The following is a 72089-nucleotide window of genomic DNA, read 5'->3' on the forward strand; positions in this document are numbered from 1 at the left end:
TTCTGATTCCCAACACTGTTATTTCCCTTGAATCTCAACGGACCATTCGTGAATACACAGATGAAAATTGACAATAGGCGAAAGACAATATGAGGAGGATCAGTGGTGCTGTGTTATCTGTGTTTTTTGAAAGTGTTATTTCAATTAAAAAGCGGATAAACTGCTGATTAATTCAGCACACTTCCCAATTACAGATCAAACAGGCCTCCTGGGGGCTGCAAAGCCCCAAAGATGGCAGATGCCGAGCACATATTCAGGCATATTTCATAGGGCTATGAAATATTGAACTGGTGTGTGGCATTGTGGTACCGCTGGGTGTCTGTGTTGTTGGGGCTGTATGTAAATCTGGCTGTGACACCCCTGTCTGCAGCAGGAGACTGATATCTGGGACATGTTGGGAGCTACTACAGGGAAAATGATGCAATGTGAAGCTAAGACGCTCCAGACGAGTGCAGTATCACATTCTGCTTGCTACAGTGGAGCAATGTTGGTGCAACTTTGGAGGCAAATTAATGTAAGATGTGCAATGATGTTGGTAAAAGTTCAAGTAAGAGAGCATGTAAAGCGTGGATATGAATACAAACAGAAAAGAAGGATTTTGTTCGTTCAGTATTCATCTCACACCGAATCTTAAAGAATCAACTAGAATAATCTTTAAAAGTTTGGCCTTTATTATAATTTGATATTATTATACTGAGCAAATTTTAAACTGAAAACTTTCTACAGATTTTATGACATGTAACGCTTGCAGACCCTGCTGTATCACACGGTGACCATATACCACATTTACTTACAGGCAGTTGTTAATATAATACACAAATCGTTAGATTTACAATTTAACCTCCTAAGACCCGAACTCTTCCACAGCAGCATTTTTACTTTCTCTTTGATATTTGGGCTGATTGGGGCCCGATGAATTTAAAAACAAAGAATTACCAGATTTTTTTTTTTTTTACCTTATTTTTGCTTTTAAGAAAAATAAGAGCCACATATGAGGATATTTGTTTAAGATTTTGATAGAACGGTAGCAGGATAATGTCCTCGTAAGTGGATATCAGGCCCTTGTAGAGCAAAATGGAGTATTTTGGTCTAAATAACCCAAAATGTGACGTCCACATATGTGGACGCAGGTCCTAGGAGGTTAAAGTTAAAAATTTGGACATGCATTTTAAAAGTGAATAAAAACTTTTTTCAATGTAAAAGTATATGGTCAAGTTTACAAACATTGTTTACCATTGACAGTTTTTATTATTTTTTATGCTGCTTGTTTATTATTAGCTTTCTGCGTCTTTCCATTTACAACAAGCAGCCTGGGTAGCAAAACCTTTTTATTATAAAATAGGTACATATGACTTCTTTCTACTTTTAGTTGTCAGAATTTATGTTCACTAATTACAGCAGGTGAAATTATTCCATTGAGGGGGTTAACAGTTATTCAGTACATGGCACTGACAGTGCTCACTAAGAAGTGCAGCTCTGCTGGTATAAATCAGTGACATGATTTATCCAAAACACATTTTCAATGCTTCAGAACAGAACATTTAATTTGAATTTTAATTACATTTTTTATTCCTCCCTTACAATAAGACACAAATCTACATCCAAGCCTGTTGTTTTACTTGTTTTATGTCAGGTCAGGTTTATAGCGGCAGAGAACACATCAAGCACACTTTGTTTTGTAATTTGACGTATGAACACGGGTGAAACATTCAGCGAAAACAAATTCCAAAATAAAAACAAGATTTTGAAACAGAACAAAGACAAAATAATGACTGTTCAATCTGAAAACTGCGACTCTTCCTCCAGACATGTTTACTCATTCAGAGCTTGATGCCAGTAACACATTTTAAAAAAAGTTGACAGGAGTATGTTTATCACTGTGTTTCATCATCTTTTAACAACACGCACTAAGTGTATGTTACCTGAGTAAACTAATGGTTTTCTGTTGCGTTTTGTTGTTCCCCTGTTCTCCCAGTCATATTGTTTGAAATGAGGGCAGTGTAGTTGTATGAAGCCACGCTGTTGGAAAAACTTTACCTGACATTGTCCGGCTGAAGTGTGCAGCTTTCACTAAAAAAGACCATTTATCATTTTACTACAGAATTGTGCCCATTTTTTAAAAAATAGTTTAAATCAGTATCAACTTTAATCTTTGTTACTTGAGTACAGTAACAATTGTCATGTCAGATGTTACTCCTCATGAATCTTTTCCTGTGTTACTTCTGAAACATGTTTTATACCCATTAATTAACCCCATTAGCTGAGACATCACACGGCGATGCCTTGTTTTATCTTTTCCTAAGCAATAGTGAGGATCTTAGGTGGTGTCAACCTATCCTGATGATAGCTTCTTACACTACAAGATTCATGGAGAGCATTGCCAGCCTTCCCTCCCTTAGTGTGTCCATAACTCATTTGAGTGTAAGCGCAAACAAACTGCTGTAACAGCTCTCTGGACAGGAGTTTGTATGGTCCAGTTATATGATGCTGCTCTTCTCTCACTGTGCCGCCTCCCAAACAAGCCTGCGGCACTTTGTAACCACCGCTTTATGTCCCAAAAGACGGCAGACCAATAGTTGCCGAAATCCGATGTGACCATAACACATAAATCATCTTTTAAGCACTGAGAAGAGCAGGTGCAGGCATAAACAGTGTCGACGCTGCTTTCTCATTGATGTAAATAATTTATCAAACCTACACACACACACACGCACGCACACAAGGCTGTTTATTCCTTCCCAGTCATTGTGTAATCCTCAGACGCCATTTTAGTGGAGGGCCTGTCAAGACACACACACTGGCACGCGTGCACAAACACACGCACACACTCGGTCAGATTTTTAGAGGCGGCCCTGTCTGTCGCCATAATGAATCCCACTGTGATCACTCTGGCAGTTGTGGTCATCACTCTCTGACCAACACACACACATGCAGACTCCCCCTTTCTCTCTCTCTCTCTCTCTCTCTCTCTCTCTCTCACACACACACACACACACACACACACACACACACACACACACACACACACACACACAGAGGTCCTGCTGACTGTCTGCTCATTCATCATGCGACCCCTCATGGAGTTGCTTGTGGGAGTCTGGGGATGCAATGGAGATGGAAGAGGAGGAGGGGAGAGTTGGTGTTGGAGGTGTGCGGTGGTGGTGGTGGTGGAAGGCTAGTAAGGGTGTCGGAGCACAGGATGTGGGGGAGCCTGGGTGAGAGAGAGGGATGTGTCTGTACACGCGAAGGATGGAAGAGGAAGAAGTCCTCATGGCTCTGTGCCTGGGGACTCACAGGCAGAACTGGAGGGGGTGGGGGTGCAGGGGCACTCTTGGATTAAAACCACCCTTTATTCTTCTCGCCGCTCTTGTGCAAAAAACCCCAGCCACCTCAGTATAGTTTTGCTTTGTTTTGGCCTTGCATGGTCCACCAAAGAACTCCTCTTTTCTCATCCCCTGGCCATTATTTTGACAAGTGTTTCCTCTCCCTCTGCCCGCCAGCAGCTCGATGTTAGCTTCCCCAGGAGCGTTAAGTGCATATCTAAATAGTTGATGAGCACTAAGCTGGAAGGGGAAAGTGTCGCCGGTGGCGCCTCATTGAAAGCTGCCTCAGAGACACCCAGTGGGATTGCTTTAAACAACCAGGCGTCCCACTGCTCTGCAACCTGGGAAAGGAGATGGTTCCGAGCCCAGCGGGTCCCTCACCTCTCCAGTCTTTTAAGATAATTATCAGAAGACACAACGGTGTTTTTACTCCAATCAAACGATGGAGGTAAAAATGCAGACGGAGCGGATGTATGCAGGGAGATTCACAGATTTAACAAAGACTTTCTCTTGATGCTGTTATTCTTCATCAATGTGTTACAGTACATGAAAACGTGCTCCTTTATTTTGGGGGGATCACGTTTCCTGTCAACCTGTTTTGACAGTGACTGTTTATGATTTCTTACATTTCCAAGCCTTCAAAAGAAGACGTGAGAGAGGTTTGCTCTCAGTTCAAGTCACTTTACATGTGTGAGCATACATGAACTTTGACAGTGTCTTTTGTAGAGATGGACCGATCCGATATTACGTATCGGTATCGGTCCGATACTGACCTAAATTACTGGATCGGATATCGGAGAAAAATAAAAAATGTAATCCGATCCATTAAATATCACGAAAGCACCTCACAAAACTTGCAACACGCCGTAACTCACCTCAGAACGTTAGCACGTTGGAGCAGTATGCATCACGTGATAGAGCGGCTGTGGCATGCGGGACCTGTCGGTGGTCTGGATAGCATGTGGAGCTTCGCTAGCAACCCGGCATTTCATCTCAGACAAAGTTATCCCGAGAGAAGTAAAGCAAGTGTGTAAGTCCATCTCTGAATGTTTGTAAAGCATTCCTGCGTTAAGCTTAACAACTGATATATGGAGCGACTGCCTCTCCTGCTGCTACTTCAATCATGAAACTGAACAATGATCAGCTGATCGGCTTTTCTCTCTTGTTTGCTTTTGGCCCACTTTGCACCAGAAAGAGGAAACCAGCGGCTGAACAACAGCAGCACGTTTAAGCTTGATCAGCTGTTGTTACAATTTATTTAATATTACTTTCTACACCAGGATCTTTTTCTACGTAGCTGACGCTGGTAACTGTGCAGGGGCGGATCTACTAAAGTTTAGCCAGGGGGGCCGATAGGGCATTAACAGGGAAAAGGGGGCACAAAGACATACTTTTCTTTCTTATTCTCATTTAAAATGTCTAGCTTTCAATAAATAATTATCTGACACCCAAAGTTTTAATTTGATGTAAAATGAATAGAAGTCAATTACTGTATATAGTAACTATTAAGTCTAATATATATACCCTAGTAAGCTATAGTACTTTTTCCTTTGGGAAGGTACCATCTGTGCAGTCTGCAATTTTGTTGAAGAAAGATGTTGAATCTATTTAATATTTCTTGAAAAATAATTGATTTCTGTGCATTTTTTTTCACACTGCATCAAATTAAGGTTGATTACGTTGATTAAGCATCATGAGGTGGAGCGTGAGGGGTGGTTCCCTATTTTTTATTTATTTATTTTTGTTGTTGCTGGGAGTTGGAACCCTATTAGTTAGGTTGCTTAATATTTACGCTAAGTACTCTTTAAAATACCAGAATAGGGAGGATGGTGTAGGTCTAAGTTTATTAGATTGATCAGTATTGCTGAACTATGAAACATTTTTTTTGCATACAGGTATAACAGAATAGCTTTAGTGTAGTTGTTGTTTTAAACTTGAGTATGAACTTATACAAAATGCAGCAAGATATTTTAAAAAACAGTTTTGTTGATTAAAAAACACTATATCGGATTCATGTCGGTATCGGCAGATATCCAAATTTATGATATCGGTATCGGACATAAAAAAGTGGTATGGTGCCATCTCTAGTCTTTTGTCAAATCGGGAACAAAAAAGTCAGCATTTATGTTTTAGTGACAGGGTAATATCTTCTTCTAATGCAGTTTCCATTATGTAACTATAATTTATTTTATGTGCTAAAAACATGAATAACAGATCTATACTTTAAATACACCTTAAATCTTTCCAGTTATAGGAAGAGTTTAATGAAACAGCACAAACCAGAATCACACTGCATATACAATAACGTAAAATAAAACACGTGAATGTTGAGGAGCTTTAATATGAAACATCCACCAGCTCAGAGCTGTTTGGTGTTACGGCCCATTTACCACCTACACACCTGCCTGATGCAGACAAATCTTACAACAGAAAAACTGTCAAAATGCATAAACTTGGTTTCAGTTCAGTTTAATCTTTATTTAGTTTTGCAGTAGCAGCAGCAGTCAATAAGCAGTCTGCATAAGGTGAACGTAATACATCTTCCAAGTGGTTTGCTGGAAAGCTGATGGATGTTTTCAGTTTGCATTGTTTGTCAGTCTTTGTGAAAAGATTTAAGATACGTGTTTAATGTAAACTTTGTGCTACCAAGCATTATTGGAAAATGTCACATTAAGAGACTTTCTTTGTGCTGGATAAAACTTTTTTAAGAAACAAGAAGTAAAATGATGCCCTGGACAAATGACAGTACGAGACATTCAGGAGTTACTGATCACATGCTTTTATTCTGTTGATAGATTGATGGACTAAATGAGACAGAACTGGAACATGTGAATTCAATTCAATTTTATTTATATAGTGCCATATCATGCCAACGGTTGCCTCAAGGTGATTTTGTTGTAAGTTAAATACCCCACAATAATACAGAGAAAACAAAGACAACCCCAACAATCAGGTCATCTCTGTCTCTTTGGCAACAGTGGGAGGGAAGAACCAGACTCCGGGATGGCCATCTGCTGCAACTGGTAGAGAGCTTAGAGTTTGGCCAAGAAGTTTTCAAGGTTGACTGGGATGTGGAAAATCAAAAAACTGGATTAAGCAACATGTAAACTGGCCGAAAAACAACTTTTAGCAGTGGAATAGTGCCAAGAAAGGCCGCTCTTTACACACAAAGGTATTCGACAAACACTATATTGAACAAGCTAATCGTCACATGGCGCATCACAATTACCAGATTAGCCTTAGCATCTAAATCTCACATTGCTTATTAATATACCATTTAGTGAACTCAACTATAATGTGCATTTAGCAGCGGACCAAGTGGATAGTTTTCATAAGTATGCAAACACTACATGGGCAAAATCATAACCCAGTGCAATGCAGTATTAACATTGAGCGAATAGAGCGAAGTGCTCTAATAGGGTCACATGGTATTATGAGGTCATTAAGATGAGATGGGGCCTGATTATTTAAGACCTTAAATTCTTGGTTTAACAGGAAGCCAATGAAGGGAAGCCAGTATAGGAGAAATATGCCATATTATCACCATACTAGTACCATATCACCCCAACAGAGCACTTTGCTCTCAGACTGCAGTCTTGTGGTTTCTAGGACATTTAAAAGTAGAATGGGAGCTGCCTCCCATTCTACTTTTAAATATCCTAGCCTTCAGCTTTCAGGCCCCTCTAATGTGGAACCAACTCCCAGTTTGGATTCGGGAGACAGACACCCTCTCTATTTTTACAATTGAACTTAAAACTTTCCTTTTTAATAAAGCATATAGTTATGGCTGAATTAGGTGAGCCTGAATCCTCCCTTAGATACACTGCAATAGGTCTTGGCTGCTGGGGGATTCACCTGATGCACTGAGTGTGTTTGAGTGTTTCTTCTATCAGCTGTTTCACTCACCCATGTGTTTATACGCCACTTTGCATTTAATTATTAGTTATTATTAATCTCTGGTTCTTTTCCACAGCGTGTCTCTGTCCTGTCTTCCTCACCTCACCCACAACTAGTCGCTGCAGATCACATGGCGGCTCCTCCCCAAGTCTGGTTCTGCTGGAAGTTTCTAAAGAGAGTTTTTCTTTTCTTTTCTCACTCGGGAAGTACGCGCCTCAACACACCAACAACATCATCAACAACATACTTCATCCACGTGGAAGAGATATGCTGGTATGTTATAAAAAATACATGATATATTATATATATCTATATAAAAAAAATCACTCAACTCAGAATTGATCTGACAGGGGAAACTATCTTTAAAGGGCAGAACAGTTTTTTGTGCCAGGCTATAAATGTTTCTTTTAAAGCTCTTAATATATATGAACATGGGAGATTATGTGGCCCCAAGAGGAACCATCTTTTGTGGCACTCGTGCACTGCCTTCATTTTTCAGGTTGCTCCATTGTTACCTAAAATAATGTGTCTCTAATAATATGTTTAATTGAAGGTAATTCAGTAGTAGGTGAAGTGACATGTTAAGCATATAATATCAGCTTTGGGATGTGACAAAGAAAGTGCTGTCCTTACTGATGTAGATATTATAATAGGCAGTGTTTTATATTTAAAAATCTTTTTTTTTTAAGTAAGCAAGAAATGCTTGTGAAATATATAGGTTCCCTCAGTTGTGCAAGCTGTTCATTCTTGTTAACGTGCCCCACCCTTCCTCTTTGTTCTCAATTCTTTAACTTCTTCACTCCTATTTAGTGCACGGGGATCTGCCAGGCCCGGGAGCCGTCGCCAGTCCCCTTCGAGGCCTTCCCCAAACCGCAGCTCAATTCATGTCCAAGCATCACCTTTACCTACTAAAACGCTGCCAAACCTAAAATGAGGACGTGGGCCCAGCGAGTGAAATGCAAATATCATCATGGCTAAAGCATGTGCTAATTAAACAATGCATTGTTTGGTCTTAAAACTGGCCTCCACATAACTCAGGGGAAATATCTCCAAATTATTTTGGTGTTTTTCCAACAGCATGAGAAGGAAACACTAAGGTAGTTCAAATAATTTGGTTTACAAATTACTGTCAAAGCCAAACACGGCACTCGTGATGGAGGATTCTTGAACGACCCAAAACAACAGCATGAAGTTGAAATGGTTTATCGCCAGGTTCACACAGAGATTAGCAAAGAGGAATTAGGTGGGGGACAGAGGAGCACCACCAGAGGCCACTTCTGCCAGACAGGAGAAAGGAGTTAGTGTGTGTGACTTAATGAAAGGAAAACTTAATGTGCAGAGTGAACTGGATTCTTATTTGGATATTGCAGGAGCTGAGTGGATTCTGACTGGAATCAACTGGTTATGATTGCACAGTGCAGGGTGGACAGGCACGTGACTGTAACTATAAGTATTTATCAAAGCTTTTCCAAAACCTTTCCTCTGGGCTGGAGAATGCAGACCAGAGGAAACGGTCTCAGTCTGGCAATATGAGCCCTTCAGCCGATGAGAGATGTCATCTGAGCAAGGATGCTAGCACCAGGGACCACAAGACTCGTGAAAGAGCCTGATTATTGTAGCCAATATATGACAGTTTGGCAGAGAGTAGAAGCTTGAGTTGGTCCTTAAATACTGGTCGCTTCAGGTGTGAAGGGCGGGACACCAGAAGGCTCCACAAGCAGGCAGAGCCTAGGGCCTGCCCACCTTCAACTGAGGGTAAAACAAGAACTCCAGATCACGACATTAATGAAATCAATGACATAATGACGTAACTGAGAAACAGTCAAGTGCTAAGCGGCCATGCACGGCCAAATAGTCTCCGTGACTGCTTTGCACAGTGAGAAAAAGACAACAAAACAATCACTTTTGAACCTGTAAACATCCACTGGGTCACTGGCAGCCAGTCTGGGTTCATGTAGGTTTTCATTGCAGTAATGTTTGCTTATCTAGCAAGTGTCTAAAACAAGATGGAAGCCTAACCAAGGATGGATAAGAAGTGGACTGGCTTCCTTTTCCCTTTCCTCCGGCTTTGAGCAGATTTCTTTTCCTTTACCTGTCTGCCATCAAGCTGGTTTAGTGTGTCACATGGAGTCTACACATTCCAGCTGTTGTTGCCGTGCACGTGTTTCTCAGTGTACGTGCACTTCCCTCTCCTCCTGAGAGCTGGGAGTTGATGCCCACACTGTGGCAGTGCAGAGATGGAGGATCTGGCTTGTCCAGAATTGATGTCTCTTGAAGGCGTTTTGTTGTTGCTCACCCCTACACCCCAGGGACCATTAAGCTGAAAATAATTGGCTCTGAATCTCCTCCCTTCATCGATCCTTTAGAGTCAGTGAACTCTCCGAGACACAAGCGCCAGTGTATTCAGAGAAATGTACACACTCTCTCTCACATGTACATGCGTGCACACACACAAACGGGAAAAGTGGAGAGGGCTGTGAGTTAGAGAAGAGAAACGGGAAAGAAAGGCACATAAAGAAGCATAAAGGTTTGAACATGAGCAGTCAACAGCTCAATGTAAGGAAGCACAGGACTCAGAGCAGCAGACACTCATTCTCAGCAACGGCTAATTCAAGTGAATTTCTTCAGTTTTTGTTTCCCTTTATGAGATGAAACAGGAGCAGTGGCCCAAACACTCCTGAACCTCCTTTTATCTCCGCTGACAGTCACACTGGCCCCACATCACCTCTATCAAAGCTAGAGTACAAGCCGGGAAGTGGCCAACAGAGGGAGCCCATGCTATTCCATAGACAGGCCATGCTGAGGAGCACTACATAAAAGTCACCTTATACTGCACAATATTTAAATCGTCTTCATACTGAGCAAAAATAAATTAAAAAGAGGACTATATGGAGTTTATTTATTATATCGTATGTCTTAGTTTCACCTATTTTCTATAACATTTTATATTGAAGCATCTATACTGGCACTTTATGTTTGTAACGTCTTCAGTCATTGTGTAAGGTCAGGCGCAGAGTTTGGATTAACTTCATTTGAACCCTTTTAATAGATTAATTGAAAACCCCAAGGCTTTGTGTAAAGTTACATCTTTTAGTTTCTAAAAAAATAGCTTATTCGTTAAGGCCTTAGTCCTAACTCCACATGGTGACTGTGTTATTTCTTTTGTCAACTTCAAGGCAACGGAACGAGCTGGAAACACGCGGCATGTCCTCACCTTAAAATCTGTGAGCAACCAGCAGACATGCAGACACGTTCATTTTAAATCCTACTTCTTGATGATAGCAATGTTCAGAAATGTGTAACCTGTGTAATCTAAGCTGGTAAACGCGTCTCCTACAGTTAAACAGTGTTAAGGTAAACGAGACGACTGAACCAACCACCAGAACTGATTTGAAGAGGAATTATGTGTTTAATATAAAGAAGAAAAAGCAAAAATTACATGCCGTTACAGGCTCAGCTGTTGTAACGCATGTGTGCGAAATGCTTAAAAGTGGGATTTAGATGATAAGAAGCTGGATTGGTAAACATAGCGTGCCTTTGTCTTCAATTACCTCCTTCAATCTTCATGTAGTCAGGTCCAGATTTAATGAAATCTATATCCATCCGTCTTCATCATTTGTGTGGTTGCTGGAGGACTCCGTGGTGCCGGCACTCCTATCATCAATACAGGCGGACGAAGGCCGCTCTCGGTGAAGAATTGATGGCCACCGAGGACACAACAGGGGGTGTTCATCTCCAGTATCGCTCACTCCCTTTCTGGCCTTTACAAAACAGAGAGGTTCATCACCATGAATACGGAATATATTTACATACCCTGTCCATCCATAATGTGACACCAAGGTAATTAGACCTCTTCATATTCATACGTCAGAGATGACATGAATAATAATCTCATGTCCCCACCACTGGAAATAGGTCAGGGATAATTGAATTTGTTTATCGTATTTTCTCCCATTAAGAGTAATCAGATAAGTAGTGGGGTACATCCCCGTGACAGAGTCCTTCACCGCTGATGAACCATCACATTAATTGAAGTTAATGGGCAGAGCAAAGAGCGAGAGAAAGTGAAGGAGGGAGCTTGTATGGATGAGTGCATCAAATGAGTGGCAAACGGTGGGTCGAGTTTGTCCTCCCCGTGCTCCCAGGGCTGCAATACACATCAGCAAGCTGGGTAATCAAACACAAAAATGGCCTACATAAAATATTTACTCGGATCAACTTTTCAGAAGCTCCCCACAAAGTTTTAAGGCTATCCAGTGTGCAGCGGGAACAAAACAGCCAAACATGCGCTTCCCAGTTAGTCGTGTGACTGCCGTGAACGTGTTCAGGAAAACATGGGAAGGAAAAGTCGGCTGTCGGCACCCTAAAGGCTTTCCAGTCACTCTTTGGTTCGCTCATATACTGTCACTCAATAAGCTGCTCTATCACAAGCAGATATCTCGCTTTGCATAGTCTTTATTATGTTTAGATACAGCGTCACATTCATTTGCCTTGTGGGGAGTTTTTCCTTCCCACTGTCGCTCAGGCTGACTGTTGGAGTTTTCTTTCTGTTATTGTCGTGTTGTTGAGGTGATGGTTGTTGTGATTTGGTGCTACATGTATATAAAAAGAACGGACTTTTTGGTCAGCAGTGGTTTTCACCTGCTGTGGACTTTAACTGGGACAAGTGAGAGCTGCAGTTCTTTAAATGTTGTTTGGGGTTTTGTTCCCTCCTGGATGAGTTGTTGATGTGCTCTTGGAGTAATTTTGGGAAAGACTCCTGGGAAAGTTTACCACTACTCCAGGTTTTCTCCATTGGCTCCCAGCTTTCGACATGACTTTGTGATATTTTTGTAACTCATAGATGTGAAAACGTTTGTTTCCCAGCTTTTTCTGTTGATTGGTGGATGTTTTTGAGATATTTTAGCCAACTACACTGATTTCTCGATTCAGCGGGTCTGGCAGTAATCACGTATTGATGATCAGCTTGTGAAACTCTACTCAGTTTTCCAGGGAGACAGTTACTTTTCACATAGGGCCAGGTAGGTTTGGATAACTCATTTCCCTTAATAAATAAAAGTCATGTAAAAACTGTGTTTACTCAGTCTTTAATATTAAAGGTGCTTGCTGAAATTTGCTCTGTCCATGCTTAGATTCTGGCGATTAAAGACATTCACTAAGCTTTATTTAGGAATTCGAGAGCGCCTTAGTAGCAGAGGAAACACCGTGAAAACCAGCACCTACAAAAATTAAAATTTTGTTGACAGAAATGAAGAAGAAATTTAGTTTTACATTTTAATTGGCAAGCAGTGTGTCAAAACTACAAAGTAATGCCCATTCAGGACCAAATGTAATGAAGACTAATACTGAGAAAAAAGCCTGAACGTGTCAGATGAAGCTCAGGAACTGTTAAAATCTGAGACTGCACCGCTGTAGTTACCTGCCAAAGGGAGGCAAAGGAACGCTGCTGGTATAACAAGGCTTGACGGGGATCTCAGGAAGCAGCAACGCACACAACAATCAATAGACCAGCCTCGGAGGAAGAGCATGGGGGGAACCAGACTTCACAACCAACCTCCTCTGAATGCATTAGAGCGCCGTTCCTCCACCCTCACTCTAACACGGCTTCATCTAAGAGAGAAAAGCACTAAAGAGGAAGAACGTGGTGACAAGTCGTATGAAGAGAAGTAAACCACTGACAGAGAGATCCCTTTGTGGGGCTGATCTGTGGAGAGAGCTCCACTCCTCTACTCACAGCAGGCTCTGCAGCGCTTCCAGGTGGCTCTGTCACTTCCCCTCAGGCTTTGTCTGTGAGTGTGTGTTTTTGTGTGTTCTCGTGCTTCTGTGCTTGTGAGCATCGGTTTGAAGCTTTTAGAGGGTAGATTTTTAGTCCTCGTGTGTTTTTTAACATATTCAAGGACAGTTTAGAAACTGTATCAGTGCGTGCAGGGTGGACTCAACGTGGTAATTTTATATGACTGAGCAACAACAAAACATGCTCCTCAAACTGAACTGAAGCAATCATTTGTCCCTGTCAGCAAAAAGCCTTTTATTATGTAACAGCCCATCAGAGGGGGGACATCGACTGATAGTGAAACAGTTAAATTGTTATTAGTGATACTATGGTAGGGGCTGACAAGGGTCAGGACAATATTTTGGTTTGAGCTAAAATTACAACTTTAAGATTCTGTGTGCGATACTGAAGCACTTTTCATGCATTTGGGTTTTTCTGTTTTTTTTGTTTACTGTTCGAACAGAACTTAAAAAAATAGAACTTCTTTAACTTTTGCACTTCCTCATGGCTGGATTTAATTTCTAGATAACGGACTTGAGGAGGGTTTATGCTTGCTCCAAAGCGCCTTACCTCAATGCCGTTCTTTCCCACATAGCACCAGGAATGTGCACAACCTGCTAACGTTAGCTTAAAAATGCAGTCCACAAATATGAACGAATCAGTAGCTTTAAGCATAAGACAGTGTCCAACATCAGGACAAAAATCTTTACTTTTCAGTTGCTCACCTGTTGCTCAAGAAATAAATTAATAAGCTTAGGTCCAGCCATCCAGGGCTGGAGTCTACCCCTGCTGCCACTGGGCGAGAGGCAGGGTACACCCCGGACAGGTCACAGTCATTAGCTGAACACTACAGACTCAAAATATGCAAATCAAGAAGACTAGAAATGTCCTGATGGAAAAAGGACAGAATGTGTTCAAGAATAACAAACGTAATGGTCATTTAGTGGACTGTAAGAGTTTGGAGGTGGGCAAAGTCAGATTTACATGCATGTAAAGCTCAGCGCTTACTATTGTTAGTAAAGCGTATGTACAGCGACCTCTCTGTAACGGGGCTGTGCAAAGTTCAGTAGGTGGCTGTTAGTGACACAGGGGGCCGGCGGGTCCCTAGCAGTGCCATCTCACCCCCTATCACCCCAGGGTGACCTCTGCTAAGTAATTACTCCTGTCACTCAGTCACCTCACTTTGTCCCCACCCAAACAACATCATCTCCATGACGATGGATACATTGATGCTACTAATCACTGTCTGCCCTCTGGACGACCCGCCTCCTCACTTTTCCTTCAGATCACCTCCCCATCTCTGTGTTGTGCATCCTTACAGCAGCTCCCCTGTTTTATATTTGCATAATTTTACTCGCTAATTGTAGCGGAGGATGACTGCATGTTGGACAGTCACTGCTGTTGGAAGTGATTTTAATGGGGGAGACATGGGATAATGGCGCTGCCCTCTTGCCCTGCTTCATGCCCAGGCCTCATTAGGGTGATCAGGGAGAGCCAGTCAGAGAGGGCTGCAGTAGGGGTGAGAGGGCACAATACAGCACACTTTTTTATCTAAACATAAGTGTCATGGAAATATTTCATTACGGTTTGGCAGTCTTGCTAAACTTTTACATTTTTTTAAAAACAGTAATGATGTTGAGAAATTGTTGCCCAGGGATTTTATTTATACAAACACTGGGTGACTTGGTGCGAGCTCTGCTTTTGTCTGGTCATTAATGAAAGTGGACAGTGCCACAGAAAACTATCGGCCTCCGAGTTGATTTCTTATTCTAGACATTGGCGACACTCAAAAGTTTCAAATCCTCAAACAAATGTTGTTATTTTATTGTATTGTATTAGACATAAACAAGTAAATGCAAAATGCTGTTTTTAAATGCGGATTTAATTTATTAAGGGAAGAAAGTCATCCAGACCTGCCAGGCTTCATCACTGTGGAGAAATGTTCTTCATTCAGCCATATTGGACCGTTTTTGAGTTTAAGGTCCTTTCAAAGCATCTCTCTCTGATTTATGTACAGACTCTGATTTGGCCACTCCAGAATGTTCATATTGTTTTTCTGTTTTACTTTTGTTGAGCCATTCATAGGTGGAGATTGTGCTTCAGGATTTATCTGGAAGAGAGCGGGTTTCATGGTTCCCTCATCCATCACCTCCTGTTTGACTGCTGCTGTGATGTTATTTTTCTAAAATGCTGTGTTTTATGCCAGATATAATGTGACTCAAGCTTTCCAAAAAGATCAATTCTTTTGAGTCCATAGAATATTTTTTCAAGGCTTGGGGATATTAAGATGTTTTTTGGTAAATGTGAGACAAGAGTTTTTGTTCTTTTTTCATCAACAGTGATTTTTGCTTTGCCACTGCTGCCACTTTAGCCCAGTCTCTTTATTAATTTTTAATAATATAATAATTGTTGTTGTTCTGAGCTTAACATCACATTTCTTTAAGATCATGGCAGGATGTGTTGCTTTTTTTAACCTACTTCACTTTGTCAGCTTCTTTTTCAGTGATTTCTTGACTCAGCAGGTCTGATAGTGATCGGCCTTTGGTGTGGCTCACAAAACTGACCTCAGCGTCCTAAAAACGATTAAAGGATTAATCCTCTATAATCTAAAGAGCACACCTACCTTTTGACACAGGTATCGAAAGCCTATTTACACAGGTGTGAGTAATATTGAAATGTTAATAAATTAGGAAGGGGAAATCGTTTTTAACAGACTATATTATCATCTGTTTAAATGTCTGTGTCCTGCATTCACCCACACTTGTATGAAAGTAAATATTATTTTGTAATATTAATGTTGTATTTTTGTGTAGTGAATGAAATCAGCAGCTTCAAAATGTGATTTCTTGTTTTAAATGTCATGTCTGTTTTTCGAGTCTGCTGAATTTACTCTTTTATTCAAGTTGAACTATGTTATCTTCAGCACTGTTCATAGATGCAGCTAAAGAAATGGGGATAGATGTGTTGTTGGTTGGTTGTCATCTGCAAACACAACACTGGTTCTTTTCTTGGTCTAAATGGTAAATGGCCTGTATTTATATAACGCCTTACTAGTCCCTAAGGACCCCAAAGCGCTTTATACACTCAGTCATCCACCCATTCACGCACACATTCACACACTGGTGATGGCAGCTACATTGTAGCCACAGCCACCCTGGGGCGCACTGACAGAGGCGAGGCTGCCGGACACTGGCGCCACCGGGCCCTCTGACCACCACCAGTAGGCAACGGGTGAAGCGTCTTGCCCAAGGACACAATGACCGAGACTGTCCAAGCCGGGGCTCGAACCGGCAACCTTCCGATTACAAGGCGAACTCCCAACTCTCATTTCATTTCATTTAATTAATTAATTTATTTCACACTTGGTACAACAGATCAAACAAACCAACCACACTTTCTATCAATAAAGCACTACAATCATGTGTGAAAAGGAGCAGGAAGAAGAAAATATTCTTATTAAACCCCGCCCCCTATCTACAATCCAACTTATATGACAAGTGGGCACCAAAAATCAGGGAACAAACTAATATTAACATTTCTCTCCGGTCCTAACCCAAACCAACGCCCAACTCTTGAGCCACGATCGCCCCTAGTTCCATTTTTATGCTTACATGATTCAAAGGTTCCTCTGAAAATGCTCATGCACAAGGACCGAACTGAAAAAAAGCAATCAGTGTATGAGGACAAGGTTTGAGAGACCTTCACAAAGCCTGGAGAAGAACCGCTTAAGACCACTAAAACATTACGAGGAAAAAAAGTAAAACACAACAAATTGAGGGGTGGCTCATTTTGCTCATTGACTTTTGTCCATTACGGTACTTTAGCAGCCAGGCCGATTTGTTTTTTCTTTTGTTTTACACAACATCTAAAACTAGATGCCCATTTGTTGAGACATTTTGGTAACAGCTCCACGGACATAAAATGTCTTTTCACAGGACTAATTGTTGTGCTGTTGGTGACCCTTACTTGTCTGGCACTGTCAAATTTGAGATTTTCCCAGTACTAAACAAAAGTCCTTTTTTCTATCAATCTCAGCTGTACTCACTGTACATCATTACATATTATTAATTCATTTTTCTTAAACTTTTTCACTTGCTTTTGATGGATGTTTACAGCTTTCGTTTTAAGCAAATATTAAAGCATTATTCCACCTGTGATTTGAATACGTTAAATGAAACGACAAGTTGTAAAATATTTATTTATTCAAGACTGAAACTGTAACCTGTAATTGGTGATCCTTTCAGTTAGTGGTACTAGACATGGCAACAAATCCCTGTATATAAAAGCCTTGTATTTACCTTTAAGTCTACAAATGTAAGTTTTATCCCCATACTAAAGAGTTTATTAAAAGCAACATAGCACCACACCTTCTCCTGGAACACCTCAAAAAAGCAGCAAATACTCTAAAGTTTAATATGACAGGGAAAGGCGTACATTTAAATAGGCTGCTCGACAGACAACTTAGTCCTTTCCATAAACTCCACATACATTTGACGGTGTGACATATTCATAATGGCATCATGTGGTTTCTTTGAGCAAAATGTACAGAGTCACTATATGTTCTTTTCTTTTATTCATTATAAGTTATTTTTATAGTAAAGCATAGGGGTTACTTAAATCTTAAAGAGTTTAATGTGATGGAAAATGCTGGAACATCTGTGAAGCTTTGTGAAAGCCTGTAAGAGAGCTCTCCTATCAACCTCTCCTGGAGTAATTGTCTGTTTCCTGGAATCTTTTCCGTGTTTTTGAGTCTGTGCTGGAAGACACAACAAAACTCCTGGAAATGGCACATAATGATGTGGCATCCTGGAGTTGGAGTACCAGTGCAACCTTGGTCCAAGTATGGCCAATGCATCTGTGCATCTGTTGTTAATTCCAATAGCACCAATGCAGCTGAAACAGATTAACTTAACAACATCGTCTGCTACTGAACCGACCAGATCAATACACCAGAAGTTTGAAGGACTTGACTTGATGACTTGATGAAGTTCCTTTAATTTTTTGAAAAGTATATTAAAAGTTTATGTGAGTCTTAAAAGGTGTGTTACCCTCACTTACATACTCACATCTCAGTCTTTGACAGAAAAAGAAACTAAAGTATACCACACACACACACACACACACACACACACACACACACACACACACACACACACACACACACACACACACACACACACACACACACACACACACACCAAACTGACTTATTAAAAGACAGAAAGGAAGGTGATGGGGCTGGGGTTGCAGTGGGGCAAAATCGATGGCCGTTCCCCCAACCTCAGTCAGCGGAGAGTTAAAACGCTGTTAAACTCAAGCCGAGCGGACGCTCTCCCTAACCAACCAGCTTCACTCTCATTGATTTTTTATTTAGCTTCCAGCAGTGATCTGTCTTCCAGTGCACACAGAACACTGAGCCTCCATAGCCTGTCAGCACATAAATCAGGCCCCATTGAGCCTGGCTTGCCCCAGTGTGCAGGGAGCAGTCTGTTAACAGAATTAAACTCTTACTTAGTCTTGCTTCCAGAGTGGTAAGTGCAGACCCACGAAATAAGACCAGACGGAGTTCCTGAAATGACTTTGTGTTTGCATCTTTATTTGTAGACAACACAATTAAGAGCATCTGGAAACTTATTAATCCTCATTTTAACATTTTGATGGTATAGAATGGGCACAAATACAAAACAAAAACTTTGTATTAAAATAAAGGTCAAAATTTCTCCATCCTCTTGTTTTACACTAAAGAAAAAAGACAGATGCCAAGCAGTCACTGATCCTCTTCTATAGTTTTCTCTTTACCAACCTACAGTAGGACATGAACATCCTGATTACAAGAGGAATTGCCAAAGATTAGTACACACAAGTTCAAGGAAATTGTGCTGGTGGGCTAAACCTCCGCTGAAAGAATGTTTAATATCCAGGAATTACAAAACTGGAAATCTTACAAGGCATTAAAAAACCTCTACATTACTTTGATGTTTAAAATGTCAAATTCCTCCATGCAGTAACAGTTCATCAAGCAACCAAAACAACCCTGAACTGCCCTTGATGCTATGTACTTTTCTCATGTTTACTTCCACCTTTTGAAAAATGCTATTAAAAGCATTGATAACAGTCTCATCCACAAAGTGTATAGACCCTGTAATTGGGGTCCAGTCCTGTCCTGCAGGCTGAGGTGACTACACTGCTGTGTCCATTGTTTTTTGATGAGACTCTATGGAACACTTCCAGGTGACCTGACTGACTGACCTGTACTATGCACAGTTTTTTAGAGCAACCTTACCCCTGCATCTTCTCAAATACAACACTGTATTTGAGAATTTATTTCCTACATTGACTTCTCTTCATTGGCTCCTTGTAAATCCACAATCAGATTCAGTGTGTCTGGTAAACCAGCAGGTCTGTCTCGAACCTGAAGTCTCGCAGGATCCTAGACCTGCTCTTCTCAACCAGCTTTAACTTTGTCTCCTACTGGGACTTTGAGACTATAGTCCATGTAAATCACATATATTTCTTTACACTATCCCAGTCATTTGGTTCTGTCTCTCAGTGTATCCTGTCCCAGCCTGTATTTTATATTCTGGTATTATCTGTTGGTTAGTCTCTTGCACAGTAAATGGACTGATGCTTATACAGCGCTGTTCTACTCTCAGGAGCACTCAAAACATTTTATACAAGATGAATCATTCACCCATTTATACAAGTGCTTTTTCCCGTAAGTGCTTTCTATCTTCTATCTTCCTATCGCCTCTGTCAGTGCGCCCCAGGGCAGCTGTGGCTGCAATGTAGCTGCCATCACCAGTGTGTGTGAATGTGTGTGTGAATGGGTGAATGATTGAATGTAGTGTAAAGCGCATTGGGGTCCTTAGGGACTGAGTAAAGCGCTATACAAATACAGGCCATTTACCATTTATCTACCATTTACACACATTTGTACTCTGATGGATGGATTGGAGAGTAACTTGAGGTAACAGGAATATTTGGCATGCAGATTGGGGCAGCCAGTCAAAATACCAACCTTCCGATCAGTAGATGACCTGCTCTGGTTACTGAGCTACAGCCACCCACAGTCTGAACCTGGGTCCTGTCAGCTGTGGTACACGCCCGCTCCTATGGATCTTGTGCTTAGGGCCTATTCTTGCGCTGCCGTGTGCTTTCAGGCAGCCTTTTCTAGCCACTGGTAGGATTTCTTGTTGTCAACCACTTTATCTTTTTGTCAATGTAACATTCCATATAGGGGCTTGGTCATCCATGATATTTCCTCTTCCTGTTCTGTTCCTCATCACCATCTGTCTTCAGCTGCCTGCCATTCTTGGAGCAACTCATCCCGGGGAGCCATCTTCCTGATGTATTCACAGACGCTGTGTGTTTACTCCTGGATTGAGGGAGTGAAACTCACTGATCCTCTTTCCATTGCTCGTAGACTTCGAGTGAAGACCTCCATCCATTATGAGGAGTTTTAGTATACTGTCATCTTGCTTCTATCTCTTCCTGTGGCCACCTTATTATTCCAGTTGGGTATCTGATGACCAGTAGAGTTTATGGATTCATGGTTTAGATCGCGTTCCTATTGTTCAGCTGGCTTTCAACAGCTGTCTTACCTTCTGGATACTCTGAAAGTACTGTAGATGACCTTTGGGCATCTTTAGCATAGTTCACAGGTACTTGCACCTGTCCTATAAATCTGGTATTCTACCTTCTGGCAACTCCACAGCTTCATTCTGGAAAAGTTTAAGTCTCAACTTCCCTCACTTTGCATCCATCCTGCCACACTCATCCAGTCTGAGTGGTGAAGTGGATCAGTAAGTCTATCTCTCGTTTGCTCTTTACAATACAGTTTATAAATACTGTATAAATTATATATATGTGTGTGTGTGTGTGTGTGTGTGTGTGTGTGTGTGTGTGGTCTTGATCCAAGTTACAGCAAGAAGCTAAGAGAGACACAGAAACAAACCAATGAACAAAACTAATGGAGGGAAGCATGACTATCAGACCTCATGATAAAAAGCTTGTAATGTACATGGAACCAAGCTTCTTTGCTATCTGCCAGTAGCTCCATCCTTTCTGTTACTTGCTGTATTATGGGACAGCACTGTCCATCAACCACACATTTAAAAAGTGGGGAATTTGACCAAAAGCGGGTTAAAGCACTTACCGGCCACCCGAGAGACCAATTTACAGTTCATTCCCTGCAGCTGTGCTCCTGGCTTGGCAAGGCACTCCATCCATCTTAATGAACAGTATTTGTGGGTGGGAACAAAGTGAGGGCTCGTGTCACTGTTACCTCACTAGTGACTCCTACAGGCTGGCCCTGTGGATTGTGTTTACCAAGTTCTTGACTTTTTGTAATAGTAGATGCATACTTTGTAAAGTCAGTGCTCTGAGGCTATCTGACAAATTACCTGGACCTTAGCGCTTAGATCTATAGTTCTCAAAGTGAGACCCCTGGGCTAATCATTAGTAACGTTTTGTGCATCCTCTCAGCATGAAAGGAATAAATGACATCGTTCTTTCACAATTCATGTAACACTATGATATATAATAGATTAAGGCCAAGGTAGCATTTTCATTCAGTTGCAGTTGTTGTTGTTTTTTTCACAAAAACTAAAGCAAGCTAAGTCAAATTGAAAACAAACCAGCTAGTGTCAAGATATTTAAATAGTACAAACTATATATAAATAGTACAAAAATGATGTGTCATTTGGACTGAAATGCAAATCTGAAAATGCATCTGAAAATTTAGCAATTACGGCTAAGGGAAAGTGCTCGTGTTTGGGCTTGAAGAATCTCAACTTTCCAACAGTAAATCTCTCAGGATGGTCATTTAATACAAAGGTACAAGACTGAAGCAGCATTCATTGTTAAGCCATAAGTAATTCCTCTCCGTGCACAAATCCATGTAGCTGCAAATGCAGAACCTCACACTCCATTATGGATCGAAGCTCCTTCAGTCATCAGTTACCAGCTGTTGGTGAGTAAATGTTTGAAACATTTCCTGCTGAGGTCACTGGCAGATTGAGGCTGGTTCCTGTCGATGCACAAGCTGAAGAAATCCACGTGTACCTGTGACGCCAGTGAGCAGAGGACAAAAAGCATGCTCATCTCATGAGACCAGCAAAAACAAGGCAAAAGCATAGAAGTTACCTTTTCTTTGACTTCACTGTCTGTGCTATCAGAGCTAACAGTTAATGTTAGAAGACAACAATTAACAGTGAAGGAGAGTCTGGCAGTTAAGTGAGGCGGCAACCCAGCACATTAATTTACAAACACATGATACTTTGGTTTTATCAATATATTCAACCTCATTTTAAACATTTTAAATATTAATGGTATTTCATTTATTAAAAACTGTATTCAGATACAAATTTGGTTGTGCAAGTCAAAGCCAAATTTACGACCTCCATAAACCATATCAGTGAATGATTGTTTCAAATGGTTTGATAATCAAATAACTTAGCGTGTCCTTTGAAAACAACACGAGAAACGTTTCAGGGTAAATGTAAATATTACGGCATGATTAACCTGGAAATTCTATTTACTGGAATAAAGTTAACATTTAACAAACGTACACACTTAACATAAGTTGTCTTGTTGTGTTTTATCTTAAATATCACACATTCAGACATTCATAGTAGTAGATGCTGTTTTTAATTAGTATTTTTTAATGAGTGCTATATGTGTGAATCTAATTAGCTGTGGCAAAGATTGCATTTATTTTCTAAGTTGTACAATAAAACCTGTAAGATTTGAATGAATGTGTGAGTCTTCTCACTCTCCCTGCTTTCTGCTTTTTCAGACATCCTGATGTTTCGTAGAACTGCTGGTAAGATTTCTTTGAGGCTCTGGACAGAACTTCTCAGGTTACATCAAACTCTAGAAAAGGAACTGTTGGACAAAAAGACATCGACTGGGTGTGAAGTGTTTCTGGTTGTTGAATTTAATAATCTTCAGTGTGTTTTAATCACACTGAACTTCAATTAGAATTTAGATGAACTCGTTTTATTTCCTGTTTGATTTGTGCTTCGACTCGGTAAAATTGCCTCTTTATTGATCGTTTCTGCTTCCTGTTGTTAGATTTGTTAGTTATAACTGTGATGTTGTCCTCAGAGGCATTCATTGCTAGCTGACTCCAGTAAAGTCATGCTGTGTAAGTTCTTACACACAACAACAGTTTGGTCCCCACATATTCACTATGAAGCCAGCAAGCTTTGGAACAGTGATTTCAGGGTAGGGATGCACCGATACCGATACCGGTATCTGGTATCGGCCTCGATACCACATTTTCTAAAGTACTCGTACTCATTAAAATTCCCCCGATACCGAGGACCGATACCACGGTTTGAGAAATGTCTATGTTTGAGCGGCATGTAAGGGGTTAATCACAGGCGCCGAGTGCCCGCCCCCAGGCCCCGGCTGCAGCTTAGAGCGGGGAGAAGGCGAGGCGAGACATGTCAGCCGTGTGGAACTATTTCAAAGTGAATGAAGACGACAAAACAAAGGCGGACTGCAAATTGTGCTCAGCAAAATTGTCCAGAGGAGGCTCAAAAGGTAGCGCATTTAACACAAGTAATTTAATCGAGCACCTAAAATCCCAACACGACAACGAGTACAAGGAGTTTACCCACGCTTCTAAACCAACTCAACCCACGCTGCAGCAAACTCCTGCAAGACGAGAGAAAATGTCCAGAGACAATCTACGTGCTGTGAAAATAACACAGGCAATTATCGAGTACATTGCATTGAGTGACCAGCCGCTCTCGGAGGTAGAAAATGTGGGATTCCTGCATCTCCTCCATGTTCTGGAGCCCAGATATGATGTCCCAAGCCGCCACTACATGACTGACACGGAGCTGCCTAAACTACACGAGTCCGTGAAAAAACATATCCACAGCCTGCTGCAAGCCTCCTCTGCATTTAGTTTCACCACGGATATTTGAACAAGCAGTGTTAGCCCCGTGTCGCTGATTAGCCTAACCTCCCAGTGGATAGACGAGTTTCACGCCGCAGCGAGCCATATTACATGCGAAACAATTCCGCGGCTCGCACACCAGCCAGGCTATAGCGCATGTGTTTGAGGAAATGCTCCAGACATGGGGTATACCTAAGACATCAGTACATGTTGTCCTTTGTGACAATGCCAAAAACATGATTAAAGCCATGAATGACGCAGGGCTCCCAAGTCTGCCATGTGTCGCGCACACGCTCCAACTGGCTGTTCACGAGGGCTTATTAGCACAGAGGAGCATAGCTGATGCTTTAGCAGTGCGGCGGAAAATAGTTGGGCATTTTAAAGATTCCGCCTTAGCCTACTCCCGCCTCGAGGACATTCAGGGACAGCTCAACCAGCCAATAAAGAGACTGCAGCAGGACGTACAGACACGCTGGAACAGCACGTATTACATGCTCCAGTCCCTCATTGAGCAAAAGCGAGTGCTGGGGGTGTCCGAGCATGAACTCCCTGACTATCTCGCCGCTCACCAATGGGCTCTTATGGAGACGACTGTTGCCATCCTCGCCCCCTTTGAGGAAATAACTAAAAAAGTGAGCATCTACGACGCACTAGCCTCTGATGTCATCCTAGCTGTGACTGTGCTAGTGAGACTTCTAAACAGAGAAACAGACGAACAGATTTAAAATTAAATCTTTTTATAATTATTTATTCTGTAATATGTTGCATACAACATGCTTTTCATTTTAAATAAATGTTCTTAATTCCAAACTAGTCCCTTGTTTGTTTGTTTTTTGTTAAATTATAGGACTAAAGCTGTTACCTGCAAATTTAAATCATGTTTTTATTAAGTACTCGGTATCGGTATCGGCGAGTACTGAAATGCATGTACTCGTTTTCCAAAAAGTGGTAATGGTGCATCCCTATTTCAGGGCATTATCACATGTCTAGTATCTATGGCAGCAATGTGATAACGCAGCTTGATTGTGTATCTTATAATTTGGTGTTCTAAAGAATCTGATTGTTGCAGGACACGGGAAAAACAAGCCCTCCATCACCATTTGGTGTGCTGACTGTAGTCAGTGAAGATGGTCCTCCCCAAGTACTGTAGATAATATTAAAAACTTGCTTCGGGGAGTCTGGACTTACATCTAGTTGTCATTTGGATCACCCAAAATCTACAGTGACAGTCAAACACTGGTTCATTTACGCAGTTATGTTTGGACTGGGACACAAACGCACCTTCAAAATGCTGTACAGCATGCCAAGCTTCATGTTCTCTGTTTGAATAAAACACATTTGTTGACTGAGGTAGAGACTGCGCTCAAGGCTGAAGAATAAATGAGTGTTATATGAATAATTAGAAAGTGAACATTTGAAAGTATTCTCCCTTTTGTCTGATAAATTCTTAATAACATTAAATTTACAATAATGGATTACATAACAGTGGGGAATATACTTCGTTACAGTAGATGTCTTTCTGAAAGTGCTGTAACTATATTATAGGATAAAATTCACCCACTGTGATCGTCCTCTTCAATGCTTTTTTGCCAACACAGTGCAGAGCAGCTACCTAAACTCGACTCCCAGAGTTTGCTTATCTTGTTCAACGTGTTATACCTTCGCGCTGTACAACTCTTCATACTTTGGCTCCTCTGAAAAAGAAAGTCTAAAATCAGAATTGCTTGCCTCACTGGTATAAATATACACCGTAACCTCCTGGGACCTGGCGTCCACATATGTGGACATCACATTTTTGGTTGTCTAGACCAAAATACTAAATTTTGCTCTACAAGGGCCTGATATCCACTTACGAGGATGTTATACTGTCTCTGTTTTATCAAAATTTAAAACGAATATCCTCATATGTGGCTCTTATTTTTCTTAGAAACAAAAATCAGGTAAAAAAAGAAAAAATCTGGTGATTCTTTGTTTTTACATTCATCGGGTCCCAATCAGCCCAAATATTAAAGAGAAATTAAAAATGCATGCCATTTTTAATTTCTGCTTTAACCTCCTAAGAGTTCGGGTCTTAGGAGGTTAAAGCAGACAACCCTAAACTTGGAGAGGAAATGATGTCTCACTAATTTAGAAGATCGAGATAGAGTTTGTTGCGCAATAAAAAGAAAAAGAAAAACCCTCTTTAAAACGAGATCATCTTACTATTTATCACTGATGGGAAAACATAAGAGCAACACAAAGTATTTTAAATATTTCATAACCATCTGGATCTGGATCACGGATCATTATGTACACCTACTTTCAATGCTATTGATATTTATTTAGACTTTTTCTCTCTAATGGATCTTTCTGAGTTAACTTTCTGAGGAATAATCACCTTCTCCAAACAATCAATGTGTAGATCTCCTTCCTACAAGACTCTCAAATATGTACTAAGATTCATTAAGGAATTAAATATGATCAACCCATCTCTACTAATGAGCTACATATCACAGACCTTTAAAGTGGCAGTAATTAAACTATTACTTAAAACACCATCACTTGACCCAGCAGTCTTAGGTAATTATAGGCCAATCTCCAACCTTCTCCAAACTTCTTGAAAGAATAGTTGTGAACAGCTAACTGATCACCTGCAGAGGAAAGGTTTGTGTTCAATCACGGTACAGAAACAGTATAGTGAAGGTTAGAAATTATCTGCCTGTGGACTTTTCTCTGTGCTTGTCCTGCTAGCAGTTTTTGCCCGTTGCTTGAACACTATAAACCCATGCTTAGACTAAAGTAACACAACTTGAAGCTTTTGTTACCATCCCTCAAACACATACATACCTTAAACAAAAGCGCTGCTTTGCACCCTAGTTGCAGTTATGCAACACACTTACTCCTGTATGCAACACACATGGTCCTGCATACTACACTCTATTTCATACATAAGACACTTCGCTCACAAAATGAAATTTCAGGGTGCCATTTGGAAAACACATGTATCCAAAATACAAAACACATCGGGTAATTGCAACCACTCAAATACACACCTGAAGGCACTAACTTGCAAAACTGAACACCAATTAGCCAACTACAAAAAGCCCTCAGCGTAGCCAATTCAAGAACTTTGCAAGCATGGATGGAGGGAGAGCAAGAGGAGGAAGAGGAGGAGGAGGAGGTCGAAGGAGGCCATGCACAGACCCATATTTCTGATAATATAAGAGCAACTTTGGTGGACCATGTCATCAACCACGGCCTGACTATGAGGGAAGCTGGGCAGAGAGTCCACCCACATCTAAGCCGCTTCACAGTGGCATCTGTAATACAGTTTGTTCTGATGGCTTGAGCACATTTTTTGTAACTGTTGGCTATTTTTGCAAAACTCTACACACAAATAAGAAAACTCTTCACCCAATCAGCAAAACATTGTAGTTTTCTTGTAAAAGTGAACAACCCTGCTTAACTCTCCACACCTTTGTAAAAACGGTATTTTCGTATCCAACAGTTAACACAAGCCATCACATTAATAAGCACACAATGCACCAACTAAACACTGATGGTATGAATAAAAAACACATCTGGCTTTTGCTTTCTCTGTGCACAATAGGCCATGTCAGTTGGAGCTCATACTTCTGTCATAGGTCTGTAAACATGGAGGGATCCAAACTTCAAGTACTGGTGTTTATTCAAACACATCAAAACAAACACAAGTGTTTATTTCCAAGTATAGGATTATTTGCAATCGCCATAATGACTATATGGGTTACTTGGTCTGCAGTGAACATGCTTCCTCTGCCCCAGCATCTGCTCGTCTAGCAATTCTGTAAAGTAACAATTTCAGTATTTTTACGTCTATGGTATTGCTGTGTTTCTCATTAGCATACAGCAGTGCTACAGATCTTAGTGCAAAGTGACTGTATTCACCGACTCTCATTTCAAAATGTCATGATGCCTGCTACAGTGTAGCACTGAATACTATACATTTCTGACATTCAAAAACAAAACAAAAACAAATCAGCGACCAATATAGCCACCTTTCTTTGCAAGGACACTCAAAAGCCTGCCATCCATGGATTCTGTCAGTGTTTTGATCTGTTCACCATCAACATTGCGTGCAGCAGCAACCACAGCCTCCCAGACACTGTTCAGAGAGGTGTACTGTTTTCCCTCCTTGTAAATCTCACATTTGATGATGGACCACAGGTTCTCAATGGGGTTCAGATCAGGTGAACAAGGAGGCCATGTCATTAGTTTTTCTTCTTTTATACCCTTTCTTGCCAGCCACGCTGTGGAGTACTTGGACGCGTGTGATGGAGCATTGTCCTGCATGAAAATCATGTTTTTCTTGAAGGATGCAGACTTCTTCCTGTACCACTGCTTGAAGAAGGTGTCTTCCAGAAACTGGCAGTAGGACTGGGAGTTGAGCTTGACTCCATCCTCAACCCGAAAAGGCCCCACAAGCTCATCTTTGATGATACCAGCCCAAACCAGTACTCCACCTCCACCTTGCTGGCGTCTGAGTGGGACTGGAGCTCTCTGCCCTTTACCAATCCAGCCACGGGCCCATCCATCTGGCCCATCAAGACTCACTCTCATTTCATCAGTCCATAAAACCTTAGAAAAACCAGTCTTGAGATATTTCTTGGCCCAGTCTTGACGTTTCAGCTTGTGTGTCTTGTTCAGTGGTGGTCGTCTTTCAGCCTTTCTTACCTTGGCCATGTCTCTGAGTATTGCACACCTTGTGCTTTTGGGCACTCCAGTGATGTTGCAGCTCTGAAATATGGCCAAACTGGTGGCAAGTGGCATCTTGGCAGCTGCACGCTTGACTTTTCTCAGTTCATGGGCAGTTATTTTGCGCCTTGGTTTCTCCACACGCTTCTTGCGACCCTGTTGACTATTTTGAATGAAACGCTTGATTGTTCGATGATCACGCTTCAGAAGCTTTGCAATTTTGAGACTGCTGCATCCCTCTGCAAGATATCTCACTATTTTTGACTTTTCTGAGCCTGTCAAGTCCTTCTTTTGACCCATTTTGCCAAAGGAAAGGACGTTGCCTAATAATTATGCACACCTGATATAGGGTGTTGATGTCATTAGACCACACCCCTTCTCATTACAGAGATGCACATCACCTAATCTGCTTAATTGGTAGTAGGCTTTCGAGCCTATACAGCTTGGAGTAAGACAACATGCATGAAGAGGATGATGTGGACAAAATACTCATTTGCCTAATAATTCTGCACTCCCTGTATATAATTTCAATGGTCACGATATAAAAACCAAGTTTTTTTCCTCTAATAGATTTCAATTCAGGATTTCTTGAGTGTGATTACTCCTCCTTGTTAATGCCTCTTTGCGGAGCCAAATCACAGTTGTTACTCGTTAAGAGCACTATTAGTTGTTCAACAAAAACCTTATTTAAAAAAATAATAATATACTCAATGCTATGAGTTTGCTACACATTTGAAAACCTCCAATATCCTGTTTGTTGCCTCACTTATTGTTGATGGTGGAAGGAACAAGAAATCGTGTTTCTCAGGGATGGATGTAATGTGGTTTTTCATGACAAAGGTAGGTAGCAAATATTTAAATGGTAACATAAGAAGGTCTGAGAGGACGAAGAGTTAGACAGACAAAATAAAGACAAAAAATAGCCAGAAAATACAGGCCAAGAAAGTGTGCCTAATCATTGTGAGCACACACTTTCTGTTAATGATCCACTTTCCTGCTACTCAGGCTGTTCTGCTGGGTGGAGGGTCATACGCAGAGTCCGAGCCGAAGTGAGAGCCCCTGTCATCTCAGCCATCACTAATGGAAGTCCCAGCAACCAACCACCCCCCTCCTCCACCTCCCCGCCCTTCAGAGCAAGGGCACTGTTAGCACACATGTCAAGTCCAGGATGGAACAAGAAGGACATTCTGGCAGAAAAAAAGAAGGGGGGGAGAAGGAGCGGCAGACCATTTGCATATGCCTGTGATCCTAATATATACAGGTTACCAACCTCCGAGGTTGGAGTTCAGCCTTGTTGCCGGGGCAACTGGGCTGTTCTTCCCATCACTAGCTCGTTAAAGAGCTGCGGGAATAGGAACAGGTCCACCAACTGTCCTCATCGCACTGTGGCCATGTCTGTATGCGACCTCGCCAAGTAATGAGGACCTCCGCCATGACATCCATACACAATACACAGACACACACACACATGCGCACACAAACACAGAATAAAACAGCATCACACACAGATAACAAACCAATAAGATTACGAGTAAAAACACCAGAACACACAAAAAGACATCAGACACCAACAATACTAAAATGCACAAAAACGTGTAAAAATTAAAGCATCTACATTTGCACAGACATACAGCTGCCTAGTCACACACACAAACTCACACACATACACAACAATAGGTTGACAGCATCTCAGCAGCTAACTGAGAAGCATTTTTCAACAACTCGTCTTTAAACCTTAAACCATCCCAAAAAAACAAGCTTACTGAGTGAGTGTTGCACCTCTCCGTGGCTTTCTCAGCATCAATTAGCATGTTTTTGTGCAGCTGAGCGTTTCCTCTGGTGGGCTGAGGTAAATAAGGAGATGGAAATGAGGTCCAGCGCTCTAATCCAGCCAGGGTGCAGGTCTCACAGTAATCCCCCAAGAGCTGCTTGGCCTGGGGCATGCAAAGGGGTAATCCAGCCCCCTGGGACCTCATCCACCAGCCTGTTCGCACACACACTCGCGCGCGCACACACACACACACACACACACACCTAGGCATACACACTCACGTGCACACACACTCGCGCGCGCACACACACACACACACCTACACCCACATATATATATGTGAGAAAAAGAGAGACAGCACAAATCGCCTGCTTGCTGAAAAGGCAAACTTTAGGTGATCTCTTTAGATAAGGGTGTTCCAAATTTCACTAGCAAGTGTTTCAAGTGTTTATTTTTTAGTTAAATATGTCGTTTTAGATAAGCTGAAAAAGGTAACTTTTGACAGATTTCCTACAATCCACACTATACAAAATAGGTTTGATATGCTTAAAGACAGATAAGTGCTTGGTTTAGATTATGATGATAATATTTTTTTTGATTGAAAGGAGAGATTCCATAGTAAAACAAAGAATTTGATGTGCTGAATGTGCTCAATAAAGTGTCGGAGGTTATCAGAATACTGTGATTCTTGTTTTTAACATGTTTAAAATATCTAACATTGGAAAATAAATATTCATTTCCCCCTATGAGCAAGCACTTTGGAGACAGTGGGAAGGAAGACTCCATTTTAACAGGAAGAAAGTCACAGTTTAACTACTGCCAGCTTGAAGACCTGGCCTTCAGCCTTTAGTTCCTAACACCGTGCGGAGCATCGGGCAGCTAATGCTTTCCATTGTTGGCGATCAGCAGCAATTGCTTCAGCTTCATCACAGTTAGTGCCATTTAGTAGTCTTGTGAGGGCAATCTTTAGCGCAGGGCCACCATGTTTCAGTAGTTTGAGAGATATCTCATCCAGCCCAGCTGCGTTGCCTCTTTTGAGTAGGTGTACCACCTTCTTCACTTCACTGACAGCAATTGGGCCGACGTTGACGGCGACGTCTGCCGCCAGCTCCACCTCGCCCATGTCGTGCAGTTGGGCAGGTTCTGGTTGGCTCAGTGTGCCGTTGAAATGTTCAATCCCCTTTTAGTCTTCCTTGGCTGATGCAAGAAGGGCTCGTCCATCCTTGTTGCGTACAGGGATGCCATGTCCACTTCGAGCTCCTGTCAGTTCGCAGACGAACTGCAGTAAAGAGTCCTGGTGTCATTCTAGCTTCTCGTGGCTTCATATCTTTTGATTCTATCTATTTACACTTTGTTGCAGTGGCAGCTGTGTTTGATCTGTCGGGCGAGTTTACTCTAAGTCTTCTTTGCTCGTTCATGTGTCCCTTTTGGAACGTTGGGGTCCAGCGTCATCAGGTCCTGGATCAATTTCGCACTTGTCAATAAGATTCCAGGAGTGATCTGAGATTCAGCGTTCCTCGAAGCTGCCAGGTCGCCGGCACACCTTTGAGTTTGCGGCGCTGGTGATGGTTGTTCAGAGGGCCCGGTGGCGCCAGTGTCCGGCAGCCTCGCCTCTGTCAGTGCGCCCCAGGGTGGCTGTGGCTACAATGTAGCTTGCCATCACCAGTGTGTGAATGTGTGCGTGAATGGGTGGATGACTGGATATGTAAAGCGCTTTGGGGTCCTTAGGGACTAGTAAAGCGCTATATAAATACAGGCCATTTACCATTTACCATTTGTCTTGAATTCATCCCAGAGCACATCCAGATTTTCACCTGTGGTTTCCTGGGCAAGGAGCTGAAAGTCACTCTTGCATTGTGCAGACATCTAACATTAAAGGGGCGGGGTCGCTTCTGGTGAGATGGCAGGCGTTTCAGGCAGAGTGTGCAATTCCCAAGGAGAAGGTGATGATCAGAGCCTGCTCCTCGTGGAACACTGACATAGCTGATCCGGTCGTTAAGTGATGACGTGACGAATCCTACTTCCGGGCCTAAAGTAGTCTGCGTTTAATATGGCTTTAACTCCTCTGCTACTGGTTTCTCTCCATTCAAAGCATCCCTTGATTATCGGCTACCAGTATTTCCTGTCCAACATCATTGCCATCCGATTGTTAAGTGATGACGTGACGAATCCTACTTCCGGGTCTAAAGTAGTCTGCGTTTAATATGGCTTTTGTGTTGTTAACATGTTTAATGTTTTGTATTTTCTTCTATTTAATCTCAAAAAGCTCCTAAAACAGTCAGTGATCACTGTTGACCTCCCTCGGCTTTTATTACCGCTAATCATTTATTTAAGCTCAGTTTTTAAAACCTTAGGATGTAACTACAGCCCAGCCCATGCAGCAGTATATGAATGACTAACCTCGTATTGTGGATGGATTATCTCAGTTGTTCTCCTGGCTGAAGTTTGGTCCTTTTACAGCATCCTGCCATGCGATTACATTTGTTCCTGACCACCGACAACACTCACGTTAACTTTTATCGAGTGGAAAAAAAGTTAGCTTGTTTATATTATGCTAACATAGCTGTGTCGCTAGCGGTCACGTAGCACATCATTATATACCAGCTAGCCCAACTTCAGTAACCCTACAAACGTCACTGCTGTTTAGTTTTCTGTCTTCATCTATGTTGGAAGTGATAGCAGAGCTGTACGTTTTAATTTGTTTCCAAAACCCCGCAGTCAGGACATGCTATATTGTATTTAGATAGAAGCTAGCGAGCTAACTTCCTGCTAACTTCTAACTCCGTTAAATGTCATAAATTCCGTTTTCATGGATGCCTGGATGTTAAACTCAATTGTTACACCTGGTAGAGCAGAACGCTGATCATTTTATTAAAGATGAAAGACTTTAGACAGTTTTTCAACTCTCAGTAATGCCATAGTGATCGTTTGATATATGGACCTGCAGCGGAGTTTAGGCCCAGACATGGCTAGTGACGTCAGACTTAACGACCGGATAGCTGTTGGCCAGTGAAAGGAGATGCACACATAGTCAATCATATCTACTGCCCAGGGCTCTCCATGTTGCGTTGTGGATGCACTTATGATTGAAGAAGGTGTTCTTGATGACCAATCGATATTGTCACGGTCTGGCTGGCAGACCGTGGGGATGTGGGGAAAGGAGGACCCAAAACGCAGACTCTGCGATGCAAACAGTGCTCTTTATTTACAGTGAAAAGGCTGTAAAAACAATAACTCCCCGTTGCTCCCTCGAACCCCGTGTGCGTGCTTCCCTCCGATATCTGTGCTCGTGCTCCCCGCTGTTGTGTTTCCGCACCCCCGTGCGTGCTGCCTCTCCGGACCACTCCTCCTCCTGTAGGGAAACCAGAGACGCAGCCGTCAACACTAACCCTCGGCGGGCATATACGCACAGCACAGACCTACGCTAACACACACTGACTTGGTAAGATAACTCAATGATCCCGCGTCGGTGGGAGCTCCAAGACTCTCCTAAGTAGCTCCCCCGACGAGCCCTGATCAGCGGCAGGTGTGTGGCTTCGGGTGTGGCCAGTCCCTCCGCAGGGCCACACCCCTCAGGCCTGCAGGTGGCCGAGCTCCATCCTCCAGGCACACCCGCAGACATACACACCCATACCTCGCCTAAACATATGAGTGGGACACAGACTAACACAGCACAGAGAAACACACATATGTACACGCACAGAGAAGGAGAAACGACACCAAAAATACATAATAATAATACACAGGTCCATGACTGCCCAGGGATCCTGGGTCGCCCAGTCCCAGGACCCTGACAGTACCCCCCCTCTAAGGGTCGGCTCCCGACGACCCAAAAACACAAACCAAAAACAGTACAACCAACCCAGGGCGGGCGGCGGGAGGTCCAGGACGGAGGGCAGAACCAAAACAAGCAAAAACCCCCAAAGAAAACAACCCCCCCAAGGTCACAGTCCCAGAGTCCGACCACGCATCCCGCAGCGGAGCAACAAAAAGAAAAAACGCCACAAAACAGTCTCAGGCGGCCCATCAACATAACAAAAGAGTTCAGGGGGCCTACCTCGAGCCCAACGGCGGCGACGTAGCAGCTCCGGCGGACGGCCCCGGGTCCGGCAGCAGCAGCAAAACAGTTCAGGGGGCCTGCCACGGGTCTGGTGGCGGCGGCGCTGCTCCTCCGGCGGCCTGCCACGGGTCCGGTGGCGGCGGAACGGTTCTGGTGGCCTGCCACGGGTCCGGTGGCGGCGGCGCTGCTCCGGTGAGCAACAGCGAGGCGTGGCACCAGGTCCATGACGCGCCGATCACTGACGTGGACGCACCGGACGTAGATGGCGAGGAGGCCGCGCTAGACGTGGAGGTCCCTCCGGTCCGCTGATCTCCGGCTCCGGCTGAGCGGGTCCCTCCTCGGCTGCTGGCAGCGAGAGCTCCTCCTCGGCTGCTGGCAGCGCCGGTTGTTCCTTCCGCTCGCCGAGCTCCTCTGCTGGTGGTTCGCTGAGCTGCTCCTGCTCGCTGAGCTGCTCCTGCTCCGGCTCGCTGAGCTCCTCGGGCATGCTGAGCTCCTGCTCGGGCATGCTGAGCTCCTCCGGCTCGCTGAGCTCCTCCGGCTCGCTGAGCTCCTCCGGCTCGCTGAGCTGCTCCTCGGCTGGCGGCTCGCTGAGCTCCGGCTCCCGCTCGCTGAGCTCCTCCTCGGCTGGCAGCGCGAGCTCCTCCGGCTCGCCGGGCTCCTCGGCTGGCAGCGCGAGCTCCTCCTTGGCTGGCAGCGCGAGCTCCTCCTTGGCTGGCAGCGCGAGCTCCTCCTCGGCTGGCAGCGCGAGCTCCTGCTCCGGCAGCACGAGCTCCTGCTCCGGCAGCGCGAGCTCCTGCTCCGGCAGCGCGAGCTCCTTCCGTTCGCTGAGCACCCACTGGGGCCCGCAGAGCTCCCACTCGGGCAGGGCAGGTGCGGGTGGTGAGGTAGCGGCCAGTGAAGCAGACGGCTGAGGGGCGACTGCAGGCGGATGAGTTGACGGCTGCGCTTCAGCCACAGATGGATGATCCGGAGGCGACGATGGTGTGGCAGCCACTCCCGGTAGACTGGACAGCGATGCAGGGACAGATGGGTGAAATGATGGCAGAGGTGGTCCGGCCGGCATATCGACCTCCAACTGAGGATGAAGGTGAGAGGCTGACAGGACTGAAGACTGAGCCACCAGCTGGGCAGCAGGCTGAGGTGAGGGTGAGATGGCTACTATGAAGGGTGGAGAGGATGAAAATGTTACCGCTGGCCCAACAAATTCCAGGGGTCCAGAGGCAACTGAGACCTCCAGTTCGGTCTCTGGGGAAGCCCTGGGGAGAACCTCCGTCTCCATGCGGCCAGACTGAGCCAAAAAGTCATTTGGGTCTGTATGCTCGGAACTCCCTAGCTCCCAGCTTACAGTCTCAGAGGGAATATTTGCTGGGTCTTTGGAGGTACAGCAAACAGTTTCTATTTTTATGTTTACAGAAAGGGAATTTATAACACCGGCAGAGTCCATTTTACTCACTGTGGCATCCAGAGCCGCTGGTCCTGAGTCTTCGACCAGCACAGGAGTGAGTGTGGATGTGGTTGAACGCTGCTTGCAAGGACGCCTTCTCCTCCGTGAAGGCGGGGCCGGGTGTATGGAAACAGTCTTCTGCTGTTCATCTGGGTTGTGATTTTCAATGACATGATTAATAGACACAAACGAGTCGGGTTTACTCACTGCGGTGATGAGCGCTGTTGGTCCGTTGCCAGCTGACTGGGCTGAAACCGCAGGAGTGGGTTGAGGCGTAATGGGATGATGGTAGAGAGTGCGGCATGCCTTCCGTAACGGCGGATCAAACGATTGTGCTGCGAGCACCGACGGGAAAGCCCTCCGCCGACGCGTGAAAAACCAAGCGGCTAGAGTCTCTAGGAGAGCAGCCGAACTGTCCATGCTCGGACCACCCAAGCCAAATAGTTCAAAACTCGAGCTCTCCCTTAACCTAGCGACCAGGTGCCTAAGTTTGTTAATGTCCAGAATGTTCGTGGTGAAGGTAGTGGATGTGAGGTGATTATCAAGGAACACTACCTGTATGTGTCTCCTGTGTGGATTTACGGCCTAGACTACGCTCCGGCAGTAATCCCATAGCTGCGCGAGCGATCTCTCCTCCGTGGCAACTCCTGAGTTTGCTGGGTCCATGGCGGTTGGCGGGATCATTCTGTCACGGTCTGGCTGGCAGACCGTGGGGATGTGGGGAAAGGAGGACCCAAAACGCAGACTCTGCGATGCAAACAGTGCTCTTTATTTACAGTGAAAAGGCTGTAAAAACAATAACTCCCCGTTGCTCCCTCGAACCCCGTGTGCGTGCTTCCCTCCGATATCTGTGCTCGTGCTCCCCGCTGTTGTGTTTCCGCACCCCCGTGCGTGCTGCCTCTCCGGACCACTCCTCCTCCTGTAGGGAAACCAGAGACGCAGCCGTCAACACTAACCCTCGGCGGGCATATACGCACAGCACAGACCTACGCTAACACACACTGACTTGGTAAGATAACTCAATGATCCCGCGTCGGTGGGAGCTCCAAGACTCTCCTAAGTAGCTCCCCCGACGAGCCCTGATCAGCGGCAGGTGTGTGGCTTCGGGTGTGGCCAGTCCCTCCGCAGGGCCACACCCCTCAGGCCTGCAGGTGGCCGAGCTCCATCCTCCAGGCACACCCGCAGACATACACACCCATACCTCGCCTAAACATATGAGTGGGACACAGACTAACACAGCACAGAGAAACACACATATGTACACGCACAGAGAAGGAGAAACGACACCAAAAATACATAATAATAATACACAGGTCCATGACTGCCCAGGGATCCTGGGTCGCCCAGTCCCAGGACCCTGACAGATATGATGTGCAAAAAGAAATCATCTGATGAATAGTAACATGTTATAGCTTCAAAAAGGTTTTATTTGTTTTTTGTTAATAGAACAACAAACTATTTCTCCAGGATAAATGATTATCTTCTAAATTAGTGAGATACCATTTCCTCTCCAGCTTACAAGTTATCTACTTTGAGTTTTACGAGAGAGTTAAGTACTTCTGATTTGAGCCCTTCATTTTCAGAGGAGCTACAGTATCCAGAGTCATGCACAGTGAAGATGTTAAAGTATTAACACGATAATCAGAGTTCAGGTAACTGTTCTGCACTGTGCTGGCACATGACATGGAAGAAGAAGATCACAGTGCATAAACTATATCCTTAAATTTAGTCACAGTGCTTTAAGACATCTACTGTGATGAAATCTATTCCCCACAGCTGTGTAATTCATTATTATAAATTTAAATGTTATAAGGAAATTAGGGTTTTTCAAGAAATACTGTTAAATGTTCACTTTCTATGTCATATGTCAGAACAAGATCTAGAGTGTCATTAAAGTGGTGGATGCGTTCTTTTACATCTTGAACGAAGAAACTGAGTTTGATTATACAGGGTTGGCCATTTATATGGATACACCGTAATAACATGGGAATGGTTGGTGATATTAAAGTCCTGTTTGTGGCACATTAGTATATGTGAGGGGGCAAACTCCTCAAGATGGGCGGTGACCATGGTGGCCATTTAGAAGTCGGCCATCTTGGATACAACTTTTGTTTTTTCAATAGGAAGAGGGCCATGTGACACATCAAACTTATTGGTAATGTCACAATAAAAACAATGGTGTGCTTGGTTTCAACGTAACTTTATTCTTTCATGAGTTATTTACAAGTTTCTCTTTCTTCACAGCCATTGACATGTCGAAGAGGTTAACACGTGAGGAGCGGATCTAAATTGTTTTTGATATCTTGTGACCACTTATAAAATGTATTCAATATGCTGCCCATTGTGTTGGATTGTCAATGCAACCCTCTTCTCCCACTCTTCACACACTGATAGCAACACCGCAGGAGAAATGCCAGCACAGGCATCCAGTATCCGTAGTTTCAGGTGCTGCACATCTCGTATCTTCACACCATAGACAATTGCAGTATATGTGAGTTTGCCCCCTTACACATTCTAATGTGCTACAAACAGGACTTTAATATCACCAACGGTTCCCATTTTATTACGGTGTATCCATATAAATGGCCCACCTATGTGGATGTTAAAATCCCCCACAAGAATTATTTTCTCTGAGCTGAGCACTAAAACAGAAAAAAGTCTGTTTAATTCAATTTTATTTATACAGTGCCAAACACAACAACAGTTGTTTGAAGGCACTTGATATTGTATGGTAGAATCTACAATAATACAACAGAGAACATACAAGACACTCTTCAAAATAGATTAATCAATATCCTTTCTATTGTGAAATGGGAGGAGGATCTATCAGTCAGCTTGAGGTGGGCAGGGGTCGTGGTTTTGTCCCACCTCAGCTATTGTAATTGATGGATGTTGGATGGCTCTGGTGGCTGCATGCGGCAAGGCTGGTGGGGTCTATGCCAGCAGAGGTAAGTTCAGTGGTACCCCTGTTGCAGCAGTGTGAGTCTGCGGTGGGATTGGGGAGATGGGGTTCTGGGTGCTCTCTGCCTCTGGGCTGGGGTTCTGGCTGGGCCTGGGGGCTTGGATCCCAGTTGATGTGTTGCCAAGGGTTGTGCATGGGTTCATGTGCACTGGCCAGAAACGGCCCTAACCAATCTGGCGCCCTAGGCAAGATTTTAGGTGGCGCCCCCCTACATCAGCAGTGTAGTGTAATGTTGTAACAAATAATATTTCTATTAAATAAGCTTTACTTTGCATTTTAATTAACGTGGGATTATTTTTTGTATTTAGAAATAATAGTACCAACTTTTTTTTTTCTTTTTTTTTTTCCAACATTTGTGGCACTGGCGTGGCGCCCCTTGATGGACGGCGCCCTTAGCATTTGCCTATACGGCCTATGCCACGGGCCGGCCCTGGCACTGGCCTTTGGTGCACTGGTGGACGGAGCCCTCTATAACTGGTGGGAAGTTTGTTACCACCTTTTGCAGGTGTTCTCTGGTCTTGTTTAGTCCACTCTGCAGGTGGGGGTGATCCAGGAGAGGTGGAGGGTGAATTCAACCTGGGTGTCTATTGTCTTACGTAGTCTGTGAGTTGACTGAACGTTGGGGTGCGTGTAGTTTTCCTCTGTGGTGGGTTTAAGTGGGCAAACTCTGTGGGGCTTGGTAGGGCTGTTGCAATTGGCCCCAGTCTGGATGGGCTTGGGCCCCCTGCCCCTGATGGATTTTGGGGAACGGGGGTGCCCATGGGGGTAAGCGGGGGAGCTGGGTCCAGAGAGGATGTCCGGGGCTCTCCTCAGCTCTTTTCTGGGTGGCTGCCCAAGTGTCAGGCTTTCAAATGAAGTAAATGTGTGTCTGGGTCTTTGGTTGATTAATAAGCTGAAGTAGAAGATTGCTACCAAACCCCCTCCTCAGTCTGTACTTTGAGGATTCTGACAATTAGTATTACTCAAGGGCATTGATTCCTTTAAACTATCATGATCATCCTGCTGTAACTAGGTTGATCAGAAGACAGAGTAAATTTGTTAATCAGTTATTCATTCATGTACTAACAGGGATTTAATGTTTAATGATCCACAATTCACTATTTTACTTTCTGATGCTCCTTTGGATTTTTTCTGCTTAAATTGTTTGTTGCTTGTTTTTTGTATGTTTTTTGTTGGTCTGGATACAGTGTTTTGAGGGCTAACAAGAGAAGAGTTTTTTGTACTTCATGTCAGAGGGAACACTATGATAACTTAAGTGGCCCTCAAAAATGTGTACACCAGTTTCTAATATTAACCCAGTTTTAATGGATGAACCATTGGCAGAATCGAAAAATTCCAGTGGTTCCTAAAAACCTTTTATTTACATTAAAATCTGCAGCAATGTTTGAGCACGAATATCTCAAAAAATATTAAATATAAAAGCCTGAAGTTTTCACTGGTCTTTCTTACTACCAAAATGAATCACTTTCTGTAATTTGGGAGAAATGCATTAAAAAAACGTCTTAAAAAGAATGTAGTTGTATTTCACAATAATGCGAAAAGAAACATGTAGAAAACAAAAAATTACAAAAATTAAGAAAATTAAGAAAATCACTTTAATTTCATTTAATTTCCTTTAAACTTCATGCTATGTTGAGCAACTATGAGATATGTAGATGGTGTAATCTGACTTTTTTTTTTTTTTTTTTTACCCGTGTGTTCTCCTTAAATTGCTGGCTATCTCAAATGTGTCCAAAACACAATGTGGGCTTTATAGATACATTACAAATCAAAAGTTTAGGCACACCTTATCATTTAATGGTTTTTCTATAGTTTCATTACTATTTACAATGTAGATTCTTACTCAAGGCATCAGAGCTATGTATGAAAACATATGGAATTATGTAGTAAACAAACAAAGTTTGAAATAACTCAAATATGTTTTATATTTTAGATTCTTCAAAATAGCCACCCTTTGCTTTGATTACTGCTTTGCACACTCTTGACATTTTCTCGATGAGTTTCATGATGTAGTCACCTGAAATGGTCTTGAGGGAGATCCCAGTGAAGCTGAGCACTCGTTGGCCCTTTTGCCTTCACTCTGTGGTCAATCTCATCCCAGAACAACGTGATTGAGTTTAAGTCAGGTGACTGTGGGGGCCAGGCTATCTCGTGCAGCACTCCATCACTCTCCTTCTTGGTCAAATAGCACTTACACAGCCTGGAGGTGGGTTTGGGTCATTGTCCTGTTGAAAAATAAATGATGGTCCAACGAAACACAAACTTGAGGGTATGGCATGTCGCTGTAGGATGCTGTGGTAGCCATGCTGGTTCACTGTGCATCAATTTTGAATAAATCCCCAACAATGTCACCAGCAAAGCACCCCCACACCATCACACCACCTTCTCCATACTTCATGGTGGGAACCATGCTTGTAGAGACCATCCGTTCAGCTTTTCCTGTAGCACAAAGACACGGCGGGTGGAGCCAAAGATCTCAAATTTGAACTCGTCAGACCAAAGCACAGATTTCCACTGGTCTAATGTCCATTCCTTGTGTTTCTTGGCCCAAACAAATCTCTTCTGCTTGTTGCTTTTGCTTAGTCGTGGTTTCTTAGCAGCTATTTGACCATAAAGGCCTGATTTCCTGCTCGTTGAGGTAGAAGAAGGGCTGGGTATCGTCACTGATTTCTACAACCGATTCGATTCTAATTCACAGGGTCATGATTTTATTAGATTCGATTTTGAATCCCAATTGCCAGCCTTGGTAGCCGGGGATCGGTCCGCCAGGGTCTCCGTCCAACTCATATTGGACTCATATTGCACCCGACCCCTACGGTGCCTCCTGCGAGTGGTGGGCCTGCAGGAAGATGGACCCATGTCCTTTTTTCGGGCTGTGCCCAGCCAGGCCCCATGAACTAAGGCCCGGCCACCAGACGCTCGTCCACAGGCACCCTCAGCCGGGCCTGGCTCCCGGTATTCCAGGGGCTGGAGAGGAGAGTTCGTCCGTTAGTCGGACCTCGGATACAGGAGAAACGATACAGTTTTTGTCTTGGTCGTGGAACACTGGACCAGCTCTTTACCCTCTCGAGGATACTCGAGGGCGAATGAGAGTTTGCCCAACAAGTCTACATGTGTTTTTATGGACTTGGAGAAGACATTCAACCGTGTCTCTCGGGGTGTCCTGTGGGGAGTGCTCCAAGAGTATGGGGTGTCTGGCCCATTGCTATGGGCCATTCAGTCCTTATACGACCATTGCAAGAGCTTGGTCAGCATAGCCGGCAATAAGTCAGACTCGTTCCTGGTGGGTGATGGGCTCCGCCAGGGCTGCCCTTTGTCACCGATTCTGTTCATAATTTTTATGGACAGAATTTCTAGGTGTAGCCAAGTAGTGGAAGGCTTTCACTTCGATGGTCTCAGGATCTTATCCCACAGGATCTTAGCTCAGTCATTCTCCACCACGCTTTGATATGTCTCCCATTTTGACTCCGGGACTTCCAGGCCATTCAGCACAGATGTTTCTGTATACTATGCCGACCACTTGATTATCTCCTTCCATGTATGCCCTGCCTGGTAGCATCTTGTACCCTGCTGTTATGTGCTGGATTGTCTTAGGGGCATCTTTACACAGCCTTCCAGGTCAGAAGATCACATCAAAACAATGCAAAAAGAGGCAGGAGCCTATGAGATCAGGAACGTAGCATAAGGGTAAAAAAGGAAGTGACCCCGCCCTGGTCCCCAAAACCATACCCAGAAGCCAATCTTTGAAGTGAATGGTGGTTTATTTGGGTCTACACTGAAAACTGAACTCCGGGGCAAACAAAGGACAAAATAACAAACAAAACAAGATAAGTCAGGAGAGGAGGTGCTATCTCCTATGTGAAACAAAAACCAAACAAAAGACATATGCTACACCTAACTCCCTAACTGAAATAACCCGTAGAAAACAATACAAGAAAATAATAAGGTAGCTCTTCCCTTCTGCTATTTACAAGTGAAGACTAATTTATACACGATATATGAAGCTCAGTAAATCTGAGGAACCACACACGAAGAACACAAGGTTTGGAAGCCAGGGTCAGGTCTGCTGCTGCCGTCAGTCGCTGCCGCCCACAACTGCTGATGAGGGATCTTTTAAAAACAGCCACATGATGAGGGGACCAATCAGCCGCCGCCAGCTCTCCAATCAGGAAGATTCTTAAAGACATAGAACACCACAAAATATACAGCCGGCCAGGACCGTAACAGTTATGTAATAACAAACACTGGTCCACATGACTGAGGTTTTCCCCCTAAAAATAACCAATTACTAAAAAGAACAATACAACTAGCAGGGGCATATGCAGGATGTGGTGCTGCAAAAGAGAGAAAAAGTAAAAAAAAAAGAAAGAAAAATGTAACCCACTGAGTTTAAGTTTTATAAATCCAAGTGTAATGTACAATTACACCCAGAGGATCAAGAATAATTTAAATGTATGCTAGCTTTGCATATGCAACACATGCCTGATAACTGTTCTGTCCTGAGCTTTAGTTTCCTATAGTACCCAACTTGACCACACCGCCAGTTTTCATGCTAAAGGAGGGCAACTGCACATGTCTGATATGGAGGTAAAACCTGACAGGGTAACAACACCATAAATGTCACTTATGGTCAAATTCCCTTAAAGTTTTTGACACCAAGGGCAGATTTGTTTTGGTTGGTGGATGAGAGAAACTCTTAAATTTCCTGCATGTACTTGCACAGTGGTCCAGTTGGGACTGCCAGTTAACAGTTATAGGTCATAGGCCAAAATACAGCAGTCCGTAAAATTGAAATAGACAAATTAGACAACTTTAATATACATTATTGTTTTTGCTAGAATATCTGGAAGATTTCCACAGTGTCTTACCTCCATTTTGTGCATATTACATATGGCTTTGGTTTTGTCAAGCTCTTCGCTGTCTTCACATTTTTTGAATCCAAAGTGCTGCCAGACATCTGCCTTCAGGCTTGGCGTGCCTTCAGGGGAGTAGCCATAATGGTTCATGGACCAATTTTCCTTTCCACTTTCACCAAAGCACTTACTCACAGGAGGTTGTGATTGCTGTGGTTTTATGTGTTTTCTTTGTATTAATGTAGGGTCTTCACCTTAAAATATAAAGCGCCTAAGTATCTAAACCTACCCAAAAGTCTTTGCCCCTTAAATCTACTAGTTGTGCTTTTCTTGGCTGCAAGAAATGTAATTAATCATTTGCAATAACTGGCAATGAGAATGTTGTCCTGCACTTCTTCAAAATTTGTTTTCATTTAGCCACATTGGAGAGTTTTCTGACATGAACAGCATGTTCAAGGTTATACCTAAGTAATCGATTTGAAGTTCGCATTTTGATTAGGCCACTCCAAAACCTTCATTTTGGTTTTCTTGAGCCATTCACAGGTGGACTTACTGGTTTTTGATCTTCATCCTTCTGCATAATCCAAGTGTGATATGAACTGGTGGCTGGTTGTTCTCCAGAATTTTTTGGTAGAGAACAGCATTCATGGTTCTATCAGTTATGGCAAGTCATCCAGGTCCCAAGAGCAGCAAAGCAGGCTCAGACCATCATGCTGATGTTCTTTTTATGAAATGCGGTGTTAGTTTGAGGCCTTCCAAAAAGGTTGGCTTTTGCCTCATTAGTCCACTGAATATTTTCTGAAAAGTTTCAAGATGGATATTTTTTAATCAAAAATGAAAAAAGCTTTTTTGTTCTTTTTGGTCAGCACACTGGTTTTTGCCTTGGAATTCTCTCATGGACGCCAGTTTTGTCCAGTCTCATTCTCAATTATGAATCCTAAATGCTGGCCTTAAGTGAGACAAGTGAGGCCTGCAGTTCTTTACAATAGATGTTTTTGCTCTTTTGGTACCTCCAGGATGAGCCATTAAGTTGTTCCTGGGATTTTTGGTAGGCTGGTCACTCCTGGAAAAGTTCACTACAATTCCAAGCTTCCTCCATTTGTAGATAATGGCTCTGACAGTGGAGTCTTAGACATGGCTTTGTAAACTTTTCCAGACTGAAATACATCAGCGATGTTGTTTCTCAGCTGTGACTTTAGATAGTAACATGATACGTTGCTTTTTAAAATATTTGAACCTGCTTAGATCCTATTTAAATGATTTCTTCATCCAACAGGTTTGGGTGTGGCCAGAGAAATTGAACTCACCTTTAGAAAAAATGTGTCCAATCACATTACAATCTGCAGTTACTAATGTCCTTGTGACACTGCCTGATTGTTTCACATTCACTGACCAACTCTCACCTTAGGCTGTTGACAGTAGGATCCATCCATGGTCCACAGGGTTGGAGGCACAGCGGGCAGACCTGCAGGCTAAACCCTTAATAAGCGTAGTGGACGGTATGGCTCAGGGAAGGCCAGCTTTACCTAAGTTAGCATTAGCCAGCCAGAGAGCAGCCATGGGTTTCAAGGCAGTGTAAAAAAACATGTTAACAAAATATACAGCATGCTCTTTGTCTGCATCTCACCAGCGTCCATCAGCACAACTAGTGTGTGACAAGCACACATGCACAAATCTTCATAGAGCTTTTTCCTCATGTGGATGTGCTGATCTGTACACGTACTCACATGTCTGTGATACGCTCATGCGAGTTGCTCTTATTGACTTTTGCACAACAGCCAGAATGCTGCTCAACATCAAAAGAATTATTCATTTTTGCTGGGAGTTTAACCAGCTCCCTTCCACCTTTAGAGGCCAATTAGCACCTGTAGTGTAATGAGGCTCGACAGCATGTGAATGTTCCACATAATTAACACAAATGGCATTAAGCAACTGCACAACGCCGGACAGCATGCAGTGCAGGTTCTCTGATGAAAAACTGTCTGTCAGCTTGTCGCCTGGCTGAGTGGTTGAGTTGTGTTGCATTAGTGTAACTGATTCACAAGATGTGAAATCAAGACATGGAACGGATCACATTGACTTTTGTCTGACAGGCCATGGGTGAGTGAGTGCTTGTTCAGATTTGTCAGGCTACTGAGCATTGTGTGTGACTATGTACCTTGCGTAGCTGTGTATGTGTATGTTTGAGGTCCGCAGAGAGGTGGTGTGACTGCGCTGACATGTGTCCAACAGCATTGCTCGCTCCTGGGCCTCCCTCTCACACTCCACTGGCCTGGCTCCCCTGAGCGCCATGCATAATGCAGTAGGCCAGAGACACCACCCTGCATGATAATGTGCACGCACGTTCCAGCTGTGTGTATGTGCTTTGTGTGTGACTACCACAAGAATGAGCAAGCTGGCATAGATGTTCAGCATAACAATACGTGTGCATGTGTGTAGGAACAGTCAACATGTAATCCACAATAGCATGCACTTATGCAACATATTGTTTTTCAGTACGTAACAGAGCTACGTGATGAAATAAAACATCAAAGAAAAGCCGTAAATGAATCACATCACAGATTGTTTTGGACAGTTGAAATACTGCACGACATATGGACAAATTCTAATGTACTTCGGTGCTTAATTAAGTAAATGAAAGCATTAATTATCAAATATATATCAGTATTTTCTAAACTGATCACAATGGAAAGCTCTACCAAGTAGCTAAGCAAGAAATCCACTTTGTGAAAAAACTCCCTTTGACAGTGAACTGTCTAATAAAATCAATATGTTGTAACATATTAGAGTCAAAATGAAACTAGTGAAGAAGAAATGCTCAGTGCATTGTGGGAAGTCTTCTAGCAGCCTAAGCTTATTGCAGAATAACCAAGGGATGGTTCAGGGTCACCTGATCCAGACCTAACCTGTCAAAAATGAAAGTTTTAAGTCTTAAATCTTAAAGGCAGAGTGTTTCCTGAATCCAAACTGGGAGCTTGTTCCATAGTAGGGGAGATGATAACTGAAGGCTCTGCCTCCCATTTTGAAAACTCTAGGAACTCATTTCTTAGTCGACTAAATGAGGGGAAAAAAATGACCCACTAGTTTAAAACTAAGACGCACTCAGATCTTAAATTAAATTTGAGAACTGTTTAGTGATGAATGTCAAAAACGAACAACAATGACGTTTAAAACCATTAATCACATTCTTTAACAGTGAACAATGCCACCTAAATGTGCGGCACCTCGCACTGTGCATTATCTACATTGCACGTTATTCTCCAAACAGACAAAGAAGAAGACAAATACTTGTAATAAACCAATGTTAAACATGATATAGAACATGCTACTACAACAGGTCTTCACGTATTATCACATATTTTAATTGAGATGTTTTCTTTATTGATAGCTTTTAAAGTAAAATCATAAATAACTGTTTGCTGAGCAGGCTCCTCCTTTGCATACAGCTCCGTCATTTCAAACATGGTTTATAGAATATGATGATAGACATAAAAACCCACAGAAAATGAGCTCAATCTTAAACATATGGACCGGTAATATTAATGCATCTAACAGTGATGGGAAACATTTTTATCCAGAATAATTATTTTTACTTTTTGTACAATTTTCCACAGTTTTCCTAAAGTTTTTATGTAGTGCTTCATTGCTTCCTTTCCTAATCCAACCATTGATTCAACCAGTTTTCACTGTTAGCTGACACTAAAGATTAAATTGTATAAATAATATTTTTTCTAGTGCTGTCCGCATTAATCTCGTTAAAATGACATTAAATGACGGTAACTCGTTAACGGAGATTTGCTGCGTTAATGCAGTTATGGCGTTAACGTCATTTTAATGACATTAATGCTGACAGCACTAATTTCTTTCATCTATAGAGGTAATAGTTCAATTATATGTATAATGCAAAATCACAACACAGTTGCTCAAGGCATTTTATACTGTAAGGTGAAGACCGTACACTAACACAGAGAAATCACATAACTGTCATATGAGCAACGAGGAAAAACTCGCTTTTAACAAGAAGAAACCTTCAGAAAAACCAGGTTAAAATGATTTGCATGATTTTTGCATGAAGTGAATGTGCATTAGATGCATTGCTAGCCGGACTTTAGCATCTCTGTCACCATGTTGCCATATTATGCTCCCACCAGCAGTCGTGATAAAAAATGATACCTTCTCTAAGGAACAATTATCCCTACAATAAAGGATGGAGCTTGTGAGCAGAGAAAACACAAACAAACTGGAATTCTTGTTCTCTTCACTCCACACCCGGTCACAATAGTGACTGTGCTCATTATGGCTATATATAGTAGTGCTGCTTGTGGCCTTCATTAGGCCTCTCATTTTCTGGTAGTAAAGGGCATACTGACTGCTCCGTGCTGCCCTTTTACTCTGTGGCACCATGGAGCTGTATGCAAAGGAGGACCCTGCCTCTCCTAATAAAGACCTTCATTTGGGCATGAGTAGAGATGAGCTACCAGGCCTGATTCACACTGTAATCGTTATGGCATCATTACAGAATGTCCTTTATGGAGAGCTCCAGATAATTTAATTCTCGGTAAAGGGGTCAGATATGCACGGGCCAAAAGAGTTGAAGGATACATTACCCCAATCGAGTGCATGTTTCAAGTTTGGCTGACATGTCCCCAGTGGAAGATTTGACATCCCAAATACTAAGTAGGCTGGCAAACTGCCCCTGGCATCGGGGCATCCAGATGGACATGGCTTGACCATGATCAAAGCTCAGACACTGTCCTCCATCACCCTGAAGGACACAACCTCAGGCGTCTACTCTCCTCGCACTCCCCTTTACCCAGCACCCACTTTTCTTCTCTTTCTTGAAACAGTGAAGCAAAACAGGCGAAGAGTAGCACACTTGAAGTCTGTGGAAATTCAAGCTGAAAACAAAATCAAAAGCCAGATATAAAAGTGAAAATAGGAAAGCAGGCTAGACTGTGTATTTCAGAGATTTCAATAGTCTGGTATTGTCTCAGGCATGAAGAAGGGGAGGAGGGGAGCAGATCAGAGAGCCGTGCCCAGTGAAGGCTCAGTCTGCTGGGGGCAACGCTTCTGGCAAACCCCCTTACCCCTGCTCTGACCTGGAGGATGCCCTGACTGCTGCACGCTCCAGACACAGTGGGCAGAGGAGCTGCGCTGAATACCAACCAGCTGCCCACTTCTCAGGAAGCTACACACAACAGCAAAGGAAAACAATACTGGACTGAACTGTAAATGCTGGATTTTGAGCACTATCGAAGAAAGTGAGGGTGAGATGATTTTAATGCAGGAGACACACTGAAGAAGCTGCAGCACGAGCAGCACAGGAGACAAGCGTATTCCTAGTGACGATTTAAAGGGTGGCTTGTGGCAGTTTCTCCACTCTGCCCGTGGTGTGAATGATAGCGTACAAGCTGTTTCCTTGTATCAACATGTTGAGCAGCTCCTCATAACATGGCATGTCAGTCATTCTGATTGAGGCCGAGGGAGCGTCGGTGACAGTCCTGTACCCAGGTGTCTGAGCCTGACTGGTCCCATTATCGCTGGGTAGTCGATGGCTTTAACGAGACCCTGAGTACGGCTGTTCAGCTCTGCCATGATGCAGCCGCTTCCCATGGGAGCCCTTAGGAAGAGCCCAGAGACCCTTGACCTGCGAGCTTGGCGCTTCCTGAAATGCCACACAGCTCCAGAGGCCTTTCAACCACATGGACTTCTATAAGTAATCAATCACCTGCTTGCTGTCTGACCGCTTGGGTCAACTCACTGTCCGAACCACAGCTACTGGGAGCAGGTGGAAGAGAGCCTGTAACTATAAAAGGATAAAGTCAGCTATTCACAAACTTACTTACAGTGAGGCAGCCGTAGAGAGGGACGTTGACTTTAAACACAAGACTGATGAGCCGTTGCACTGCTGTGTGAAAAGCCGAGAACAATATCCATGTTTTTCCTCCCTGACAGGCAGGTTTTGAGATCATTTAATAGTCTCATTTGCCACAGTGGCCACGAGGTTTGTCAGTCAAACTGTGAATAGTGTTTTAGCATGGAATCTGTAAAAAGTAATTTAAAGGATAATTTTACTTTTTGTACAATTTTCCACAATTTTCCTACAGATTTTATGTGTAATGAGGTGTTTTCATAGGGTTCATCGCTTCCTTTCCTAAATGAAATTCAACCACTTTTCACTGTCAGCTAACACTAAAGATTTTATTGTATATTATATAATATTTTTCATCTATAGAAGTAATAATTCAATTCAATTCTCTATATAGCGCAAAATCACAACAACAGTTGCCTCAAGGCACTTTATTCTGTAAGGTAAAGAGCATACAATATTACAGAGAGACACCAGCAATCACATAACCCTCATATGAGCAAGCATGTTGGCGACAGTGGGAAGATAAAACTCCTTTTTAACAATAAGAAACCTCCAAAAAATCCAGGCTCAGGGAGGGGTGGGGCCATCTGCCGTGACTGGTTGTGTGACAGGACAAAGACATGTTGTGGAAGAGAGACAGAGATTAATAATCACTAATGATTAAATGCATTTGAAACACATAGTGAGTAAAAAAGGTGAGTGAAGAAGAAACACTCAGTGGATCATGTGATGTAGGTCTCTGTAGGGCAGTCAATTATTAATTCATTTACTAACATTTACGAGAGACCTAATGTTTAAAAATCCACATTTTACTGTTTTACTGGACGAAACACTTGCAGGTTTACCACCTGTAAATGTTAGGCCCTCAGAGGGTTAACAGAGTATTACAAGAAATGTCTGAAAATGTCAAAAATAAACCATCACGTTTTTGATAATACTTTCATGAAAAGGTAAAACTAGCAAATCTTATTAACTTTTGACTTAAGCAGGTCAATCATATTACAGATTACCAGATACATTGATCTGCATGACTTTTGTATAAAGTGAATGTGCATTAAATGCATTGCTAGCATTATGTTAGCAAGTTTGAAGCTTTGAGATAATTTAATAGTTTTCATTTGCCACAGTGGTCACAAGCGTCTGTCAGTTGTTTTAGCATGGACTTTGAAAAAGTAATTTAAAGGATAATTTCAGTCAATTAAACCTGGTACATTTTCCATTAATGTGGCCATTACAGTCTGGTTGGACATGCTAACATTGGCTAGCATGTTGGCTCTTTGGAGCCAGAAGTTGGATCCACAGGCTGCATAGTTACAATGTACACGTTTGGATCTACAATGTGCACATGGCACAGTGACAGCACAGTGATACAGTGGTTACCAGTGTTTCTGTGTGAAGCTGCTTGTTCTCCCAGTGCCTGTCTGGATTTAAGGTGTTAGGGATGACATGAGGGCAGCTTTGAAGAAGATGAAGAGTGAACAGACATGTGGACAGATAACATACCTTGACCAGTTTGTTTAACACAGTTTTGGAGAGTGAAAGGAATAGAGAAGAAGTGTACTAGTACTGGTTTTAAAGAACAAAGGTAAGTGGCAGTAATGTTTCATGCCAAACAACAGCAGTAGAGAGTCACTGTCTGTTTTGAGAGTCTTGATGGAGAAGTAGGGGTGGCTGTGGCTACAATGTAGCTTGCCATCACCAGTGTGTGAATGTGTGCGTGAATGGGTGGATGACTGGATATGTAAAGCGCTTTGGGGTCCTTAGGGACTAGTAAAGCGCTATATAAATACAGGCCATTTACCATTTACCAAGTATAACAGAGGTCAAAGGGAGCTACACCATGTGTTTGTGGATCTAGAGAAAGCAAAAGAGGAGCTGTGGTACTGCATGAGGACGCCAGGAGTGGAACAGACGAATGTGAGGCTGGTACATGACATGTATGACAACAGTGAGACAGTTGGTGAGGTGTAGATATTTTAAGGTGGGGGTGGGATGATTGGATCAACTCTGAGCCCCTTCTTGCTGATGGTGATTGACAGATTGGTCAATGATGTCATGCAGGAGAGCAGATGACACTGTGATCTGTAGTGAGAGCAGGGAGCAGGTGGAGGAGAACCTGTAGAGATGGGGTCATGCACTGAGTAGAAGAGGAATGAAAGTCAGTAGAAACAAGACAGAATACATGTGTGTGAATGAAAGGGAGACAGGAGGAGAAGCAGCAAGGAGCAGAGGGAGTGAAGGCAGATGCATTTAAATACCTGGAGTCCACCACCCAACAGCACAAGAGAAATGAAGAACAGTGCAAGGAGGGTGAATTAGGTGGAGATGAGCATCAGGGGTGATTTGTCAGAGAAGGGGTAAAGAGCAATAATGAAAGGAAAGCTTAGATGATGCTATAATATATGGTTTGGAGACGTGGCACTAACAAAAGCAGAAGGCTGAGCCGTTCAGAGACAAAGTTAGAGAAGCAAGGTTGAGATGGTGGATATGGAGCTGCCGGGCAGGAGGAGCAGAGGAAGACCTAATCTGAGGATCTTGAATGTAGTGAAGGAGGACATGCAGAGGGTGTGTGACAGGGTGAAGTATGAAGATCATCTGCTGTGGTAGCCCATAAAAGGAGCAGTCCAAAAAACACAACGTTTTTCAACAGTCTAAAAATCAGATGACCCCAACAGCACTGGCATAGCGATGAGATCCAGCTCAGTGACTGAATTTAGTGGTGGTAATAAGGACAACTACATACAGTATCCCCAGGTCAGGAAACCTATCTGTCAAAACAAATATACCTCTACAGTAAGCCTCATCCATATCCTTAAGTGTATATGTAAACCAGTTTTATTCTTAAGGTATCGACATTTAGACCTTTTTATTTAGAATGATATTCATGTCATAACAAGCAAGCAAAAACACAAGTTAAACAAGCGTAAATTCAACAATCACACACATAGCTCTCAGCAGCCGCGTGCACAAAGAGTCTGCTGCTGTTTCACACTCGTGGGTAGCTCTCCACCGTCTAACTCTCTTTTGATATTTTGGAGGCAGAGCCCAAAGAAGGATGGGGTCCTGATGTGATTGGTCACTTTGATGGACACTTCAGGTTCAGTGATAATATGGTTGTATATCATGTTGAAGAAATATTTGAAATCCAAGTGATTCTAAGGCAAGTTCTGAACCCCTGTATCATTACTCGGTTGCTTCTATGATTTAAAAAGTAAATCGTCTTAAAAAGAAACACATCATTCCTAAGAAACAGGTCAAATTGTTTCTTACTCAGTTGAGTAAACTTAACCTTATATATCTCCAAAAGTTGATTCTGTTCATCTGGATGTAGCATTTTGTGGGAGAAAAGTTTCTTATAAACATTGGAGACAATGGTCATGAGAATCTGCATAATTAAGATTAAGGAGCTGACCTCCCAGCCCATTGTTCCTTCACTGGGCTGGTGTCAGTCATTGTGCAAATGTGCTGTTTATAAGTAGGGATGGGTACCGGTATCCGGTGCCATGATGGCACCGGTTCTGACATAAACGGTAGTAACCAGACCGAAAAGCAGCGCACATTTCGGTGCTTTTTTTTTCCTGACCTGTGATACACTTTAGATTCTAGCCAATCATTTTACGTTTCCGAGGATAGTAGGCGGGTCCAGGTACGTACGTTCTTTTAGAGCAGAGCTACAGGTTTAAAATGCCCAAAGCGAAGCGGTCAAAAGTCTGGCTGTACTTCACAGCAAAAGATGCAAACTCAGCAGCAACAAGTGCTTTAAGCTGATACTGTGATACTGTCAAAGGAGGTAACACCTCGAATCTGATGAAACACCTGGCGACGCATAGCGTTTTTTTTAAAAGCCGAGAAATGCGCCGTATTTGATAGCTTGCTGCGAGACCTCACACCGAGCACATCTACTGCGGGTGTGGTGCCTGTTATCGGACCCGGAGTTAGCAACATCCCCCAAGAACCCGAAGAGGAGAGTCCTGGCCCCTAGCCCTGCCAGTGTAGCTGAAATGATGAGGATGATGATGCAGCAGCAGCCGTTCTTCTCTGCGTGAGTAGCTTAATGTTGTTCGTGTGTAATTTACGTTGAGTAGGCTAACCACGTTATTACATTAATGCATGTAAGGTGAACTAGCAAACACCATCATAGCTACATGCGGCTGTCTTCTTGTTTGATGGCAGATGCTCCCTCCACCCTGGCCAAAAAGGCTAAAATGACCAAAGAAAAAGTGGAAAACAGCTGAACATGAGAGGTTTTTGGACAAAGTTTGTGTTTTTTCCATTGTTTAAGCACTGCTTCCAGCCAAGAGTGATACCATATATGCCCCATAGCTGCAGAAAAGGCTAACATTGTTATCTTTTTACAAAAAAAACAGCTGAACATGAGAGGTTTTTGGACAAAGTTTGTGTTCTCCATTCTTTAAGCACTGGTTCGAGCACCATTTAAGGACCGGCACCGTTTCAAAAGTACCGGATAAAACCTAAACGATACCCATCCCTATTTATAAGTTTGGCGAAACCTGCAGTCAGCTGAGACTGAAGAAGTCACCTGGATGAGTGACGAAACATTTCTCCCACTGAAAACGTCCAGATGAACAGAATCAACCTTTTGGAGATTTACTTACCTGGATGATTGAGAATGCATCAAGACGTTAACCTTATATAATGTGAACAAATATAAAATGTGTTGCTGCCAGTGCTTTACTCACTGAACAGCTGTGCACATCTGGCTGCAGAGCTCCACTCACTGTGGTTTCAGGCTCCACTGTAACAGTTCATTCAGATACTATTTCAGGTTCTTTGAACAGAGTCTGTGGAGTGGACAGAGAGCAGGATGTGACAGGATGTCTTTGGTAAGTAGCTCATTTTTCTCAGCTAGTGTCTGATAAACAGTTCAGGTTGTTGTTGTTATCATTTTGTGTAAATGTAAAGGGTCTTGCAACTATGTTACACACCATGCTTGTAGCTGCTGTGTGCTAATAGTTATTCTGCTTTGTGGTTATCTCTTTGCAGACCAGCAGAATAACTTTAGTTATGCCTGTTGTAGATCCATCAAGCTGGCCCTGGACCTGCAGACCACAGGGAAACACCACACATCTATTTGGTGGCAACTCAGGGGAATTAAGAAAATCACTTAAGTTTACAAACGATTATGGCGAGCAGTATAACAGCTCATGTTGGTCACATTTTTGTGACAGCCTGGACTCAAACTAAACTTCTAATAAGTTTAGGGATATTCTTTTAAATGTAAATAATTGTTTTATACCAATACACATGTTTTATTATTATTATTATTATTATTATTATTATTATTATTATTATTATTATTATTATTATTATTATTATTATTATTATTATAGTGAGCTCACTGGAATGAATGAAATGCAGTGTGGTGAAGGCTTTAGTGTGCATGTCAGCTGCAGTATGGTGAGGTTGCTGCTCTGCTGCACTGCTCACCTGCTGTATGGCAGTTCTGGAGTGAACCAGCTACCCACCACAGGGGCCAACTGTTCTGAATCTTTTGTTTCTGATGTGTGCAGCTGATATCAAAGACACATATGATGGATTGGCAATCAGTCTATGCTGGGCTTAATCCACACTACAGCAGCAATAGCAGCCAGGTTATCGTTAGTGTTCAAATCAAAGAAATTTTAGCTTTAAGAGGGTTATAGGATCACATGATATTCAGCATTGAAGCTTCCAGATGAACTGCTGAATGTGATTTTTTACCATTAAACTGAACATTACTAGCAGTAGCTTTACTCTGGTAAACATCTTTACGCCTTGTATTGCAGAAGCTCTCTGCAGCACTGCTCCGTTACTACATTAACTAACTTCACCTCTTTGTTTCCCCTCCCACATTGGCCCGACCTCAACTCCCCCGCGCGGCCCAGCTCAGGAGGAGATCGTCCCACTCCAGCAGACTTCAGTGAACTCTTTCGCCCCACCTCCTTCCCTTAACTCCTCTCTCCCTTCCTCCTCCTCCCTCCTCTTACTAGCTCCCACTTCTGCCTAACCATTGATTTCATGTTTGGGCTGCCCGCATTGATTTTCATGCAGGTTCATGGATCACACTGCTGCTTCCTCCATCTCAGTAGTACAGTGGGAGGCAAGGAAAATCGTCTTTGACTGTTGCTGCACAGAGATGCAGCAAAAGGCCCTCACCCTTAGCCCCCCACCACTTCCTCTTGCAACTGCGTTTTCACCCTAGTACCTCTTGCACCACTTTCCTCTCCACCCAAACCTGTTTCTTTTCACTTTTCTGTCTGCCCTTCAACACCATCTCCAGAGTGTTCAGAGCCTTACTGGCATATGATAACCGTCAAGTGCACTCAATGCAAATGCGGCTCCCGTGTACACTTATGTAAAAACAAAGAAACGACAAAAAAAGACATTTTAGACGTTATTCATAGTTAAATGTACTAAAGACTTTTCTCGTTTTCTCCTCTTTCCTCTGTTCTCTTGCCAGAGAAACTTATCTGCATGGATGTCTCATTTCCTGAAATTTGTGTCGACACGTTTGAGGTATAAAACACGATGCATAGCTATATGCTTTATGGAAATCTTTTTAGCAGGAACTTAAAGGGATGAGCTGGAATAAACAAAATGAAATAGCTCCACAAATGTTGGATCTGAATCTGTTTGTTTACAGTTACAGATATCAAAAGTCGATGGGATTTGACCTTTGCATTTTGAAGCTTATCTCAGCATTATTTAGACGTCTGAGTATTCAAAGTCATCTTTAAGGTGGTTTTTTTTTGGATGCATAAGAGTCCTTACATTGTCACTTTGTGGTTGTTTAAAGTCTGTTTTTATTGTTGTTTTGTGTTGATCAGATAGATAGTAATAAATACCTAATTATGAAATTGCATCATTTATCTAAGGTAACCAACTTCTCAGTGTTTGTTACACTCTGCCACACTGATTTTAAAGAAAAGTAAATCCTTAAATAGTTCATGGCTCTGCTTTGTTCATCTTACAGATATAAAACAACAGTAACAGTAACAAAATACTGATACCACATGTCCTATTTAAATTCCTTTGCTTTGAAATAATGGCTCTGAAGAAGCACATCGTTAAGCATGTGTTGCCCCAACTCCTCATCCTCATTTCACATCCTCTTGCATCTCTGGTAGGAGGGACTGAGGTACAGGGGAGGAGGAAGGTAAAGGGATTAAGGATGTTCAAAATGACAAGTGAGAACTGAGAGGGACAACAGAGGGAAGCACACCAGGTGTCTTCAGAATGAACCGTCTGAGTGATGTTTTGGAGTTGAACTAAGGAAAAAAAATCTTTACTTTGACCTGTGATTGCCAAGAGTTGGGAGAATAATTTAGAGGAAGAAAAATGACACATTCTGACACATAAAGGATCACGTATGATTAATTAAACACAAAACTGTTACAAGGGGTTTGTCAGCCGATGTTTGTTCCTGTAATCGTGTTTGTAATCATCTTTTTATACCTATTGTGTAGATAGACAACACCGATACGAACCTACTGAGAAAAAAATCTGTACATGTCAGTTAATGTAATGTGAAACCAACCAGCTTTGCTTTTAATTGGGTCATTTTAACCATCAGCTAATGCTGTGACGGGGTGTTTATTGTTATAACAAGGACGAATTTGAAAAAAGGAGTGTTGGGGAAACAAGTATACCAGTTGTCTGATGATCCCATTAAAATGGTCCAGTAAGCACCAACGTAGAGGGTCCAATTCAGGGACTCAAATTAGTGAACGACACGTTTGCATAGCTGTTGCTGCTGAAGGTTACCGCCTCTGTCTTGTTTCTATGAACAGAGGGTTCACAAACTCGACTGTAAGCACCGATTGGTGATTTTATTCCTTGATCAAAGGCGTCGCTGTGAGGAGGACATTTCAAAAATCAGAAAAAAATAACAGTTAAACTAAATTCCTTATATTTTTGTACAGGACGCCTCTGAGATTACATAAAGGGAAATACAACAGAAAGTGACTGTGCTTGGGTGAAACAAGCAGAGACATTAGCAGGATGGATGTGACATAATTACGTGAACAAAAGTATTCTGTAGATTAAAATGACAACTGTGTGTGACACACATTTATTTTACGTATTGCACTATAAACTCTTCTGCTCAGTGTGTTTTCAGAGTGAAATAAGATCGGACGACCGCCTGTTGTTGTCCTCGAGCCTTATAGTTGCCAAGCGTGTCCTTCAGGTGGCGTACGTCCCAGTAAACGAATGGCTTTTCTCAGTCCTTGTTGGCTTTGCAGAAGTGTAGGAGTGTAGCAGCGCTGAACTGTGAAAGTGGCAGAAATGTCACACATTTCATTTGTGTGACAGAAAAAAGCCCCTGCTGTGTGGGGAGCCATCGATCTGACAAGTTATTACAGAGCGGCAGAGGCAGGAGGAGGCCGTCACCACCATGACACCGACAACAGCTGGGGCTCTCGCGCTCGCTCACTCTTCTTATCTCTCCCTACATCACATGGCCCTCACCTACATCACCAGCCTCTCCTTTTTTCTATTTTTTCAGCTCAGTTTCTGCTTCTTTCTTTCTTCTGTATCTAAAATCAGACTCTTCATTTTTTTTACTTCACCATCTTCTCACACTTGTTCTTTTATCACTCAGGTTTTTATTTTTTATGTCTCTGTGTGTTTAACTCTTACTTTTCTCCTTCTTCTTTTCACATGCATAGTCTGTTTTGAAGTTTTACATTTTCTTCATACAACAGAGAAAGAACTGGACCTGCACTATGACCATGTAAAATATATTCATTCAGCAACGCACTGATATGTCGCCTAAACTGAGATATTTGGGTATCTTTACCTGTACTTGGACCCAGACAGGCTGTAGAATTAGAGGAGCAGTGGAGTTATTGTGTTAACTCCTTTGTGACTTTTTCAGGTAAATAAACTTGCATCTGTTGTTAACTGTTTTCAAATTTTCAGCAGAACAATTCTGAGCGACATCCTGCCAGTTACAGTTACATGACTTCAGCACTATGTGAGATTCTCATGAACACAGAGGGACGTTTTTAGTCAGACCACGGTGAGACTGATAGTGTTTAAAAGATAAGAAATAAAGAACTCAAAACTGCAACAATGAGCAAACGTTCTGTCAAAAGAGGCCAAACTGGTGAATGCTCTAATCAGCTTTCCAGGAGGCGAAGACGGGACGAGCACTTGGGTTGGAGTAGTAGCAACTCCGCTACACTAAACGCTAATACTTGGGAAGAGGTTTATCCAAGTGTTCACTGACTTTCACCGTTATTTTTCTAATGTACTGAGGCATTTTAATGAAGGACTGGCTGTCTTTTTTTAATTTGAGTGTATGTAAATATAAATTAAGTCATGAACAAAACACATTTCATATGACTGATGAATTCTTGTTTACGTGGATATAAACAAAAAGTGTATTAAATGCAGCTAATAGCTATATGTCTTTGCATCTTTTATCTTTTAGTAATTTTAATGTAAAAATCTACATACTGCTAATGGAGAGATGCCAAACTGTCTTTCATAGTTTCAGTTTTCAGTTTTAAATGTCATATGCAAGTTAGCACAGGGTCAACATTGCAATGAAATGTGTTTGACTAGCAGCAGTCACTCAGCAGCATGATACAGTAGAAGAAAATATAATAAAATATAATAAAAAAAAAAAAATAGAAAAATAGTAAGGAGCAAAATATTAGAGAGACGTGGTAAAAGAGAAAAGATGACTAAATATATATGTATCTATAAATATAAATATATGTACACTAGTGATTAAATAAGAAATATGACGGGAGGGCAGATGGGATATTGCACAGGAATGAGCAGCAGAAAATCACAGTATTGCACTTTTAAATATAAATATCAATAACAATAAAGTGGAGTGACCAGTGCAGATTAAACAGAGAACTTGTGAAGCTGCAGGGTAGCTTCTGAGCGCGTCCTGTGGACTGTGTGTGTGTGTTTAAGTGTTGTGGTTGAGGTGTCGTATGGCTTGATGGTAGAAACTGTGTTTAAGTCTTGTAGTCCGAGCAGACAGGCTCCTGTAACGTCTGCCAGATGGTAGCAAGGAGAACTGATGTGCTGGGTGGCTGTGGTCCTTGATGATGCTGTGTGCTTTACGGAGGCATCGCTGGAGATAAATGTCCTGAATGGCAGGAAGCCTCGTGCCAGTGATGGGCTCTGCTGCCTTCACCCTCTGTAGTGATTTACGGCTGCTGGCAGAGCAGCTTCCGTACCAAACTGTGATGCAGCTCGTCAGCAAGCTCTCAATTGCACACCTGTAGAAATTTGAGGTGATGTTGGCGTTCATGCCAAACTTCCTCAGCCTCCTCAGGAAGTAAAGCCGCTGGCGAGCTTTCCTGATAGCAGTGTCTGTGTGAAGGGTCCAGGAGAAGTCCTCTGTGATGTTGACTCCAAGGAACTTGAAGCTGCTGACCCTTTCGACCTTGACACCGTTGATGTGGATGGGCTGGTGTTCTCTGACTGGTCGTTTCCGGTAGTCCACTATCATTTCTCTAGTTTTGCTGATGTTGAGAGTCAGGTTGTTTTCCAGACACCACTTGTACAGCGCCATCACCTCCTCTCTATAGGCCGTCTCATCGTTGTCTGTGATGAGGCCTATGATGGTTGTGTCATCCGCAAACTTGATGATGATGTTGGACTCTTGTTTAGCAACACAGTTGTGTGTAAACAGGGAATATAGGAGGGGGCTAAGCACACAACCCTGTGGCGTACCTGTGTTTAGGATGAGTGATGAGGAGGTGTGCTTACCAACTCTCACCACCTGGGGCCTGTTTGTGAGGAAGTTTAGAATCCATCTGCAGATCGGTGTTCCGGTCGGAGCGGACACGCTCCATTTTGCGTAACTATTTTTAAATCCCGGCAGCACTGCAACCGCGTAAGCTAGCGCAATAATTTTCTTGCATATGAAACCAGAGGAGTTGTACTTACATCTTATGCCATCAGCTTGTCCTCGGTCACGGTTCCCTTCCACATATAGCTTTGCAAAAACTGCATAAAAAGCGCTTGCAGCAACAAAAACATAATATCCCAGAAACACGCTTTGCCGATCCGATCAGCTGTTCGTAACACTTCCTACGTCCATCAGCGTGAACTATCACATGTCCGCCATGACCTGCCCGAAACCGGAAGTGACGTCATTTTGCAGAAATGTAGTTTTTTACCGTCGTGGCCTTATGAGCCTATACTTGTGTTTTTAAAAGTTATCTTTGAATTTATGACTTTCTGTGTCGTTTCTGGGATGCTTAGGACTCATATTGCACTGCTGGAAATAGTTTATTTTGATGCATATGCTGTTATTTTGCAAATTTGCAGTATAATATATTTTTTCGTTTTTCCTGCAGTATATGAAAATTGGTGTATCTCAAAAATAAAACTATGAAGACACTTAAAATAAATTTCCTTTGGTGGGAAACTAGTTTGTGCAACTCTTTTGTATTTACAGTTTTGAGGGATAAACCTCTTAAATTTCTCTAACTAGAAATATATGTTAAAAAATCAAAAATGATTTTACATTTTTTTGTAGTTTATTGCACTTTTTTGCATTTTATGTAATTACTATGCACTTAATGGAGACATATCATTAAAATTTGGGCTATAATGGTTGTATTGATGTATAGCAACTTGAAATGCTCCAAAAAATGGCTCCACAGCATGTAAACATATACTATAAGCTCTGGCGGACTTGGTTCTATGGTAGGTCTTAAAGGGTTAAATGCCGAGCTGTAGTCGATGAAGAGCATCCTTGCATATGTATTCCCTTTTTCCAGGTGAGTGAGGGTGGGGTGCGTTGCCAGGGCGATGGCATCCTCTGTGGCTCTGTTTGTCCGATAGGCAAACTGAAGAGGGTCCAGTGTGTCAGGGAGGGAGGAGAAGATGTGACCTTTGACCAGCCGCTCCAGGCACTTCATGATGACAAGTTCTTGTAACAGTGACAATAAAGACCTATCTTATCTTAAACAACAGCTCAGTGACGTAGAAAAAGCGTAGTAAAAGGTTTTGTGAATGAAGTTGCATGAAGCACTTTGAGTGATCATGTAGAAGAGAAAAGTGCTATTTAAGAACCATTTAGCATCTTTGTGCAGATGGATTTATATTGCAGCAGGTGAGCTCAAAACAAACTTCAAACATTTTAAGAACTTCTTATAAAAACCAAAGAAGGTAAAAGACAACGGACTGTGCTTTTGTCTGTTGTCGCCTGACCTCAACATTGTCGCGTCATGCTGGGAAATCAAAGGCTGGACAAACTAGCTCAACTGTCGAATCCCTGTTTCTGCTGCCAAAAGAGAGAAAGAGTTTACTAAAATAAAATCATCTTGGTCACGTCCATCATCATCAACACCACTTAATTAATTAATTTTTTTATGGGGGGATGGGGGTCACCACCATACTGTTTCTGTTGTTTCTGGTAATAAATATTAATAAAAATCACCACAGACCCTGATGTATGTGTGTGTGTGTGTGCGTGTGTGTGTGCGTGTGTGTGTGTGTGTGTGTGTCTGTGTGTGCATGTGTGCGTGTGTGTGCGTGTGTGTGTGTGTGTGTGTGTGTGCATGTGTGTGTGTGTGTGTCTGTGTGTGTCTGTGTGTGCGTGTGTGCGTGTGTGTGTGTGTGTGTGTGCGTGTGCGTGTGTGCGTGTAAGAGTGTGTGTGTGTGTGTGGAGGGGGGGGGGGGTCCTCAATATCCTTCTAGAGAGAAACATTCCTTATAAAATGAATTGTCTCTGCATGCAGGTAGAAATTCACCAGGATGTTCAATAATTGGAGTAACACCTGCAGCAAAACATCTTCTGCCATAGTGTCCTTCATTTCATAATAATGTAATGATTCATAGAGAAAGCTTTCCTCTGCTGGCACCACACTAACACGAAAGGCTCTGTTTTCTGACAGTGACCTTGCCTGCAGGTGAATTGCACTGTGCATTAATTCTCTGACAAAAGAACGAAGGCTCAACCCAGTGCTGAGCGCAGACGTTAATGCAAACCTGCTGGAATCAGACAGTCTTAGTGGAGATAACGATGCAGTGAAATGTGAATCAGTACAGACAACAGGACATCATTTCATCTCATCAGAATGTCTGTGATACTGTGGATACCAGAGGTGGAGCTAAAAATGAAACACATTTGCTTTAAGGATTAAATAGACATTCATCAGAATCCTACTGCCAACTCCAATAGTACAATTTTTAAAATCACATCTGAACAGGCGTTTATGACGTCATCAGTCAATATCATATCAGTTTTATAATTATTATTATTTTCTACTCCAGTTTTATTTTTGTTATTTAAAATGATCAAGGACTGTGTAAAATGAAAAACACACGGTTACCTTTATACTTTTAATCAACAGGGTTTTTGATTTCATGTTCAGCTGTAATTGAGAGTGTCAGGCACTATGAGGGGCTGCAGAGGCTCACCGTCAGTCATTCTGAAGCAGAGCAGACAGCATCTCCTCTGGGCTCTGTGTCAAATCACGCGCCGTCGCTGCAGTGTGTGACGCAGCTCTGTGCATAAACATGCTTCATTTTACATCAAGTGCAAATTGAAATACTAAAGTCTTTGTTTTGTTTGGTCCTCTGGCTATTTTTAGTTTGAAGATTACGAATATAAAGTGTAAACATTTGAATGTCTTCTGTTTGCATTTAGTCTTTATTGAATGAATGAACATAGGCAGTTTCATTTGTTTTAAAATGTGGACATAAATATGTGGTTTAAACATATAAATATAAAACTACCAGAGAAAGCTACCAATTTGCTCTTCATAATAACATATTGCAATATAAGGTACTATTATTGCTGATCGGTGGTATTAAAGCCTTGTGCTTTCAAATGATGTGTATTGATTCTAGTTTTAAAAGAGGACGAGACAATGGTGCGTACACCTCGGTAACCATCTACAGATTGTCTACAAATTATAGTTGCCCTGCCACTTCTTTGAATGTTGTGCTTTTCTTTTATTAATTCCTACGTATAAGAAGATGTTGTATAAAACCACTGAGAATCTCCATTCGTCTCAGTTGCAGTGCGGTTGGCAGCTCTTCAGCTCTGGCAAGCCTGTACAGCCAACTGTCAGACAAACAGGTAGGAGGAACAGAAGAAGGTGTGGGGAGTTACAACCCCAGACTGATGAATAACCCTCTTGATTGATGCTGGCCTTTGTGCACATCTCGATGCTGCTGCTGCTGCTGTTCTGACACAAGTCTGTTGCACAGTAATGTGTGATCAGAAGAAAAGGGCACCAGAGGCTCTGATCATCATTCTGCCCAACTCCCTTGTCACCTACCCCCACCACCCTCACGCCAACATCAACTGGATAGAATCAGACTTGACACCAAACACACATTCAGCTAAGTCAGCTGAGCATGAGATGGGAAGGAGGCAAACTGTGGGGCCGAGTAGAGAAATATCACAGGTGACTATGAGGGTTAAAGATACTATACTATACTCATATTTTCCGATGTATTCTCCAGCGTGTTGTTGATATCACAGTGTCATTAAGTACAGGATATATATTTAATGAAAGAAACAATATGGACACGTTTACTTGGTGTATATAGTTTATTTGTTGCTTAAGAGTCGGGTAGTGTTTGCTCCATCAAAGTTTTGGTGAAAAAACTTCAGCACCGCTTGATGTATAGACATGATCTCTTACAAGTTCCTGGGATCATCCTGAAACACACGACTGGCCGTTAGAGGAGAGACATTCATGTTTCAAAAGATGAATCTAAAAATAATACCCATGCTGAAAGCCACCCAGACGGACGGCACAAAATAATCTTGAAGAGGGAAATTAGCCAAATGGAAATAAAGTTTAGTTATCAAATACCGTTTTGTGAGTAATGAAACAGTAAATGTGGCTTAAACCTAATTATTAGGCGTTCAGTATAAAGAAACTGGTAATGGTTCTGCATTAAAACCTAATTAGCTTATCTGATCTGCTATGTTCTGCACTGCTTAGTGAGTTATGGTAAAGCTAAAGCAGGAAGAGATACTATTAAGACAGCCAACACTATGGAAGAGTCCTGGCTGGGTAAAACACTTGAGGTAATTAGTGCTGCTTAGGTATAAAAGGGTCTTCTCCCTTTTATAGGGTAACAGAGCCCTGTGCCGCTCAAGTGCTCGCTAATAGCAGCACTTCAACCACAAGAAGAGGCTGCGATGAAGGACAGCTAGCGCTCGCAGTTTTTTCCACTATCATTCGCCACAAGACGACACAATGGCAGGTTCGATAGATTGTGTTGAGCTGAAGAGTCGCTCCCCCGATCCCGCAACAGCTGTACACGCTGTGTCAACATATCATAGCCAAACTCTGAACCCCTGCCTGCATGTTTTCAGTAACAACAGTATGTGTTTTAACCTTAACTAGTTAGTTTTGTTTCCATTTTCTACTTTCTGCGTTCATCCACAGGTTTGTCATTTTCACTGAACAGTCACCTCTGGTTGCCAGTGGATCATGTGGTTTGACATGATTAAAGGCCTTGTAGAAAAAGGAAAAGTTGCCACCTCCAGCTCATGCAAATCCATGCATCTATAACCCATGTATCAATATTATCTTCAGACAACAATGAAACAGTTTAAAATAAAACACATGCCTAGTGTCATACCTCTGTGTTTCTGTAACATAAACCATGAACGTTTTTCCCACCACTCATCAGCTTGACAGAAACTCGAGTTTACCTGCATCCTTTTCTCTGTCACCTGTTTAATACCCGCCCCTGATTAAGGAAATGTGCCCACGTTATCATGTGATCGTCACAGCTGCACGTTGGCAGACAACAGAACGTCTTCACAATTTTTGGGACCAAATAAACAAAGGTACCTTCTGTTGTAAGGTTGAAGCTTGTGTTTCCCCTCAGAGTGACTTGTTCGATTTAAAATTGATAAACAGGTTTAAAAGAGAGACGGACACTGAGCTGCATGGAAACAGGCCAGAAGTTTAGAAAACAGGCTGGAATAATTTGCTTCTGATCATTCTTGATCTGACTCTGCTGGCTTAACCACATGTTGGTCCCTGAAGTTCTTCTTGTGTCCTTCCCACCAGCTTTTAAAAGCAGTGCGGCTGCATGGCCCTATGACCCTAACCTATAACGATTAGCCTTCATAAGACCAAGCGTTTAATATTGTAAGCAGTCTAAATAATATTATACAGTATGCAGTTCATGAAAGGCGTACATAACTAACAGTAGGTTACATTATAGTCCTGAATAATGTCATGCTGTGACTGTAGAGTTACTAATGTATAACTTAAATGCTATTTATAACGTTTTTACATACAGATAGTAGAAAGTAGCAACAGCAAATTTACAGTGAAGAAGAATTAGTACTTATAACCCAGCCTTGCAAGTAGGTAGTTGTTCAGCTTGTTGATAATGGCACTCATCTTGTATAGCTTCATTTTATGTCCATGCTTCTGGCGTGGCAGCACGTCTGTCTGCAGTACACAAATAGTAGCTGACAAAACTCAATGTCCTGGACATGACCACATGACGTGCTCAAATGAAAGATCGTTACACACGTCTCTTACACACTGGAAGCGTTTCACTCATTGCTCTGTGTTTGAAGCTGACGGATCGCTGATTGTTGACATGGCTCTGGTTGCCTAAGCGACCCTGTTACTACCCAGTTATGTCAATCAGCTGTATTTTTCACTTTCATTGGTAGTTTCTTCAGACACTCTTCAGGTTTAAAGGTTTATCACAGGTCCCACTCACTGTGTCCTGTTTCACCGGTAGCTGCTTGAAGTTACCGTATTGTTTACTTTCTATGGTCACCACGTTGCAGCAAAGATTGTTTCCCCTTTATATATTACTGTTTACAGTTCTGTATGCGTCATTTCATTGTTTTTTGTCCCCAACTTTATTCTACATGATAATGTTTAAATTATGAAAAGTGGTTGAATGAGATTGTGTGTACATCCTCCAGAAGCGCACATGCCTGTTACAAACACCGCAGCATTGATTTGATCATAGCGATGGAAAACTGTATCAGGCAGCAGATCCCATATGGAAAAGAAATAGTAAAAACTTATGATTTACTCATGAAAGTGGCCACTTTCTCATTACTTCCATATATTGTTTTAGGAAGTATCCAAAACATACAAGTTTCATTTATATAATTTTTCAAGGGATCTTATATCTGTTTTCACTCTTGTATGCTTTTCATACAAGTTTCGCACAAGACAGATACAAACTTTATAAGATTTAGAAATATCTTTTCCATATGGGATGAGTGCAATCCAGACACATCTGACCAATAAGGAACTCAGCTGTTTCGTTTAAGGAATTTCTTTTACCTGAAAATTTCTTATTCTTAAAAGAATTCAGACAAAGGGAAAATCCTCAACGTTCAACTCATCAGCTGATTGAGACCAAAGCAAATGAACTCCAAATGCCGCAGGGCACATCTGGTGGACAGAGGAGCGTAGACAAGAGGAACTGACACCTCAGACTCGACAGGAACTAAAGAGATTTTAAAGACTGACAGCAACACGTGAAAAGATCTAAATGTAAGAATATGATGTTTCTTGTTTCAACACAATTTATGTTGGCAAGTGATAAATTATTATAGAGACGATCATTCTATATACAGTGGATGGAATGGACTGACATTAATACAGCTCTTTTCTAGTCTTACTGAGGACTAAAAGAGCTTTAGACTGCAAGAGGATACTAATTTCTACCTTTAAATTTTATTTAAAAAAATCTGCAATACTCTAACATTACCTTCATAAATCAGTGGATCTGACTCTTTTTCTCTCAAGTTATAAGCTCCATTGTATTTGTACATTTTGGACACAAGCTGGAACATTTGTTGTTGTTTTGTTGTTGGTTAAATCCCACTTTTCATACCCAAATAGGCTCTAGCGCTAAAGGAAAAATGTAATGTCAGTAGCATTTCTGTTTAGAATATAGTCCACTGAGACAGACAGGAAGTTTGACACCACATGTGATTGCACTAATACCCACCACTGCGTCCATCAAAACATAGCCCACTGTGGGGTGTGTTCATAACTGCTGCCCATTCAGTACATTGGAGCTAATGTTGGGTGACACTCAGACACCCTGGCTGATGTGTTTTGGCACTGAGAAGATCCCAGCTGTGCATTTACATATGCAATGACCCAGATTAGCATCCCTCCTCACACTCCATCGACACTGATTAGAGCAGTCTAGTTAAAGTAACGCCTGTCCAGCATGTCCCAGTGACCACAGCAACCTCTTTGTGTGAATATGCACACCAGTCTCAGCTTGAATGCTCACTGGCTTGACAATGACAGCAAAGAAGTTGAAGTTTGGATAAGCATTAATTAAAGAATTCATCCTGTAAAAAAACAGATTTTTTTGTTGATTTGTAAAACTTTGAATTCATTAAATCATTTACAGTGTATTGAAAGAGTTGGCGAATAAATTAAAGGGTCTGTCTACAGGGATAGTTTTGATTTGTTTAACCCTTTAAAGCCGGTCGGAGCGGACACGCTCCGTTTTGCGTAACTATTTTTAAATCCCGGTAGCTCTGCAACCACGTGAGCTAGGCAATAATTTTTTTTGCATATGAAACCAGAGGAGTTGTACTTACATCTTATGCCATCAGCTTGTCCTCGGTCACAGTTTCTTTCCACATATAGCTTTGCAAAAACTGCATAAAAAGCACTTGCAGCAACAAAAACATTCCAAAAACACGATCAGCTGTTCATAACACTTCCTACGTCCATCAGCGCGAACTCTCGCATGTCCGCCATGACCTGCCTGAAACCGGAAGTGACGTCATTTTGCAGAAATGTAGTTTTTTTTACTATCAGGGCCTTATGAGCCTATACTGGTGTATTTAAAAGTTATCTTTGACTTTATGACTTCCTGTGTCGTTTCTGGGATGCTCAGGACTCATATTGCACTGCTGGAAATAGTTTATTTTGATGCAGATGCTGCTTTTTTTTGCAAATTTGCATCATAATATTTATTTTCGTTTTTCCTGCAGTATATAAAAATTGGTGTATTTCAAAAATAAAACTATGAAGACACTCAAAATAAATTTCCTGTAGTGGGAAACTATTTTGTGCAACTTTTTTGTATTTAGAGTTTTGAGGGATAAGCCTCTTAAATTTCTCTAACTAGAAATATATGTTAAAAAAACAAAAACGATTTTCAATTTTTTTGTAGTTTATTGCACTTTTTTGCAATTTATGTAATTACTATGCACTTAATGCAGACATATTATTAAAATTTATAATGTAATGGTTGTATTGATGTATAGCAACTTGAAATGCTCCCAAAAATGGCTCCACAACATGTAAAAATATAATATAAGCTCTGGTGGACTTGGTTCTATGGTAGGTCTTAAAGGGTTAATTTGTTGATATATAATATTAAATCAGCAAACAGCTTTATTGAGATGATTCGATGAAGAACTACTGTAAAACATGCGCAGCACAAATGTTTTCTGGTTTGTACAGAGTTGGCAGGATTACACGTGAACATGTAGAAGTATGAATATAACTATTTACCACCATACTGACTACAGAATGTGGGTATATTGGTTTAACTCTGCAAATTAAATCAGAAAATAAAATGGAAAAAAGACAAAATACAAGTAGAACTCCATCCTTTCGCTTTGACACTTGAAGCCTAAGACTGAGGAATGTGGACCCGTGGACTTTCTTCTAGTTGTTTATGTGGTATGCAAAAGCAGAGACATTCAGACATTTGTGACTATCACAAGAATCTCTTTGGAATATTGTCAAATCATGCCGGGAAAGCAGTGTTATTAGGTTTGAATAAACGTGTGGAAAGAGGCTCAAACACCCAAAGAGATTTTAAAATTCATCAGCACTGCTCTTAGTCCACTTTTAACCTCATATAAGGGTCAAAGTTTTCACAGAAAGACTGTAATTTGGTTTGAAATCAGAACTGGACCAGAGACAGCATGACTGTTTGTTTTAAGCTGCTGGTTCTTGTAAGGTGCTTTTCTACTCTCACAAGCACTTTTTGCTATGCTATGGTTTTTCTGCCTGTGCTCTCTATCTGCCATTCACACGTTCATACTCTGATGGATGCATCGGAGTACAACTTGGGGTTGGTATCTTGCCCAAGGATATTTGGCATGTAGACTCAAACCACCAACCTTCTAATTAGCAGATGACCCGCTCGACCTCCTGAGCTACGTACACGTCTTTCACTGTCCCTGATAAGGCGACAGTGTACTGGCAGGCCTATTCATTAAAAGATTGCAGGTGTCAACCGTTTGCTGCAAATGGGCATTCAAAACAATGCAATTAAAAATAAAGCTAATCACATGTTAGATGGCATACATGCAACTTTCGACTTTTGGCTTGAAAACCACTGACTTGGAGAATGAAATCAGCTGGTAGGTAAATCTGCTGTTTATTGTAAGTAATTGGGATAATCATTTAACCATTCATTGCAATAATTGACATTTGTTTAAATGCTATTTCTGGGGCCACTACATATTAGCTGGAGGAGCCCCCACGCAGGCCACGTGCGCACAGACAGCTCAAGGAGTGTCGCCGGTGCAGAGAAGTGTGTGAATGCACGGCAGCAAAGAAGCAGCAGATCGCAGCTTGTCATTAGCAGCATACGCTCCCATTCATTAACTAATTGCACTTTATTATGATGTAATCACAACGTCGGCAGTGTGTGATGACAAAAACTAAGCTGTGGCTCTCCAGCAAGAGCCACTCCCTGCACTCCATGCAGTAATTGCCCTCTTGGCTTTGATGAATAAGGAGATGATTAACCTTAATTTCCAAACAGCATCTGGGCTTTAGCAGCGAATGAATTACAGGGAAATGGATGTGACTAAGAGACTTAATATGGTAAATTGGTTGAGCATCTGAAGTGGCTCCAGTGATGATCTATTAGCTCAAGGCCTTTCTCCTGCTGCTACTGATTCCACGTCGGATCCTCTTCAGTGAGGCTCTGGCTGTGAGTCGTGATGCCTACTGTCCCTGTGCTGCGCCAAACTAATCATCCACTTCATGCAGGTAAAGCTTCAGCCACTACCGCGCATGGGGGAGCCCAATTATGTAATCTAGACAAATTTATCCCTAGCACATGGCATAATAGGGAGCTATCTTAACTAATACCCAGCTTGTCACAAAAAATACACTGAAAAACGAGCACTGAACGGATGCCACAGTGTCCTATCCCTCACATTCCACTCCATGTTCACTTTTAATAGGCGAGGGATTTCACCTCCCATTCTCTCAGCGTACCCGCTGTCCAGGAGAAGAGGCTGCTTTTTTGCTGCCTAAGCAAAATGTAGATTGCATGAACAAAAACTCCATTCGCATGGCAGTAAATATGATGACACTGCAAGCTTGTCTTTTGCCGACAAAGTTGTAATGCTTGTTTTTTTGATGAAGCAGTGAAAACAACCGACTATGAGAGCTTCGCCAGATGTGCGTTTAAGGATATGAGCCATCCAGGCACCGTCATCCCTCCTCTACTTAACACTGGAAGAACAACAGGGACAAAGTGAATGTGGAGACGTGGAAGGAATGACAAACCTGTGTGTGAGTTACAGTGCAAATGAGTTCTGTAAAGTGCTAATTGCACGCTTCAAGAAAAGCACTTCAGAGTAAGGTGTGTGTGTGTGTGTGTGCGATCGCTGCGTGCTGCTGTCTGTGTGTGCACGTCTTTTTGCCTAAAGATGCAACGGGCTAATTTTGCTTACCAGAACCATTTTTGCTTATCAACAGAAAATGAGGAAAATATGGATCTTAGCTCATTATGGTGTTGTTTATCTTTACCCAAGTAACCCATTAAACCTGGGAGAGAGCCGCCTTTAAACTGTGAGCATGTTAGTTATGTGGTCTCAGTCATTGGAGGAGGCTACTCATTACTCTTTAATGTGCTGAATAAACATTTCACAGCCTCACTGTTCCCCACTATTGTTCACATTGTTGTGAATGCAGCATTTTCTTATTGTTAGACCACGCCAACAGATATGCTTTGCAGTGCACGCAAACCACAAAACCAAAGGGTGCTGTGGGTGCACAAAGAGGTGGGGGTTAACTATGGTCTGTATAGAAGGCTGCCTAAACACTTGACTTACAGGATGCTTAGTGGTGACAATGAGCATCATTTTATTCTGGAGAAAGATGGTATGATACCAATCTGTCAAGTTTAAAGAAAGCATTTCTGGAACTGTAAATATAGACAGGAAACAGATAAATGTAGCCGTTATATTAAATCCTCTACTTATAGTAACAGCTAAATATGTGAGCTGCATGTTGAAACATTAACAGTATCTTGTATATAATGTTGAAATATTTGGCTTAAAGTGACCGATTAATAACATTAAATGTTACTCATACTGGGACTACGAGGTTTTATTACTCACTCCATTTTAAGGGTTGGCAGACAGAAATGTGAGGTTCTTCTTTAGAGAAAAAATACTTTGGAAGGTTTAACTAAGAAGCTGCTTGTAGACATACTAACTGTGCAGAAAGGCTATGTTTATGTGTCATGTGTCTGGTTTTATGTGCCTTGTGTTGGTGTGCAGTGGCTATT

At 42.3% G+C, this 72089-nt stretch overlaps 2 long non-coding RNA genes across 2 annotated transcripts; both read right to left on the reverse strand.

Moving 5' to 3' along the window:
- Nucleotides 1-33567: 33567 nt before the first annotated feature.
- LOC145432479 (uncharacterized) lies at nt 33568-34894 on the reverse strand. The gene is made up of 2 exons (XR_013912777.1): nt 33826-34894; nt 33568-33738 (listed from the first exon to the last, which is right to left on the reverse strand). It is a non-coding gene; the product is annotated as an uncharacterized LOC145432479 (long non-coding RNA).
- A 1744-nt stretch (nt 34895-36638) lies between these two features.
- LOC145432160 (uncharacterized) lies at nt 36639-37248 on the reverse strand. Its single transcript, XR_013912439.1, has 2 exons — nt 36897-37248; nt 36639-36809 (listed from the first exon to the last, which is right to left on the reverse strand). It is a non-coding gene; the product is annotated as an uncharacterized LOC145432160 (long non-coding RNA).
- Nucleotides 37249-72089: the final 34841 nt, after the last annotated feature.

The sequence above is a fragment of the Astatotilapia calliptera genome, chromosome 12, assembly GCF_964374335.1.
Source record: "Astatotilapia calliptera chromosome 12, fAstCal68.1, whole genome shotgun sequence".
Taxonomy (NCBI): domain Eukaryota; kingdom Metazoa; phylum Chordata; class Actinopteri; order Cichliformes; family Cichlidae; genus Astatotilapia; species Astatotilapia calliptera.